Source organism: Impatiens glandulifera, chromosome 1 (genome assembly GCF_907164915.1).
Source record: "Impatiens glandulifera chromosome 1, dImpGla2.1, whole genome shotgun sequence".
NCBI classification, from domain to species: domain Eukaryota; kingdom Viridiplantae; phylum Streptophyta; class Magnoliopsida; order Ericales; family Balsaminaceae; genus Impatiens; species Impatiens glandulifera.
The window spans coordinates 108,123,400-108,195,488 of NC_061862.1; the positions used below are offsets into that span (position 1 = coordinate 108,123,400).

At 32.7% G+C, this 72,089-nt stretch overlaps 6 protein-coding genes across 7 annotated transcripts; 3 read left to right on the top strand and 3 right to left on the bottom strand.

Annotated features, from left to right (window-relative positions):
* The first annotated feature begins 7,322 nt into the window (after positions 1 to 7,322).
* LOC124919522 (O-fucosyltransferase 20-like) lies at positions 7,323 to 11,103 on the top strand. The gene is made up of 6 exons (XM_047459775.1): positions 7,323 to 8,115; positions 8,196 to 8,364; positions 8,513 to 8,602; positions 9,562 to 9,845; positions 9,929 to 10,187; positions 10,597 to 11,103. The coding sequence occupies exons 1-6, from the start codon at positions 7,526 to 7,528 to the stop codon at positions 10,813 to 10,815; spliced, it is 1,611 nt and encodes a 536-aa protein (XP_047315731.1). The 5' UTR covers positions 7,323 to 7,525; the 3' UTR covers positions 10,816 to 11,103.
* A 446-nt stretch (positions 11,104 to 11,549) lies between these two features.
* LOC124919524 (S-adenosyl-L-methionine-dependent uroporphyrinogen III methyltransferase, chloroplastic) lies at positions 11,550 to 14,604 on the bottom strand. Its single transcript, XM_047459776.1, has 5 exons — positions 13,966 to 14,604; positions 13,718 to 13,795; positions 13,563 to 13,632; positions 12,034 to 12,311; positions 11,550 to 11,944 (listed from the first exon to the last, which is right to left on the bottom strand). Exons 1-5 carry the CDS (start codon positions 14,482 to 14,484, stop codon positions 11,789 to 11,791), a joined length of 1,101 nt encoding a protein of 366 aa, XP_047315732.1. The 5' UTR covers positions 14,485 to 14,604; the 3' UTR covers positions 11,550 to 11,788.
* A 1,060-nt stretch (positions 14,605 to 15,664) lies between these two features.
* On the bottom strand, positions 15,665 to 17,147 carry LOC124922785 (30S ribosomal protein 2, chloroplastic). The gene is made up of 4 exons (XM_047463494.1): positions 16,758 to 17,147; positions 16,578 to 16,679; positions 16,037 to 16,336; positions 15,665 to 15,967 (listed from the first exon to the last, which is right to left on the bottom strand). The coding sequence occupies exons 1-4, from the start codon at positions 17,070 to 17,072 to the stop codon at positions 15,929 to 15,931; spliced, it is 756 nt and encodes a 251-aa protein (XP_047319450.1). The 5' UTR covers positions 17,073 to 17,147; the 3' UTR covers positions 15,665 to 15,928.
* Positions 17,148 to 22,053: 4,906 nt separating this feature from the next.
* On the bottom strand, positions 22,054 to 36,631 carry LOC124919525 (clustered mitochondria protein). 2 transcript variants are annotated; one of them, XM_047459778.1, is made up of 29 exons: positions 36,421 to 36,631; positions 35,964 to 36,205; positions 35,630 to 35,691; positions 35,281 to 35,470; positions 34,433 to 34,570; positions 34,175 to 34,331; positions 33,634 to 33,827; positions 33,427 to 33,528; positions 33,055 to 33,190; positions 32,768 to 32,896; positions 31,693 to 32,074; positions 30,885 to 30,989; positions 30,187 to 30,305; positions 29,703 to 29,811; positions 29,468 to 29,611; positions 28,575 to 28,709; positions 28,312 to 28,482; positions 28,121 to 28,207; positions 27,774 to 27,908; positions 27,270 to 27,425; positions 27,110 to 27,178; positions 26,584 to 26,742; positions 26,210 to 26,266; positions 26,049 to 26,089; positions 25,516 to 25,635; positions 24,410 to 24,719; positions 24,223 to 24,330; positions 24,061 to 24,132; positions 22,054 to 22,828 (listed from the first exon to the last, which is right to left on the bottom strand). In XM_047459778.1, exons 2-29 carry the CDS (start codon positions 36,187 to 36,189, stop codon positions 22,370 to 22,372), a joined length of 4,272 nt encoding a protein of 1,423 aa, XP_047315734.1. In that variant the 5' UTR covers positions 36,190 to 36,205; positions 36,421 to 36,631; the 3' UTR covers positions 22,054 to 22,369. The 2 variants fall into 2 exon arrangements, with proteins under 2 accessions (XP_047315734.1, XP_047315733.1); XM_047459777.1 differs by having other exon boundaries at positions 35,630 to 35,700.
* A 17,142-nt stretch (positions 36,632 to 53,773) lies between these two features.
* Positions 53,774 to 54,241, top strand: LOC124939825 (uncharacterized mitochondrial protein AtMg00810-like). The gene has a single exon (XM_047480279.1). It carries the CDS (start codon positions 53,774 to 53,776, stop codon positions 54,239 to 54,241), a length of 468 nt encoding a protein of 155 aa, XP_047336235.1.
* Positions 54,242 to 55,232: 991 nt separating this feature from the next.
* LOC124922786 lies at positions 55,233 to 58,903 on the top strand. The gene is made up of 7 exons (XM_047463495.1): positions 55,233 to 55,556; positions 55,786 to 55,959; positions 56,047 to 56,139; positions 56,232 to 56,300; positions 57,529 to 57,735; positions 58,333 to 58,458; positions 58,583 to 58,903. The coding sequence occupies exons 1-7, from the start codon at positions 55,290 to 55,292 to the stop codon at positions 58,724 to 58,726; spliced, it is 1,080 nt and encodes a 359-aa protein (XP_047319451.1). The 5' UTR covers positions 55,233 to 55,289; the 3' UTR covers positions 58,727 to 58,903.
* The last annotated feature ends 13,186 nt before the right edge of the window (positions 58,904 to 72,089 follow it).

Sequence of the window (72,089 nt, forward strand, 5' to 3'; positions counted from 1 at the left end):
AAGCTAATTAATCTAATTTTCGAGTTCCTAATAAAGTAACATCTTCTATGAATGGACTTGTCACCAATACCATCCCAAGACCATCTTATATTTAAATTTACTTTTATTTCTAAAAGAAATAATAGTATAGATATTTTATCTAAGCAACATATGGAAAAATAGAAACACTTGAGTTTTCAATTACTCCCATAATTGATCCAATAAAGCACCAGAAGAGCAATATAACTACAACCCAACTACCCTAACCAACATTAACACTAAAAATAAAAATAAAACAATATGATTAGGTTTGAGATTAGTGCCGCTTATAATTAACTATCACAATCATCCCCCCACTATGTCTCATATATTTCTTCAACATGAAATAAACCAATTGGAAAATGGCATTGACTAATATTAAAGTAGGTCATGAGCAATTAAGAACCTTCTCCTTCCTATTTTAATTGCATTGCCAACTAAGAGTTTCATGGTTTTAAGTTATCAAGGAATGGATATCAAATTAATTATGACAAAAGCTTAAGTAAATTATTACTCAATCTTTAAAAGTCTTGGTGTAATACTTTGAGACCAATTTTATGTTTGATTCTCGTTTAGAGTACCATATTAAAATGAGAAATTATGACAAAGTTATGCTAGCTTTCCAAAGATAAGTGCATATGAATATTGTTTTGAAACTCAGGTTAACAAAAATAAATAAAAATAAAGGAACTTTTTGAGCCCACAATTTGTATATTTAAATTTTAATTGAGTATTTATTAATATCTTACATCAACAAACCCTCTTGCATGTCATGTCATGACATGGATGCAACTAACACACCAACCAATAATAAAGATATAATAAATTTAGTTTATTTGAAAGTACATTTTTTTACTAATATAAATTAAAGTATAATTGATTATATGATTGGTATATATAACAATCTCAATAATCATCTTATATTAATTATTTTCACATTATTAAACTTTTAGTTTTTTTTTTATCTTCTTAACACCTCATGAGCATGTTTTTTAACGTGTTTCTATATAAAGTTTGAACATGAAAATTTTACCACTAAAAATACACCTACTCTTGGCTAGATATTCGGACCGATGAATTTATCACTCTATCGAAGAATACTTAAATTTGACATTACCACAAAAACCAATACTACCTTGATCGAATAAATGACCATAAGTAAACAAGAAAAAATATTATGATCAGAATCATTTCTAAAACCAAACAGATAGTATTGGGAAACAATTCTTCTTTATATATGATATGATCTTGATTCTTGAAGCATATTTGGAGATATGTGTAGGCTAGCTTATCATAGCACTTTCAATAATTAATTGATATTATTTTTTTGTCAACTATAATACAAATTATTGTTATATATAATCAAATTAGGTTAAACTACATTATAAGTTATAATAATATATTAACTTATGAAAATAATGCTTTACCCACAAGAATGTTGGCTGAGATCTGTTAATTTTTTAATTATTTTTTCTCACTCAGTATAAGTTATTAAATTAATTTTATTTAAAGAAATAATAATATATTATAAAAATATTAAATTAAAGTTGATTCTATGTATCTTAAAGATGTATATCTATAGTCCAAATTGATATCATAAGCACCTTCATCTCTAAGGATCCATCTCTTTCACTTCATTAATTCTTTGACCTAATTATGATCTATAGGACCATTTTACTTCTTTTTTTAGGTAAAATAAAATATCTAGGCAGCTTTGTTTTTTTGGGCTAACAGAATGAGATATAATAAAAGATCTATAAAAATAACCCTTATTTAAATATGTATATACTATAAATTGTTTCTATAGATATAAGTAATCAAGCATGTTTTGAAATAAGGGTTATATTATATCAAGATTTTGCGAAAACAATCAAAATAAATGATAAAATTATGAAACACTCTAGTTCTCCATAATTCAACAAAAGAAGAAGCAGAGGCCACAAGTCATTACAATTCTTAATAAGACCATTAATCACCCTGAAAATAAAGTCAAAAAATTAAAGTATTAAATATAAAAAAAAAAAAAAAAAAATTAAGGCACACATGCAAATACTTTTAAAATATTCAAAGCATTATATGCGAAACAAATTATTTACTGCGTTATAATATTTTATCTTGAAAATTAAAAGTCTTAGATTGATTTTTTTGTAAGAACATTCTAAGTTAAAATGATGAATTGGGAAGTGAGAATCATATTAGTTTTCTAAATTAAAAAATAAATAAATAAACTAACAAATATTTTAATCAGTTCATTTAAATATAAAAAGTCAAATATATAAAACTAAATTAAAAATTAAATAAATAAACTAACAAATATTTTAATCAGTTCATTTAAATATAAAAAGTCAAATATATAAAAATATATTCTTCAAATTATTCTAACAACTTGTTTGAAAACAATTAAATCTAAAGCTAAATATGAGTTTGATCAAAAACATCTACAAACCATTTTTTTTTGTTCAAGTAATTAATTGGAATATTAATTTACACTATTCAGTAATATACCTTAATTATACATATATTTAATAATATATTTTTTCTGTTTAAACACATCTCCAACTCTAGGTATATAACATCTTTGATCACCTACCTAAATTACTTTTCTTGGAAAGATTTAGAACAATTTGGTTCAACTTGATCTTTACCAGATATTGAAATTTTGATATTTTTTTTCTTTTTCTTAAGAAATTTCATCATTCAAATTGAAATTTTGATCCTTGCATACACGAAATTCTCAAACCCTATGCCAGTCGTTTTATTTCGAATAGGAGTCACAAAACCCATCCCCCACTCTTTTTATCTTACAAGTCACAAAACCCATAACCTAGCACATGGTAACCCCATCATGCTATAGTTGCTCAAAAATGGAGGGGTCATCTAAATTTGGTGATTATGACTATATATATGTACACATAGCAAATGCTTGTTATTAAATACCATATTTGGCCTAATTTTATCCTAAAAAGAATCGTATAGTCATGTAACGATTTGATCTGACGACAATAAATACGACTCTCAATTTCAAATAATTATACGTTGCTTGTTTTGTGCCATAACACGGTGATTAAGTTGAAATTAATCTTAAGTTTTTTTGAATGCTTCAAATTCAAAGTAACTAGCTAGGAGTGTCAATAATTATTAGACACAATAGGCCCTTTGTAATGTATTGGCAGTTTCTTTTTCCATTTACAAGTTTGTATAATTGCAATGGAGAAATTATTGAACATCTCTATACACAACATTATTGATGAAATTCAATTCTAAATAAATTATTACCACATAAGTCATAAGTTATAATTAAATTTCAAAAAGAATCCGAGGATAAACTAAATGAAACATCTCATATTCCTACCTATCTTAATATATATATATATATATATAATGATGTTTAAATTTGAAAGTGTCCGAATTATCGGGTCGAGAGTCGTGGTTAATTTGGATAAATATGTGAGAATAAATGGATACTTGGGTGGGATTCTGAGTTGACCCGCCCATAAACTTAAAACGGTTAAAAAAAATAAAAATGTTATAGGTATGTTTTGAACTAGCAACCTAACAAAAACAAATAAACTTTTTAACCAACTAAGCTAATAACACTTTATATTTTAAATTCAGCAAGAAATTTGATAAACGCATAACGTTATAACAATATATTTTTATCCGTGTGCATCGCACGGGAATCTTCATAATTTCCTTAATTTTGCTGTCATAATTAACTCCTAAGTTAAAAAAAAAGTACAAAGATAAATAAATTTCAATTTGAATCAAGATTATTATAAACATAAACAAATTAATGAGAGGTCCAGTAGCACCTGGAAATGGTGAGATGTAATTAGCAATTGGAGGGGACCCATAAATACTAAAAGGGTAGCCAAGTCCTGTTCATCTTTGTTTTGCCAACGTGGGAGGACCCATGAAAGGTCAATATCGGACACGTCGGACAAACTGCCAGCCTGTCGCCAGCTGGCATGGCATGTTTTTGTTTTTTTTCTCTTTTCATCAAATTTGTATTATTGTATACTACTACTATTCCTCCAGCCTGTCAAAGTGTAAATGTGAATTGTAAGAAAGATGGATCATGGATGCATAAAGGCATGCCAATTGCTTAACAAAATTTTAGAGAATTTGTTTTTTTTTTTATGATAAACCTTTTAGGCCTCGTTTGACAATCAAATTATGGTGGAGTTGCGTCCAATGATTTTTCTTGTTTTAAGAGAAATGGTTCAAATATTGATTGAAATATTATCGATAAACAACTTCTTCATGACAATATTGAGATATTTTGTAGTTGATTTATTATGTTGGTATCGATGTTTTTCTTAAAGTCCGCGAGTTCCCCTCATTTGACGATTGTAATGTGGGTTTAGAGTTTTTTTTTCTCGACACATTTTATGTACAACTTTAGTTAGAAGCGCATTATTTTTCAATAGTGAACTTTGGATTTGTGCTAAGACGGATGACACATTGTTACACATAAATCTTTCTATAATTTGGTCTATTAATTTGTTTAAAAGAAGGTTGGTCTCAGTGAAGTAAGCTATGCAGTCCCTAAAATCTCACATCTCCGTGGTCTTTTAAAATTTTTAAAAAAATACTTTATAAAATATTTGAACCCACAATCTTAATAGTGTTTCTAAAATAATTAAACGATTAAATTATTTTTTATTAATTTAAATACAAAATTATCATATGGTTTTAAAAAATTCTAAGTATTGGCCTTTCAAACTTCCATTTTAGAGTTCCATTTGTTGTAATCATTTCTGCATATAATATAGCTTTTGATGTGCCTCAATACATACAATTTGAAAGCAATTGTAGAGACATATGTTTGTTTATAAATATGTTGCTTAGAATATTGCATTTGGGATTTTTCCAAGAGCAATTATTGGTTTGTTAAGCATTATTTGGTTTGGTTTTGTTTGAATGGTCTAAGATTAATCATATTTTTATGATATTCCTTGTCCTTTTATTATTTTTTACAATTATTTTGGTATATTGCCCAAAGGTAAAAGGTCAATTAATGATGTATATTGAATTTTAATATAAAAAAAGGGTGATTAAAATATTTTCATGTAAAATAATAAAAAGTTATTTTTAATTTGATTGTGCTACTAGGTCTTTTTTTATATAATTTTTTTTTTTCAGATTTTAGTTTATTTTGTCATTTTTTATTCTAAATGCGAGTAAGAATATAAAGAAAATTGAATTAATCAAATGAGGATAAGTACATTATCTGAAAGATACATATTATATAATTCAAACAAACAAGATACACTTTTGTATCAATTTTAAGATTGAATTATCTTACCATTATATCATTATCATCAACTAATTAAGTTTGATAAGGGTAAACAATCAATTTTGCTACATGTTCTTATTTTTGATGTAATACTTTCACACATAATAATTTATTTATTTTAAATAATAGTAAGAACATTATCTGAAAGTTTGTACATGTTTGGATGTAAAATAAAAAGTAATTATTGCAATGGTATGACAGTAGACTAATTATTGATCATTGTCACACCTGGCTGTTATGCTGAGCATGACGTTCTTAAAATGTTGTTTTTTTAATAATAATAATAATAATACGAATTATTGTACAAATGATGAACTTGTCCAAAAATTTAATGATAAATGAGGTCCACTTTGTTCTTTTTTATTTCGTTTGACCATTAATACCCTTTTATTATCATTTCAATATGATAATTAAAATAATTGATTTTATTAAAAAAAGAAAAAGTTTAAATTGAAATTAATTTATTTTTAAAAATACAATATAAAAGAGATTAAAGAACGTTTAAACCCCAAATTATTTTTAAGTCGCCCAACTTTGATTCAGAATGAATCCCTATCTAAATCAATGACATTTGAGAACAATCTTGATACATTATCCTTTTAAATAATAATTTAAATTATATTGTTATTTTTTTAATTTATATTTTAGGTAATATGATTTTTTACTTTATATATTATATATATTTTTTAATTCTTATAAATTTTAATCAGTATAATATATAAGATTTAAATCATTATGCAAAATTTAAATACCAAAACAATTTAAAAGCCTTATTTTTTAAAATAGATAGATAAGTACACAAATCTTCATTAGTTGTTAATAATGTGAGTTGACCGGCCATTAAGTTGATTATTGTCATAACTTCTTCATTTTCAACTCTATTTAAATATTTTATATTTGTCATAAATAAGTTTTAATTAGTGGATAATGTTCTGATCATATAATAATATTTTTCATAAATAAAAATTATTTAAAATCTTATTAGAAAGAACTATCCTAATACAGACTTTTAACATTTTAAATATAAATAATTGACATTCACTTAATAATATTTATAATCATTGTATCATTAAAAATGGCACACCTATAACTTTATAATTGAGTTATTCAATTAAAATATATAGACAAGGAAATTTTGGTTTGAAAAAAATATATTCACTTTAATCTAGACATTGTTTACATTATTAGAAATTGTGATAACTCTATTCATATCAATTTTAAATAATAAAAAAAAAGTAAATAATAAAACAATCTAAATAGTTTAATAACAAAATATTTAAATTAAACATTATTTAACTTCACTTCTCATTTATTATATCACTTAATTCATTAACAAAAAAAAAATATTAAAATACATCTTATTTTAAAACCAAAAATAAATAAATAAATAAATATACATATTCTCACCTTCTTAATATCATCATTAATTACTTTATTTCTATCTTTAGTTTATTTTAAAACTTCCATCTAAACCTGCCCTTTATACAAAATTTTATTCTTATTAAAATACCTTAATTTGATTAGAAAAAATAAATAAAACTTAACCTATAAAAAGAACATAATAATTCATGTAATATTACAATAGACTTGTTTAAAATTAAAGTATTCCAATTTATGATACATCTAAGTCTAAGGCCTTATTTGATCTTTAGATTTTTTTTAAAATTTTTTTAAAGAATTTTTATTTAAAACTTAACAATTATTTCATTTATTTAATCATTTTTGTATCTATCAAAACACCAAAATTACTTTATTTAATTATTTAAAATTAATTTATCATTCAAAATAGAAAGAGAAAAAATATGAGTATTTTCATTAATAAACACCCCCCAAAAAAAAACTATTTTTAACTATTTTTTTTATAAATTATCAAACAGTTTTTATTTTTAAAAAAAACGGATAAAAAAAAAAAAAAAAAAAATCAAACTGTAAAATAGAAATTTTTTATGATAAAATATAAAAAAAATGTTTTTTTATCTATATTATTAAAAATAAAAATACTGACCCTGTCCCTACAATGATAATAAAAATACAAAAATATTTAGGCACATTTAAACACGACTGTTTTCTTGCCATCTCTGACATCTTTTTAAATACTCTCCAAACCAAACTCCGATCAGTCGGACTTCCAGTTCCCGCCGCCCCCATTTTCCGTTTATCTCTCTCCTCTCTCTCTCTCTCTTTTCATTTTCATTTTCAGGCTCTCTAATGGCGAAACAGAAGAAACAAGCCTACATTTCAGTCCCATCTCAAATAATCAGCTCCATTTCCTCTTCCTCTCTCCAATCTCTACTCCTTTCACCCAAAAAAGCCACAACAAAGAACAAGAAAAGACTCATATGGAAAACCCCAAAGATCTGGTTTTTATCTCTCTTTCTCTTTACATTTACAGGAATGATACTTACATGGCTCAAATTAGCTCCTTTTTCTCCATACCCATGTCCTTTTTCCCATCAAGAATCATCTTTTTCATCTGGGTTCTCTCAAACCAGCCTAGTTGTCGAACCAAGAAGAGAGAAAGGAGGAAGAGGAGGAGAAGAAGTGAAAGAGTTCTGGAAACAACCAGATGGGTTGGGTTTTAAACCATGTCTTGATTTCAGTCAAGATTATAAAAAAACAAGTGAAGAAATTAATAATAATGTTAATGGAAAAACAACAAAGTATCTTTTGATAGTTGTTTCGGGTGGATTGAATCAACAGAGGAATCAGATTGTTGATGCTGTTGTTATTGCTAGGGTTCTTGGTGCTGTTCTTGTTGTTCCCATTTTACAAGTCAATGTCATTTGGGGAGATGAAAGGTTAATTAATTTGCATTTATTAATTTATTTTAGATTCTTGATTTTTGCTAAATTTATCTTCTTTCTATTTATGATGACAGTGAGTTTTCTGATATATTTGATTTGGACCACTTTAAGAAAGTTCTTGCCGGAGATGTCCACGTTGTATCATCTTTGCCGTCGACTCATCTTATGTGGAGACCTGTCGAGGATAAGAAGATGCCGCCGAATGCATCGCCGGAGTGGATTCGATCCCATTATCTAAGAAAGGTAATTTTTAAGAGTAACGAAAAACCGGGAATTGATCTCGGAGAATGATGTGACAATACGTGATTGAATTCGGCTTACTCAATTTTTAATTTGTATTTCTCATTCGAGAATTGAAAGATTTTAAGGTTTTTGTGTTTTGTTTTGACAGTTTAGGAGAGACGGGGTATTGCTCTTGCGTGGTCTTGATTCGAGACTTTCTAAAGATCTTCCTTCTGACTTGCAAAAGCTTCGTTGCAAGGTAAATTTTTATTTATTTTTTTAATTATTAAGCTAGTGAGTTTATTTAAAGAATAAAATGGATTAGTTAGATTCCCATTAATAATACTTTAAGATAAAGGGTTATGATTGGATTTTCCATCCAAAAAAATAAAATGAAAGTTAATTTGGTTATTCTTTAACCTCTTTTTAGAAGTTATGAAAATAGGTTAATGTTTATTTCTCTTATTTTTACCTCTTATAAATTTTATCTAAAAGTTTAAAATTAAAGCCTTGTTTAATAGAGGTGAGATAATAGAGGTTATTTGAATAATCAATTAATTAATAATTTAGGGTAATTAGGATTTATTTATCTGAAAATATAGTATTAAAAATGATTATATAGTTAAAATGACCTTATTAAAGAATAAAATAAGGGTAATTTATTATAATTTTATTTCTTTTCATTTTACCCTTGTTATTAAGAAAGTTTAAAATTAAGTTAAATAATATAACTTTAGTGATATGTTGTGTTTAAAAGAAAGTTAATACTAATTATTATTCACTAATAGTTGGCTTCTTCAATTATATTATTTAAATAATCAATCAAATAGTAAAATATTCTTAATTTATTTTAAAACATTATATATTTGGTCATCATTGGTAAGTGTAAAAAAAATTGATTTTTAGGACATGTCAAATAAATTATTTAAATAATAATCAAACAAGCCTAGTGTGTTATGTTAGTTGGGATTAAATCTCATTTTTAAATCATCAATTATTCATTTTATTCTCTAATGCAATCCTTTATTAAATAACCCAAAAAAACACTAAAAATTCATTTTTGAAAACTATAAAGGGTATTTGCTCCCCCCACCAAAAAAAAATTCATTTACTCACTAAAGCAACCTTCTATATTCGAATCGAAAAACAAAACAAATCTCTAAATTTCACGACTTATTTTGAAATAGAATCTGATTTTTGAAACGCTAACAAAAATAGGTGGCGTTTCACGGGTTGAAATTTGCTCCAAGAATCTTGGAGCTCGGTAACAAACTTACTACAAGGATGAGAAATAAGGGTCCTTATATTTCTCTTCACTTGAGAATGGAAAAGGATGTTTGGGTAAGAACGGGTTGTCTTCCAGGTTTGAGCAATGAATATGATGAAATTGTAACAAATGAAAGAAAGCTTCATCCCGAACTCTTAACTTCTAAATCCAACATAAGTTATAACGATAGGAAACTTGCGGGTCTTTGCCCTTTAAACGCTTTGGAGATTACAAGGTAAATAAATCTCATTTTTTTCAAACTTTTTGGTATTTGAATTGTGCATAATTTTGGTCTTTTGGTTTTTTGGGGGAAATTAGATTGCTTAAAGCTCTTGGAGCTCCAAAGGATGCAAGAATATATTGGGCAGGTGGGAATCCTTTGGGTGGTAAAGAGGCTCTTCTTCCATTATCAAGTGAATTTCCAAACTTGTTCAACAAAGAAGATCTTGCTGAACCTGGTGAGCTTCGTCCGTTTGAGGGAAGAGCTTCGTTAATGGCTGCAATCGACTATATAGTAGCCGAGAATAGTGATGTCTTCATGGCTTCTCACGGTGGAAACATGGGTCACGCAATTCAGGTAAAGAAAATATCTTAAACAAACTTTGCGAGTCAATTGTTTTACCTCATTATTCTATTGTCGGGGCGTTACAAATGGTATCAGACTCGAGCCGGTGAAGGGTTACATAAATTCATCATAAATCACTTTTTCAATCAAATCCTATAAAACAACAACTAATATACTCTTATTTTATTTTTTATAACAAAATGATATGTGGGTCACTTCTAAAGTTTTAAGTCACAATAATTGGGATAACATCTAGGTGTTGAGTTTATTGAAATATTATTACATTCCACATAATGTGGCGCTCCGGTTATTTACTATCTATACGACATGTGGGTCGATGTATTACACGATTCTCTACACTAGTAGACATGTTTGTTTTGTCTATTCAAGTCCATAAACGAGTTTTCTTGTTTTGGTTCAGGGTCAAAGGGCATATGCAGGGCACAAGAAGTTCATAACCCCAAATAAGAGACACATGTTGCCCTACTTCCTCAACTCATCGATCCCAGAAGACGAATTCAACAGGATCATAGTGGACTTGCATCGTGAATCGATGGGACAACCCGAAGTGAGGATGAGCAAAATTGGAAGGGATGTCACCAAGTTTCCTATTCCCGAATGCATGTGCAATGGCTCATAATCAATATTTTGAAAAGGGTCGAATTTTCATGCTGGCTTCGAGTCATGAAAGCGAGTCGAGAAGAAGAAAAATACATACATTGCCAGCTGGCTATGGATAAAAAGGGGTAATAGAATCAATCCACTTAGGATTATTTGGAAATAGCTTCAATTCTTTCTTTTGATTTTTTTTATTATTTTCAACTATAGATTAATTCATTCTTTATATTGTATCCAACTAATAGTGTAACATTATAGGCCAATTAATGTGTATATAAACAATTATGAAATAAAAGCTTATATTTCAATGGATATTACATTTGGATGACAAATTGAAAGTCTTTATCAAAAACCTTATAGGTTACTTAATAGACAATAAAATGTATCTAATAAAATACAGGTACACAATTTCCTTTCATTTGGATGAATTTGAGCATACAGGTACACAATTTCCATTTCAGAAATAAAAAGCTAGAAAGAATTGATATTTGGATTTTACCAGGAGATGCGGAAATACATCTAAGAAGTTATTCATCGACTCAAATACCTAAACATCTTCGAATTCAAATTATTTCGATACAATTTCTAGATCCGTCCTTAGTCTAGAAATAAATAGGGAATTAAGCTTGATATGTGATTGGAGAAAATCAAGATGTTTGAGACTTGTGGTGATTGATGATAAAACTATTTTCATTATTTCACAACTAACCCAAAAATTGAATAAAATACAGCATGAAAACATATAAAACATGTGTAAGACATGGCAAAAGAAACTTAAAACTCCCAAATCAAGGTCATGACACAGACCTACCCCCCATTACAATCCAAATTAAACCATAATTTGGATTGTTGTTTCAAGTAAAAGATCTGGGAAACTAAATTAAAGGCTTGTTTGACTTGGATTATTCCAAATCAATTCTAACAATAGTACAGCTTACAACAGGAAAGAAATTGAAGGCCAAGTAGAGGACAAAACCGCGAACCAAGTCTCAATCTCATCTGGCTTCAACAAAGGAAGAATACTTCTCTTTGGAAGAGGAATTAGGCCATAATGGTGAAAGAGCAACTACCTTCCCAATGATGATAAGTGTTGGTGATTCTAACCGAGCCAAAGCTATCTCATCTCCAAGATCTTTCAATTCCGAAAAAACCTATTGCGATGATAATCCAAATATGTATATATCAAAATCAAACTATATAACGCAACAAAATATGATAAAAATCATTTTTCTTTTGTTACCATTCGTTGTTGAGGGGTGGTTCCCCTTTCGACAGCCGCTGCTGGAGTGTCTGGAGGCAAACCGAGAGCCATTAACTTGTGAGCAAGAGATGGGAGAGTCGATAAACCCATGTAAACGACTAAAGTTGAATCAGAATCGGCTGCACTCTCTGCTACAAAGAGAGGATCGTTTCCTCCTTTTCTAGAGTGACCTGTTAGAAACCGAACACTGTTTGAAATGCCCCTGTGTGTAAGTGGAATCCCGAGTTCTGCTGCTATACCAGAAGCCGCGGTTATCCCTATAAAAAAAAGAAAAATTACATCTCATTGATCAGTTTCATGCTCCAAAGTTGTTTACAATCATTAAAAGTTACGTTTCTTAACGAAAAAACATCTTATGGTTAGTAAAAAAAGAGCGTATTATGTAAAAATCTTGTTTCTGCAAATCGATGTATAAATGTAACACCTGAAAAGACATAACTATCATCTCAACTTAGTCGAAATAAATGACGAGGAAAACACTGATGGATAATGATCCATTTCGATACACTTTCTGGAACTGAATCTGAGTTTGGGCTTGGAAGCGAAAAACATCATCAAATTTATATGCCTACTTAAGTTATATTTCATAACATTATCTCATCAAAATTAACGTCAAGACGAGATATTTAACAAAAAAAATTTGTTTCCATGAAACTTTTTGTTTTCTGTATTAAAATCAATAGAAACACTCGTAAACTAATGATATTGAGAAAGCACTGATGGATAATGATCCATTTCGATACACTTTCTGGAACTGAATCTGAGTTTGGGCTTGGAAGCGAAAAACAACATCAAATTTATATGCCTACTTAAGTTATATTTCACAACATTATTTCATCTAAATTAACGTCAAGACGAGATATTTAACAAAAAAAAATTGTTTCCACGAAAAATTTTGTTTTCTGTATTAAGATCAATAGAAACACTCGTAAACTATTGATATTGATGTTCCAAATATCAATAGGTTTACGAGTACAAGTATTGCATGGAAACACTTCTAATTTTTGTTTTCTGTATCAAGATCTGGATGAGAAACAACCATTCATCTTATTTTCTACAAAAAGAAAATTCATTTTGTCAAAAATCAAAATCATTAATCATGTTTGTTAAAAAAGTTGATCAAAAAACATTTTCAGTAACTTGATTTAAAAATTTATCAAACATCACTTTTTCATTGACTTCTCAACTAAAAATTTCCATCTAATTCAATCACATCTTTCATACTAAATGAAAACAAAATCAATTCCACTCTTTACTTTGACAATTTTCAAAAGTGATCGTTTTAGTATTTTGACTAAGTTTAGTTTCCAAACATGATCCCATCCAGCTATGTATTGGGTCAATGTATTGGGGCTTAAAGAAAGCATGTAAACATTCTTTGAGAATTAGACAAAATCAGAGTTTTTAAGTAAACATTATAAACTTCAATGCATCTGGTAGGGTCAATTTGGATTTAATTCTAACCTCCATCATTTGATGATTCTTATTTGATTCTATAAATTATGTACCTGGAATAACCTGAACTTGAATCCCTTGTTGCTGCAGGAAATCCATTTCTTCTCCACCCCTTCCAAAAACCTTAAAAACAAGATCAAGAAAATACAATTTCAACCATCAGCTAACAATAACAAGATCAAGTAATGACAATGTTCTAAGAACTCACCAAAGGATCCCCTCCTTTAAGCCTCACAACATTTGCACCAGCTTCAGCAAAACTTAAAAGCAACTCATGAATCTCTTCCTTCAAGATGAAATTGCAGGTTTATAAGCTTTTAATAATTACCCACTTAACATCAGATTGTGCATAGTTAGAATTAGAATTGAAGTCCATCATCATGTTTGAAAAAAAATGACAGAATTGAAAATTAAGAACCAGCATAATCAAAAAGCATGAACCAGTAAAGATCTAACCTGGGTTCGACTATGATAACCAGCAGTTTTACCCACATAAAGAAGCCTAGCATTAGGACCCACCAAATTAAGTACTTCATTTGACACCAAACGATCATACAACAAAAGATCAGCACCTTGAATAACTCTCAAAGCTTTCAAAGTCAACAATTCCGGATCACCAGGTCCTGTCCCAACTAAGAACACATTACCAGGTCCACTCCCTTTATCTCCCCTGCTTTCTCTCTTCTCTTTCAAAACCTCAAGCAGCCGCCGCAGCTCTGGGAGCTGCACAGAGATGTCGTAGTCCCGAATTGAACTTGTATCTGATGAGATTGGACAAGAGGCAGCTGGTTGGTCCAATTGATTTTTGTAAATCCATTGGTCTCTTTGGTAACGTTCGATTGAATGTTTTTCAGTGAATGGAGAAGAGGGTGTGTAGTTTATTGAACAACGAATTGGGTTGATGTAAGATGAATTGGGTTTTCTGGGATTAGTGGGAGAAGAAAGAAAAGGGAGTTTTTGAACAAGAGCAACCATGTTTTCCCTCAGCAAGACGCCTCTGTAAATGAAGAATCAAGTATATAATGGAAATGGGTAATGGAGAAAGAGTTCAATTTGGAGCTTCTCTTGAGAGCTGAGAAGGCAAAATTAGCTTTTGGTGATTCGGGAGAGACGGGTTTCTTTGAAAGGTGAAGTGACGAAGTTCTATGATTATCTGCGGTGAGGTTTACCGTTAAATACATGGTCAGCTTACGTGTCATTTTCTTATTGGTACTTAAGTAATTCGTGTTCGGTGAGAGGCGGCGCCCGCCGCCGGCGTGGATTTTGTTTGGGCCTGTTCCATTTTTAAGCCCAAGATTATGGCCCAGTTGTAATTTTCATTTTCTTTTTTAATTTTAATAGTACAAACTCTTGCATACCTCAATTATAGGGTATATAAAATCATTTAATATACTAAATCCAACTATTGATTTGAATTGAACTAACCTCAAGGGAATCGAGAGTTTATGTAACTGAATAACGGTTCAGTTGATCGGTTTAGCGACGATTTCACCAAACCAACTAGCAACTATTAATGTTACTAATGATTTTCTTATAAACAAATAAAATTTGATCAAATTAGCCAAATAATAAAACCGAAATCAACTATTTGAATTTTTTTTTATTTTATCGATTTTGTTGTGCATTTCGGTGGACAAACTATCTAAACCATTTACCATACTAATTCAAATTATGAAATGTTTGATCACTAGCATTACTCCAATTCATTTTATATTTTTTTGGTTTAAAATGTCAAACAAATTTTGTTAAACTTTTTTTTCTAAAAGATTTCAAAAATAAATGTGAAAAAATCATAAAATTAAATAAAATAATATAGTACAAATTATAACATGTTTTTATCATGGCCATTCCTCCATTATTTTGATAATTGTTTCTATTTTATTTTTTTGAAAGGTAAAATATTTTTATTAATATATTCTTTTTAGTATCAACTATAAAATATTCAATGTAATACATCATATTTTTTCTAATAAACAATCAATTACAAAATAGTCATTTAAACTCTAAAATGGATATAAAACATCACATGAACTCATGCTTCAAAATCCTAGTGGATCATGGATAACAAAAGGACAACTTTAAAAAAAAAATGTTAATATATTTCTTTTGCTTTTTTTTCCAAGAATAATTTGTTTTCTTAGCACAATCCAACTTAAAATACATTTTTAGTCAAAATCCAACATTATACATACCTAGTTCTTTGATCATAAGATTATACCATAAAAGCTTATGACAAAACAAACAAATAACCAAGTAATTCAATACAAGTACACCAAACATACATCTAATTACAACAGAATTTAAGGGGGCTAGCATTTGCCCTCATTCCTCATCCATAAACTACATTGTAATCCCGGCCCTCAAACTTTCTTCCTAGGTGTCCCCAAACGTAAAAAAAAATCATCCTGAATTCATTCTACTACGCCTTATTTACGCGGATCTTCTGCCCTTCCAGCACCTATAACCACCACCATCGTCAATTCATCGTCTCAAACAAATAATTTACGAAAAGAAAAACAAAACTTACAGCATTGTTGAAGGATGAGATAGCAGCATCAACATCTTCTTCAGAAGAGAATGTCACAAACCCAAATCCTGTTGATTTTGATGTTCCTGGAACTCGAGAAACTTTAGCACTTATTGCCTTTCCTTTATCGGAAAAGAAACCCTTTAGAGATTCTGAAGTAACCGTTTTTGCAAGATTACCAACATAAACCTTGTACTGGCTGTCAATGAAGTTTGAATCTTCAACTAACAAAGATGACTTATCAAAACCAGACAATGGTTTCTCTGTTATGTTTACTTTAATGCTGCGCTCTCCTATTTTCTGTTCCATTACAAAACAAACCATAAAAGTAGACATGAAGTTACAAGGGTAGTAAAATAAGTGGTTTATTTAGGTTTAATCCAAATAATCCAATATCAAATACCCAACAATAAAATAAACAAATTCAGATCATTCTTGAAAGGTTTTCAAGTTGAAATTTGTTTATTTTTATGACCCATTTCAGATTAGGGCATTCTTAGCTTAAATTTTGTTCATTTAGATATAAGAACACAAAACATACCGTTCCATTAAGCTTATCAATAGCTGCATTTGCATCATCAATAGTTTTCATTGTAACAAATCCAAATCGTCTGCTTCTTCCAGAGTATTTATCAAACATAACCTATATTATAAACACAAACAAACAAACAAACAATTATTATATAAAGAAACCTAATTGAAAATTAATCACTTAATTTACCTCTGCCTTTTCAACAGCACCATGTTCTTCAACAATTTTGCGGAGCTCATCATTTTTTACAGTACGAGGAATATTACCAATGTATAACTTCCTAGAAGTTTCAGAAGATGGGTCTGCCGTTGAAGCCGGCGATTCCTCTGCGACGGCGGTGGTTCGCCTGAGTTCTCTCGGATTCAGACCTAGATGCTGACAAGGATAAGAAATTAGTCTCTGAAATGATATTTTACTGGAAATTGGGTTGTGGGTAGTGGAGAAAATCAATGGACGGTTCTGTTGGAGAAGATTGGGAGAGAGAATTGAAGAAATTGTCGCCATTTTTGATTTGGGAAGAAGTTCAGAGAGGAGAAGAAAGAGCAGCCAAAGAGATATTGGAATGGATGAGATTTCTTGATTTTTATCAGCTTTTCTTAAGTTTTATTATTGTTTTTTGTAAATGGGCCAAGGCCTTACTTACAAAATATAATAGTCAAAATTTTATTGAATTATCATTTTAAATTTTATTGAATTATATGTTTGGAATAATTATATTTGTTTATTAAACTATATTTTTTAAGTAAGATATTAATTATAATAATAGAATTAATAATATTATATTTTATTTTAATTCAAAGCCATAACAATTTCAAAATTTTGAGTTAATTCTTAAAATTTTAAGATATTATAAGAAGGTAAACGAGTATGATTTAAATAAACTCTTAAAACTAAGTACTCTTATTATTTTAAATTTATGATAACGAAGGTTTTACGATTTCACGTTTAAAAATAATTTTAATTTTACGATTTCACAGAATAAAAGAATAAGTGAATTTATATATCTAAATTAAAAAATATTATTGATTCAAATAAATGAATTAATATCAAAATTTTGTAAATATATTTGTATTATAGTTTTATTTAGTTATTATTATTTTTTAATTAATTATATATTTTTTAAATGATGGAGATATATAATAATAATAATGATAATTTTTTTGTTTTAAAGTAAGTCTTTAACGTTAGTTTATAATTGAAAACAACTTAAAGTAAATTTTTTATTTTAAATGCATAGCTGACAAAAAAAAAATTGATTTAAAATATTAAATTAATATGGAATAATGTTGCTAGCTTTTTAAATAAATAAAAAATTGTAAACAAAATGTAAATAGAGGATTTGTGGACCATGGTTTAACAAATATAAAATCCCTCAAGTTTGGATGTTTATAACTAGAATTATAATTTCATTTTTATAAAAATTAAAATTGAATTATTGGGTCAATATAGTGTAATTTAGTGTTTGGAATGCCTATTTTTATAATATATATATATAAGGTCTTTGTTTAAACCAAATTTAACACATTTCAAAAAAGTATTGCAATTGAATTATAATTAAATTATTATTATATTTAAAGAAATAATTCAATCTCAATTTTGAAATGAGCATGATCAAACCAAAAATTTAAAAATCATATACATCTAATTTGATAGGATCGGTGCAACTAATAGAGACGAAGTCTGACTATTGTTAGCAACTTCTAGAAAACGGTTTAATATAAATTTTGTTAGGGATTGATATCACTTTCTATTCTTCGCAAACATTCACAAACTCTTGAAATGATTCAAGTGCGGAACTGTTTGTTTGGGTTTGAAATTTTGAATCAATGAGAAATGGAAGACAGAAGGAAAGAACACAGCAAGTTGTTTATGGATGTTCAGAGCTAACTCTTCTACGTCACCTCTTCTTCCAACAACCGAAAGGATTTCACTATATACTTTTTGAATCAAATACAGTTTATTGATCTAGCTAAACACTCTGTTGAACAAAACACCCTCTGTTCAACTTACAATATTAAGAACAATATTCACTCAGCTAGACAGTTTTTTATTCTTTCTCTCTTGAATTGGAAGATGATAGATATCACTAAATGCAAGAGTAAGCTTGTAAAGTTGTAGAAATGAGCAAAGTAACCGGTGATTCGGCAGTTGTCCTTGAGCATCTATTTGTAATAGAAGGACACCAACGGTCGAATCTTCTTCATGGAGACGTGGCAAACATCCATTGGAAAGCCCTTATAGTACAAGAGTACAACAGACTCTGAGCTCATGGATCGTGGTCGTACTGAACAGTAGTGCGCCAAATATCCTTTTGGAACTGTCCTGTATTGAACAAGTAATGGGAAGAATATTCGCGTACGTGGCGTTCATTCATTTGATGCAAATAGCTGGCGTACTTGACTGTAAGGAAAGTTGGAGCGTACAACTAGTTGATCATGGGTAGACGTATGCTAACTTCAAACGGCTGTTGAAGCGAGGCATTAGACGTGTTCCATTAGACTGCCAAGTCTAAAGTAGTTAGACGTCAACTTCTAACAATGAGTTTCATTAGACCACCAAGTCTAATGGAGTTAGACTGCAACATCTAACTACGCATCCCATTAGACTACCACGTCTAATGGAGTTAGACTGCAACGTCTAATGGAGTTAGACTGCAACGTCTAACTATGTATCACTTCAGACTTATCTAAAAGAGTTAGACGCCAACGTCTAACTACGTTTCCCATTAGACTACCACGTCTAATGGAGTTAGACTTGCACGTCTAACTACGTATCTGTTAGACTTGCACGTCTAACTACGTATCTGTTAGACTTGCACGTCTAACTACGTATCTGTCAGATTAGCGCGTCTAACTACGTATCTAATATTAGACTTACACGTCTAACTACGTATCTGTCAGATTAGCGCGTCTAACTACGTATCTAATATTAGACTTGCACGTCTAACAACATATCTGTTAGACTAACACGTTTAACTACGTATCTGTTAGACTAGCGCGTCTAACTACGTATTTGTTAGACTTGCACGTCTAACTACGTATCTGTTATACTAGCACATCTAACTACGTATATATTAGACTTGCGCGTCTAACTACGTATCTGTTAGACTTGCACGTCTAACTACGTATCTGTTAGACTGAAATGTCTAACTACGTTTCCCATTAGACTACCACATCTAATGGAGTTAGACTTGCACGTCTAACTAGCAACACGTCTAATTAGCATACTTAGACCACGTCTAAGTTAGCCAAATCTGATGCACCTGCACAAAAATAATTAGACGAATTAGCTTCTCTCATATTTAAACATCATCAAAAACTCAATTGATTAATATTTAATAATTTCTAAATTAATTAACTCTTCACTTAGTTCTTTCAACATTTTTTCTAAGTTAATTAACTCATTACTTAATTTTTTCCAACATAATTTTATTAGAGATAAAATTCTTATTTTAAGTTATTAAACAAATAAAAAAAATTAAAATGAGAACTCCAAATCCAATTAATAATCCTATAAAAAAACCAACACCCTACATTATTTAAACAACATCCACTTAGAAAGGTATGACAACAAAGATAAAAACACACTCAATATCCATTCCTAAGTCCTAACATGTGAATTAAAAGAAAAGGTTATAAATGATAAAATTAATATAATATGCTATAATAAAATTTTATTTTATTTAATCATAATTTATTCTCAATATAAGACCTGTATATTCCAACCATAAATCTAATATAAGACAATAACCTCTTATGTAAAATTTCTTTATAATATATATATATATATATATATATATATATATATATATTATAAAGAAATTTTACATAATATAATTAATTTATCTATGATTACTTTCTCTTCTACAAAAATCATTAAAGAGGTCTCTCCAGATATTTGTTTTTATATAGATAAGTTCCTCGTTTGTTTCTTTAGCACTCATATTTGAGTTAGTGTTATATTTTGTTACAGTTCGGACCGAACTGTTAAGCTGAAACGAATTTACCATTCTAATTTTTATAATCAAAATAATAGTCTCAATTTTTTGTATGTAGTTTGTTACACATGCCTTGTCAATTGTCTTATTTATCTCTTCTTATTAATAAAAAAATATTAAGTTGTCAATTTTTTAGGGTTTTATTTTGTTTTAATAAAATGTTATTAAAACTAATATTTCTTTTACATCCCAGTGCAAATCGACAAGAAGGTCCGGTGAGTGTTGTCCCCCGTCCTTTCTTTCTCTCGGTCCAATGATAAGAGTCCGCTTAAGAAACCAAAAGGTCACAGGTTCGATTATATCTGGAAGCGCTTGAATTTAAGCGGGATGTCATGTTAACTCTCCTTTATTAAAAAAAAAATCTTTCTTTAATGTAATTTTTACATGTATTCTCACCCCCTTAAATGTTATGAATTCTCATTATCAACCTTATGTTTTTAACACCACTTTATTGGTTTGTTTGACTTGTTTTTTTAATGAATTTTTTTTATTAAAATTGTCATACTAGTTAAAATCTAAATTAATATTTAGTTGTTTTAATTTTATATAATTTATAAATTAATTTTAATTTGTCATAATATGTGTAATGCTCCCTATACATTTAACTATGTCCTTATACATAATTTTGTTTGAAATTGTTTTTTTTACATTTATTTTTGTTTGAAATTGTTTCTTGTACATTTATTTTTGTTTGAAATTACTCCTTATACATTTTTTTTTTTGTAATAATTAAACTCTTTCAAAAGTACAAAATAAAAATCTAACTACATATATAAACAATTCTTATTTTATAATCTAAATTTGAACTATCTTAATAGTAATTTAAAATTATTGACCGTCTAAGTTTTCAATTATATTGTATTTCTCTATACTCACTAAGAAGATAACCTTTATTTTGGTGTAAAGCTTGTCCAGTCGACCGAGGGTATTACAATATCATTTAGTAATTCTATTATATTATTTACATTTTTTTCCTCTAACATAAAGAATCTTTATGTTTTAGAGTGAAGGCAAAATATAAATACACAATATCTAAATATGGAAGAGACGAATGAATAATTGTAGGCCTAGTCGCCATAGTTATCTAGAAATAGAACAAAACAAATGCGTTGTCATTTTATAATGAAATTGAAGAAATCATTTCAAAACAAATGTGAAAGTTTTTTCCGGATAAGAATTAAATAAAAATGGATATAACATTTATATGAGAAATTTGTATATATTTTCAACAAAAATTAACTATTCTTTAAATATTTAAATTTTTAGATATTTAGGGTATAAATTTAAACAAAAATAAATGTATAAACGAGCATTTTCAAACAAAAAATAAATGTGAAGAGAGCAATTTCAAATAAAAATATAAATAAATTTAAATTTTAAAACAAAATCTTGTAAACCCACAACAATTTTTACTGTAGCTATAAATAAAAACTCTAAAAACTCATTTTATTTGAAAAATAAACACAATATTAGATGTTACCTATAAACTTGAACAAAAGAAAATGAGTTGAATTCCTCCAATATAACAGAGAACATGTTAAACATAGAAAAACATCTAACATGTATTTCAGTCAACCTAATGACTCATTAGAAAAACAATTCAAGCAAAAATCACAACAAACCCACCCAAAATTGACAATTCCCACCTTATTTCTTACAATGTCTGCAAATCTAGGTTATCGCAGAGAAACCCACAAATTTTCAAATACCACATTTCGAGCTTCGAAAGAATCGGGAACTCGCAGGCAAACTCATAAAAAGTAAGCCTGGGAAATATATTCATCCAACAATTAAAAAAAAAAACTTAGCCTGCAGTTTTCGCTTTTGCTTTGGTCTTCTTCCCATCCAAAGAAGCCAATCCGGCTCCCAATCCAACAGGAGCCACCTGCGATTCATCTTTCTTCTCCTCCGATGAAATGTCGTGTCCATTGGAATCATTAATGATTTCAGTTTCGGAATTATTGACAGCAGCAGCATCTGGTGTTACCCCGGAGTTGATTATATTGAGAAGCTGTGTAAGAGGAGGTAAAGCTTGAACAGGAACTCCGAGAGGGCGAACAAAGAGACCTCGGGCAGCAGCCTTTTTCCTCACCTCGGCTGCAGCTCGGACTGCCCTTTCGTCAACACCTCTTCCTCCTCGTGGAAGGGTATTTACTTCACCAGCCATTGCTGCGTTAATGGATTTGTTTGGTGGACCACCTGAGCTTCCAGAACCTCCAGCCGCAGCTGCGGCTTGAAATGCTTGTATTAGGTCAGGATGAGCCTGCAACAAATAAATTCACATCCTTTTTACCCAAATAATTATCTTTCAATTTTGGACTAGGGTATGCCTATTGGAGGAGAGGTCATTAGCATCTTACTGCCATAGACCTCAATTTCAATCTTATCGAACTAGAACTCTCTTTTCAGCTGAGCTATCCTTGATCTTTATTTACTAATGAGTGAAGGGGATGTGAGACTCAAAGAGAAACCACCAATAAATTTCGGTCTAAATAAGTTCTAACAAACCGGTTTCTCATTTAGGCTCATATGAAAACACTTATGTTTCTGGATCCGGATAACAACTTTTGGAAACCGTGTTCTGTCTCATATGCATCCAGGTTCAGATGAAAGACGAAATATACGAGGAAAAGTGTGTTGAATAGGAGTGGAAAGGATGTTTACTTCTGGTTGGATCTGTGGTGACTGGTGAGGCATGTAGAGTGGAACGAATCTCATTCACGGGGATAATTTTAAAATGGAAAAGATGAATGACATCATTATGTTGGACCTTCCTTGCAATCTTTTTTGTTTTTTTAAACCAGGGTTTATTCATTGGAGGAAACTAACAAATGAGAATTGAACCTTACAATCTAAGTCACAAGAATACAAGGAGGTGTAGAATTGATGTTCATGAACAAATTGTTTACCTTAGAAAAGTGGGGATGCTATTAGAAGAAGAGAAGATGATGTGAGGTGATGGAAAGTGGTGTTATTCCATTATCAACTTTTTCTTCTCAGTGTAGATTCTCTAAAGTAATTTGGGGGAAAGTCTTTGAAATGTATATAAAGTTTAGGAGAGGCCTGATGCATTGAAATATCCTTAAAGACTAGATTATTGATAAATACTGAGAAGGGAAATCTACTCTCTAGTGGGCGTAAGACAAATAGTGGCATGTTTTGGGGATAGGGTTTTGTCAACTAAAGTAAAATACAATGCAACCTACATTTGACATGCAAACCTCTAACAGATCGTTGCAAAAATTTGGATCTTAATCACACTTCTCATACCAAACAGAAAGAAAAAAAAAATCGCTTTCAGTTTCTTTTTTTTCTGGCGATTTTTCAATGTGACAGAGATGCGACAAAATAATAGATTATAAATTGACTCAGTAGGATTTTTTTGCGGTAGTAGTTTAGTAGAATAAACGAGGAGCAGGTTGTAACACTCCTTACAACGATTAATCTTGAGATTTTAGACTTTATATTTCAAGAAAAGTTAAGATGTAGACTGACCTTTAAGATGTCAATTGCTTTTTTAGCAGAAGCAGCATCCAAAGCCTGACCTTTTTGCTTTTGAGCATTCAACTGCACACATGGAGCATATATAAAACATGTAAACTTGAGGAAAACAAAATTAAAAAAAAATGAAAAGTGGTCCCACATTCATCGATTTACCTGTAACTCACGCATCTTGAATGTTTTCATCCAGTTCTGAGAATCACGTGTCCTAGAGTCATCTTCCCCAAGTTGTTTGAGTAATATATCATAAGTCTTCTTCTCATGCTGCATCAACAAAGCTTTACATGGTCAAAATAAACATTTAAGAAGAAAACGGTTATAAAATCATTCTTTCTGAACATGCCTGGTGAGAAAGCTTGAAAGCCCCCATGCAGTTGAATGCAATTGCAAGAGCATGATAACAAACAGCTGTCTGGATATGGTCTTCTCCTAAAAGCCTCTCGTTTTTCTTCAGGGCTTCTTGCAAATACCTAAGAGCTGTGTTCATCTTCCCGATATCTTGATACATCATTGCAACGTTGATGAAAGTCGCAGCCACGTCAGGATGATCTGCACCTGACGATAAGCTTAAGAGGAGTAGAGCACGGTGCATGTGTCGAAGTGCGAGTTCAGTTTGGTTAAGCCCGTGGTAGAAAAGAGCCATGTTTCCGTAGCTGCAAAGAAAAAAAAGACTATCAAGTGAGCCAAGTGTTCCATCTTGAGGAAACATGGGTGTAACTCTAAGGATTATCATGAGACATATTTTGTATCAGAATCTACATGAGAACCATCAATAAATTTCTGGATACAAATTCATATATGTTTGGTACAAATACATCAAACCTCCAAACAAGATCTCATTCGGATCCACAACAGGATGAAAAATAAGGCGGAAAGAGTGTTTCCATATAACCAACCCCATGGTGTTTCTTACAATTTATTTTGCCAATGGGTCAGTAATCAGATATCTAGCCAATTGTAAACATTTAGGCCTTGTTTGATGTGGGTTATTAGAGACTAATTTCAAATAACTCATTGTTCAATCAACAATCTACTCAACAACCAAAATATCAAAACAGCCTCTATTTACAATAAAATTCATTATATATTTAGACCCCCAATTTTACTAACCTGATTTTCGATAGGTTACGTCAAGCAAGGTTATTTGGAAATAACCACTTAGTTATTCAAATAACCCTGACAAAACAAGGCCTAAGATAGAAAGCTTTTCTTTTTGGGTTCAGAATGGTTTCATTTTGATTATTGTTTTTGTTTGTGTGAAAAGGGCTTTCTTTGCAAAACATTTGTTAAGACCTTGGGACTTTATTTTAATAAAATGGCATTAAGCCGTTTTCCTCAAAAAAAAAGCTTAAGATTCAAAACAGAATACTTATTACAGTGAAAACTTGATTCAAGCTTTAATAACCATGCCATTGTTAGTGTTATATAAGTTGTGGAACTTTTTGATACCTATGAGCAGTATCAGGGTGGTCCAGACCGAGGCAGCGTTCATTTATAATAAGTTCCTTGTGCTGTTGCATTATTGCTCCAGCCATGTCCCCAGCATGATACAGAACCATGGCAAGGTAACTGAAAAATGATAGAATACAATGAACAGCTTATTAGCAAGCATCACAAAGTATCATCCTATATTTTGAAATGAAAAGCTGTATGTAAAAAACAAACAACAACAAAAGAACTTTTTCAGTAATAATTCAGCACTTTTCCCATTTCCCATTAAATGTGATGGTTTCATGAAAGAAACAGATATTTGGATATCAATACTTTTTAAAAAAAACTCCAGCCCCCACTTTCAACAAGGCTTTCTAAATGGGAATTAAACCTGAGACCTTTGGTCTCTTAGGCAAGACTCTTTTCACTTGAACTACCTTGGGGGTTTGGGATTTCAATACTATTCATATACACTAATTGAAGATTATTTTATAGGCTTCTCTTTGGTGAAGAAAGAAAATCAAAAGGTGTATAGGGGTAAGACATATTACCGACAACAGTTTGCAACCTCGCGATGCATTGGTCCAGTCACCTTCACCAATGTAAATCCTTCGTTAGATTTCAGAATAGTTTGAAACTTCACGAAACAAAGAACAACTGCGAACGCTTTTTTTTATAGAAAATCACAGAAGTATTGGTTTGACGTGCATACCTGCTGAAGTATTGTGAATGCTTCTGAAAATAATGCGTAGGCTTCACTAAGCATTCCCTGAAACAATAAGAAAACGCACTTCATTTTTGTAGAAATTTCTATTTTTTACATCACAAATTTTGACTAATAAACCAACATCCCATCAACAATCACTTCTTCCGTTAAATAAACTAAAATACCAAAATAACCTTATTTCTATCCTTTATAACATTATAAAATACTAAGGATATTTTGATAACTGACCCAAATAATCTACTTCTTCATATATTCTTTTATAGAAAATCAGATTATTTTTTAACCCCAGATCTACAAGCCCTTAAATATCATAACTAGAAAAATGTAAATTCTCAGTGAGACAAGAGAGAAGTTACTACCTCAGCTAACTGCAGTTTGCCTGTTTCAACAAGCTCCTTTGCTTCTGAGCACACTGGAATAGAATGTTTAATCACGGGTTGTAGATTCAAAATATCTGATGTTTGGAATGGTGTGGCGGTATTAAGATCATATTTGTGAGCTGCTACAGTTATTCCTACCTGTAAAATGAGCAATCCAGTATTACATAAACATCTAGTGGAAGAAGCTTGAGATTGTGTTTAATCATGTATTTCCCTAGTGTGTTTTTTTGGATGTAATATAATCTCCATGCTTGGAGGTTATCAGACATTTGCCAAGACTCCCCACCCCCCTTTACATCTCTTCTTTTCTTAATCTTGTTGTTTGTAGCGAAATAAATCACTTTGACAACAACATTATTAATACAAAATTTAACATTTCATAAAATATATACTAAGAGTTTTTTAGTAAAATTGTCATGTGAAAGCTACTTACTACAGAAATTATCAACTCATTATATCTTTAAAGAGACATTATTTTAATCAGAATGGGGAAACCATGGACTACCTTCTGACAGAAGTTGCGTATGACAGAAATTTTCTTTGCTCGAGATCTTGCATCCACAGGCAACTCAAACTGCAAACGGGTAAATACTATATTAAGCATTAAATATTACAATAGGAGAGACTTTCAAGCAGGATGGGCAGAGAAATTAACCGCCCTGTACCTGATACTTCAGTTTTGCAAATTCTACAATGTCCAGCCACAAACTATCAGAAGTCATACTCAAATATGAAGATTGTTTCTTTTTAATAGATCCGGTACTTCTCCATCTTGTCCGACCCTTGTTTGATTTTCCAGATGCTTGATGGCTTGTATTCTCCTGTAGGATATTCATAAGCTAATCACCAATTTACCACATAAGGACCAAGATCTAGTTTTAAATTTACTTCCACTCAGAAACCAATGAAGCAAATAAATTACAGCTAAACACTGTGAATCTACAATCCAATAGAATCTTTAACACACTGTTGAGAAATAAAGGGCAATGCCTGAGATCTCAATCGAAGCATAAATAGGTTCCTTTAAGGAACCTTACTATAAAGCTGACTTTCCTTGTCAACTGCAGGTATCTCAGAAACTAATACCCACAAAAATGGGGAGCGGGAATTAAAAATCCTTCATACTGAGTGCTAATACAAAGACAAGTCTTTGGGTCATCATACAATACCTTCTTCTGGGATCTGGAGTGTGGTGAGCCAGAGGCACCTTTCAAGGCAAGAGCTTGACAATTTCCAAATAAACAGTTGAAGAAATGTGAAACTGCAGGTGCAACATCGTGGTCTTCTGTCTCCCTCAAGAGATCCTGCATAATCAGAGACAGTAGGATGAAGAACAAAAATGTATACCTTTGATCCGAAATACAAGAATAGGAACAGAAGCATTTAGTCTGTTGATGCTTATGCAAGTACAGATGAGATATGTTCACCAAACATAAGCGGTTAAATAACTAGTTACTCAAAAATTCAAAATAGTTAAATAAAATATAAACGAGAAGTTGATAGAAGACGTAAACACCTTCACAATGTGCTTGGAGGATCTGACCACAATCTCATTTGAACAAAGATCTAGCAAGTGAGGTAAGTGTTTGGTTCCTTCAGTGACCTGAAAACATTCAACATGTCAACAATGAAATAGCATAATACTCAAACAAAGGGCAAACAATTCTTTATAATAGAACTAAACAAATAGACCATTAATTTACTTGCCTTTCCAATATACCGAATATTAATTCCGTGAGCATGGAATGCATCAGTTAATGTTTGGCCATCCATGGGTGAGACTTCAAGTGTACAGAGGTCTTGAATAAATTTCGGAAGTACAACATCTCTAAGATAAGAACTTGCTTTTCTAACATTTTCTTCATCTGCAGCGATTTCCTGCTCAAAATAATTTTTGAAATTGAAGATTAACATATAATACAATTAACAATCAGTAAGATGTTCTGTTCCATAAGCATCCTTTATGTTACCTCTTCGTTTCCAGATAACTTGAAGTCAGTAAACACATTAGGGTTGAAATATAGATCCTTTGATATTTCTTGATTGGCTTCTATAGCTGAATCACACGCTTGCACTGCCTCGTGTTTCGCTTCATGCGACTTATCCTGTCAGAGAGAGTAACAGCTGATGCACAAAGTTTTTGATGTGTTGTCAATCAATGCTATGTACTTTAGGACCTTTAGATAATTACACGCACTCCACCGCACACCACAATGCTTAACAATAACTACCATAAACTCAAGAGGACAATCTTTGGGAACTTTTTTTAGTGAAAGTGTCCTCCTTTCAACTCATAAGTTGGGAGGGAAAGCAAGAAATAGATCAGTTTCTATGAAAAGCAGTTGCATATTTAAAGGCCGCCAAATGGTCAAAAAAGGGAATTAAACTCAAGAGTCCTTCATTGAATTCTTGTTTCCTTTCTTTATCGTGTTCATTGTTGTCAATAGCTTTCATCAAAAAATTATTCTTTCCATATTGTCAAGGCTACTCTCTTTCTGTATTTATTTTCCTTTGGTCTCTTTCTTGTAATCATGAAGCTGCTAATTTTGGGATCTCTCAATCTAAAACAAGATTTCTAATAAAGTAAATCCAAACACATACATATAAGCTCTGTAAAATATGTAAGTATTCTAATCACAATTATATTTTCCTTTAAATAGATTGATTTGATTAGATTGAGATCTCCAATTATGGAATGGTGTTTATATATTCATAGGTTGTAAAGTGATTATTCATTGAGAAATAATAAAAATTACTCTTGATAGATTTTCTGAATCTCTCGAGCTCCAACCAAATCCTCTTCCTCTAACAAAAGTGACATCTATACAAAACCGTCATGGCCAATAAGCATGTGATAATTTACCTGCAGTTGAGAGGTCAAAGTTACTTTATCTGCTTCTAATTCCACTTGCTTTTCAGGAATATGTTCGAGTTCCGTCGAAGCAGAAGCCTCTGAAGGCTCCTCCTTCACTTGTTTTTGACTTATTGATCTTTCCGCTGTTTCAGCCTTCACAAATCCAATAACCACTATACCATTAAAGGAGCACAAAAAACATATTCACGGAAAGGAAGTAGAATTCTAAAGAGTCAATATTCACCTGGCAATAAGCAGAAATCAGTTCTGGTCGCAGAATACAAAATCTGGATCCTTGTCCAGTATAGTTTGCGTCACGAGGTGTTACTCTCATCAAGTCCAAGAGATAGTGCCTAAAATTGTCCAAGAACAGAAAAATTAATTTGGGAAGCAGAATGTTAGGATAGAATGATCATGGTATTGACTCATATGTATCTAGTCAAAATAGTTTAAAGAGTCTACAATCAACGTAAGATATTGGTGATTAAATCACTAAAAGACGAGCATATAATTCACCAAAAGGGAGGTATAGAATATAAAAGGCCAGCACTAATAGGATCCTAAAAGTTTTATTTTGTAGTTTGAAATTTCGATTAGTTCCAACTTCCAAGGCATAAAATGATGAGAAAAAGAGATAAAAAAAGCTTAAACTCTTTTTATTATTTATGAATTTCATAATAAAATGAGGCTATCTAATTGAACTTGTAAAAACTACAGATATTATTTACCTGCCATCACTACCAACAATACCCTTGCACTCCACTGGAGCAGCTAATTTGAAATCGTTTCCAGACCCGTCGCAAACTGTATGTTCCTTCAGATGCAGGCGTTTAGCAGCCTCGACTACCTGTAAGCAAGTCAAGGGAGATTTAGAGAACTAAGTAGAACTGAAGTATTTGCTATGTCTAAAAATTAAATCCGGGAATGAATATGCAACTCAAACTCATTAAAGTAGGTTAATTTTGAGATCACCACACGAGTTTGTAACTAAACCTGGACAGCTAAAGCTTGGTTTTTGACCCAAAAGACTAAATAGCAGTTCCACAATCATCATTCCTACATATCCTTGACCAGCAATATCCAGATTTTTCATCAATTTCTATATGAAATAATTAATATTTTTTATTATTGTTTGTATGTTATTCCTCTTATCTGCAAGACACTCCATAGGGTCTAGAGATGTGTACTCATAGCGGCCTCAATAACAATACCAACATGCTAAATCCACTCTCTAACAAAACGTTGGTTGTGAAATGATTCAGGGGTAAATTTTGAAAGTACACAATTGCTTTCAACCTCTTGTTGCTAAAGTAATCCATATTGAATATAAATTGCCTCCCTTTACTATGCTATCTTCCAAGATGAATGTTAACCTAAGCTAATCATATCATCCATGTCCAAAGTACAGGGAAATATAGTTACATACCTTCAAATGGAAGTCTTCATTCCAACATATCTTTTTCCCATTATCAACAGACCCATACAAAAGAGAGTCTGATTTATCGCCTTGAAGAATGCCTGGCAGAACACTCTGGAGGAAAGGGAAAAATGTAATACCATAATGAAAATAGAATATATGACGATAATGAAGAAACTGATAATTAAAGAAAAGAAATCTTAACAATGAAAGTTCCACATGGATGCCAGGTAAGGTCTGTCTTAAAGACAAACTAAGGATTTGGAGTACAAGCATATGTCAATAAAATGCCTAGACACTAAAAAAATCAATTTAATAATCAGCAAAACTGATAATTTAATGCATTTATGCAAAAATGCATCTTCCTGTTCGCTTCAATTATACGGTCAAAAGAGGGAAATAATATTTTAACCACTTCATGTATGACTGTCATAAGGGAAAATAAATCTCCCAACAAAATTATAGTATGATCTCAAATTAGGGACATGTGCAAATACAATGCACATATGACTCAGCTACAAAATGACTGCACATAGGACGAACTTTGAACTTTGTATGAGCAAATACGTGAACTTTGATGAGAATAGTATGATAATCAATCACTAAATGACAGTACACAGGACTCAGCAATAAAATGGCTAGTGGAAACTTCATTAATCTAATCTACAGGGAAAACAAATCAAACTACTGTCATTAAGCAAAGTAAACTGCTGATTCAAAACTGCAGCCCCTAATAATAAAAATATCTCATAGGAAGTATTATGAAACCAGGACTACTCAGCATAAAGAAACTTGGAGTCTGGAGAATAATGCAAACCTGTGCTACTACACGATGACCTCTAAAATCAATAATTGCCATGGCAAGATTATAGAGCCCTGGAACATCAGCCTCTTGGTAAGCCCTGGTGCCTTTTAGATCGTTATTTGCAGATGTATACGTGGCTTGCTCACTTTCAGCTAGCTGTGTTTCAGCAACACCATTTGAAGCAATGTCTGTAGCATTGCTGAGATCCACTGCATTGGAGACATCAGGCTTGTCTCCATTTGAGACTGTAGCTGATGCACTAGACGGTTTGCTGGAGGACTCAGATGCATTATTGGTAGTTGCAGTATTCAAATTAGAATCACCTCGCTTTTTTAATGATTGTTCCAGGTCAGCGTCCACCGCGAAACTGAAGAAAATGTTGTTGTGGACATACCTGAACAAGGATTCGACGTAAGATATATTTACATATTTAAGTGAAGACCATCACAAAAAAATGTAGAGATTGAATATTAATGAGAGAATAAAATAAGAAATAGACGTGAATTTGTTTCCATAATTCAGATTATGGTTCATTATGTGCAAACTCCACAGAAAAAAATTACAAATATCAAGGCCTTGTTAGGTGTGGATTCTCTTCCTAAGAGAACCACTTCTCTTTTCTTTTATAAATGGTTCGGGTGTGAAGACTCGAACCCATTACATTGAGGATATAAGTTCATGCGCTCTACCACTAAGCTATGAATCTCCACCAAAACCACTTCTCTCAAAATCACTTTGATAGAAAAATGTTAATTTGACATCAATTTTTTTATATAAAACTGAAAATTCAATAACACTATTTATCTCAGTTCTTTTATTTTTTCCATTATTATTTAATATTTTATAAATATTAACACTTTAAAAAAATCCCCTGCGTAATTTCGTTGGGGTTATCTTAACCAAGAATATATAATAAAGAGCCAGGTGCAAATTGTGGATGTAAGCATAAGAACCAAATCTAACACAATTGGCCAATTAAGGAACTTCATGTCAAATGAAATCCAAAAGTAATTAACTTAGATATGCTATATTTTATACCCAGAAGCTTCCCTTTGTGACATTGTACAAAATTCCAAATGCTACTTACATGTGAAAGCACTCTGGATCAGTTGGGTTAATAGGTGGTATGCATCTGCTTATGACTCCAGTTGCGCCACTAATTGCTGCATCAACAAAGTCTGAACTAACTTTGTAAAGAGCTCTATCCCGTAAAATCCTGCCAAAGGAATTTCAAGTATCATTGGAAGAGTCCATGAATAGAAATAAATTTTTGATGTTCGAAAAGGTCATACAATAGCAACCCCATTTCATACTGGACATTATATATCTCCATTTCCACAGCATTACAAATGAACGGGTGGGAGAATATCACACCTTTCTTGTGGAGTTGAGTTGGGGAATTCCCTACATGATTGCAATTCTTCATTCCAGTCTCTTTGCATGCCAATTAGCTCATTTCCAAATGAAAGTGTTATTGCATTCTCAGATCTGGATGCATCACGTTTGTGTTCTGGAACCAAAAGAACACAATAATTGAAAGAAAAAATAGGTAATAATACTCAAATTCAATCGAAGTTCCATTTGTATTAATTCCAGGATAACTTTTTTCACAAACCAGTGTTCATCATCAAGTTCCCTTAAAAAATAATAGCTTCTGAGTTGATGACAAGAAAACAATTTTTAATTCTTTAATATAGTATGTAACTCAAAACAACAGACTCAACAATCCTTAGTATGTAAGCTTACCTGGAAGAGGATACATCCCTAGCCATGTATTTGGTGGTAATAAGGATTGAACATTCTCAAAGGGATGTGCTGAGGCTTTCCTTTCAAGAATTTCGCGAAAGGCTATCAACAAAAACAAAGTGAATCACAAATCATATTATTCCTGTTGCATTTAATAAATGTCACAAGAGACTTTTATAAGCCAAATTGGAAATGCCTTCTTTATACCTTTCTTAAACTTAGAGCTAATCTTTTGCAAGAGTCCAACAAGAGTAGCAGATTCAGAAGCAGATTTAGATGGCTTCGGGTCAAGTATGTTCCCTGTGCTTGAGTTGACATAAAACATCTTTGTAGTTCCAGTTATACAATATGTGTTTCCTTCCAAAGTTACAACATCCAAATATATCAAATCTCCAACGAGCCTGTGAGCAATGATAAAATGCATTATCATTAGTTTATGGAGTACATAAATTAAAATGCCAAGGTCTTATTTGATGTGAGTTTATTTCAAAATAATCTCGATAAACAAAATAAAATGTATTGTTTGATGAAAAAGTGGATTACTTGGGTCAAATGAATAAATATTCCCAAGTAATTAATAATTTAACCATTTTTTAAATAAAAAAGTAAAGAGTATTTTAATATTTAGTTAAAGATTTCAATTATTTGATGGAAGAAGTAATTGGCAATGGAATGCTGGGATTATTTGGATTTAATCAAAATAACCCATATCAAAAAAGACCCAAGTACTCTTAAGGAAGAATAACACCTTCTGTACGATGGAGGGGGATTTAAAGATGAAAAAACTATAGTCTCAATAGATTTAATTTCTTTTGAGGGTGATGACAGCAAGCTTGTCAAGGAACCAGCAACATCATCCATGAATCCCATGTTGTCAAGTTCAGGGACCTCAATTTTTGAAGGATCTATAATAGAGAGAAAAAAATGTCATTCCTTTTTTCCATCCAAACAGATATATAAATGCATGTCAGAAAAAGAGAAAGGTAGCAGTTGAAATTTCACACACCTGAATTTGAAGCTGTGTTTTTCCCAGTTTCATGTTGTAAAGCAAGTGATGTTGACAATGAGGAATGTAATGTGGATAGAGAAAGTAAATCTCTTGTGCGGTTAACATGGGCCCTGATAGATCTATCATCATACAATGCTGCAACAAAAAAGTGTTAAGATAGGCTAAAAGGTTAACTAGGGCAGTAACTATGTAAAGCATAACATTCTGTCATGTGGCTCGCATAGAACTTTTCACTGCGTGCAAATTTACTTCATTCCTAATTATGCAAATTAAGGGTGTGTTTAATAAAACTAAATCCTAAGTATTGAATACAGAATTTTTTATGTGTCTAAAAACAAATGTTGAATAAACTAAATAAACATATCTGAACTTTAAGTACTTTATATGTAAGTTGATCTGGTAAAATATGAAACTAATGAAAATAAATGTTGAATAAACTAAATGTATATGACTGAATTTAGAGTACTTGATATGTAAATTGATTCAATAAAATGTGAATCTAATGTCGTGAAAGTACTTAAAGATATCTTTACCCATATTTTGATTAATTTACAGGGGTTAAGTTGTCTTTAGTACACTCACACTATATTACCGAACTTAGACATTCATATCTTACCGAATTAAAATTCAGGTTTTCTAGATTAATATTTTTAGCTTAAAACTTCAATTGAATCTGAATAATTAAGTGGTTTTAAATTACAGTTATCAAGTGAACTTAATTCAAATAAGCACTTAATTTTTTAGACTAAATGATAAGTTGTGTTTGGGTGTTCTTGAAGATAGAATTGGACCCTAATCCTGTTCCGAACAAATCATTAACTAAATAGAAGACGGTAAGTGCATACCTGCAACCATCTCTAGAGAGCAGTCACCAGTAGTTATGTCGGCAACTTCAGATATTTCATTATAATCCTCGAGCTGATGAACTGAAGCATCTTTTGTGTTCAGCAATAGATCATAACAAGTGAAATAGCAGGTCTCAGGGGCATCGAGAAGGAATTGGCGTACATCCATGACTGAATCGCCAGGACTCAGCTGCAAACACAACTCAGAATTTTATTCCTAAATTTCTAACATATTGTAGAACAGACATATTTACAGTCTAACTTTCCAGAGGAAAAATAAACGGTTATTATTCATCATAGCCATTACAGACACCATTCATAAGATAATAAATGTACGACAGTAACTCACTTGTAGCTCGAGTTTCTCCCCACCCTGTGACTTCACAGAAACTGGAAAGAGATGAACATCACCTACAAGAACTTTTGAATCAAGTCAATGGCGTGCACATTTTTAAGACTATAAGCAGGTCTGGCCTACTAAGATATGAAGATTAATTAGGGTAACAGGCATCTATAGTTTTCATGGGTTCAGACTCGCATACATGACATGAATCTTAAAGTCAAAATGGAATCTTCTAAAGTCAAAATATAAAAAAATCAAGCAACTGTGAAATGGTTGAAACAATAATTATTATGCATAACATACAAACAGAAGTACAGAACATGCTTTAAAGTAGCTCCACCTTGTTTTGCCTGAACTTCTGGATTAGCATTATCTGACTTAGTTACATCTGCTTTCAAGTCAACTGGTTCAGACTCAGTTACATTACCATTGGCCTCACTTTTTGGCACCTCTGACAAACTCAATTCATCGTTTACAGGAGCATCAGTTGGTATTAACGGTTCAGACTGACTAGTAACATTTTGAGACACTTTCTTGTTCTTCCCCTTATTTGATTTTCCAGCCATAATTACTCACAACAACCTAACAGTTAATAAAAATCATAACAAACCCATTTCAATTCAAGCATAAAATATATCAAAAGCTAAACAATCATATCCAATTAACCCAATTCATGATTTGACAAAAGAATCAAGACCAACAAGTTTTTTTTCTTAAATGAATCTACATAACAACAATAGAAGCAATTGGGTTATAAGAAATGATAGAAATGAAAGAAGTTATGAAGTTAAACATACAAACAAAGAACTTCAATCGGTAAGTCAACTTTATGATTGATATTGACGCCTATAGATGAAACGCATATGGGTAGACGAAGATGAAGTTGTAAGTAACGGTGGTGAGGTTTTTGAGAAGAGCAGAGAAGTGGCTGTAAGACGGCGGCTCTCCCTTTTTATTTGATTAGCTTGCTGCCTGCGGATGCACGTGTGACTGTAAATGTGTGAAAGAAATGCAAGAGAGAGAGAGAGAGAAAGAAGAAGAAGAGAGTGTTGTGGGTCTAAGAAAGAACCCTTGTTCATCTGGGCTGAAACTTAGGCTATATTTTGGGCTTTGTCATATTCTTATCAATTTGTTTAAGCCCAATTATTGTTTTGTGTTTCGAAGTTGTATCGGAAAAACGTTACCTGGTTTTGAACTTTGAATCGTATCGTATGAAATTCGAACTATCATAATTTAAGTTAAAAATGGATTGTATATGACGATTTTTTACTTTAGTTGGTTTATCACGTTTATAAATGAAATGATATTTAGATTAAGATTAAAAAAAGAAGGTTGTATTCGATCGATCTCAACTTAAAGTGACAAGAATTTCTTCGTTTTCAGGCATTATAACAAAAAGTTTTCATTTTATAGTTTGTTGTTGCCTTGTTGGTATCGTTGTTATAGTTATAATTATATTGCTATGTATATAAGGGATATAGGTATTATTGGGACATGATATAAACTCATTTTCTTTCTTTTATTTTAATATATGTATCATTTTATTTAGTGGAGCCTCATCGGAAACAAATTTGAGTATGATTTAAGAAAACGAAAAGTATTCAAATTTTAAATAAGAGGGTTGTTTATTTTGCATTATTTTTTACAAATATATATAATAATTCATTTAAATTTGAGTGATCTCAAGAATTGTGAGTAATATATATTACAAAGATTGATCTCTTTGTTATTTTGGACATCTTAATTTCAAATATACTTCAATGAACTAATATGTTAAAGCTTGTAAATTGGTATATTAGTGAGTTAGTTTAATTGACAAAATCAATAACTAAAGTTTTAAATATCAAGAATTCAAATTTTAATTAAAAGAATTTTAAATTTGATATGATGTTAACTCTAATTTTAAAAAATTTAAATAGAATAAAAAAACAAGAAAGTTATCTACTCCCGAATTCATAATTTTCTGAGTAGCTTGTGGAATATAAATAATTTATGTAATTGAGTTGTTTTTTTAATAACAAATGATTGTGAATAATTTTTATTGTTATGTTGCCATCTATTTGATCCACAAAAATAATATATCTTAATGAAAAATATTTTATAGAGGATTGTCTTCCATCACTCCTATATCACTCCTATATGTACGAGATATCAGTTTCGAACAAATATTTATAAATTAAAAATATTACCATAATAAATTTAAGGATACAAATTTGAATAATTTATGAATTTACATAAATTAAACTATTAACTTCCTCTAAAATCGCAAATCAACTTGAGAATCTAACCATGATGACTTTGACGTATTTTTCACTAATTATGGATGTAAATTTATTTTATGAAGATTGATTAAGGATTGTATCGCAGCGAAGTGATTTTCTGAACAACAAAAATTATATTTTTTTAGAATAATTTTATTTATTTTATTATGATGCTTAAAATTTAAGTTCACTAGAATCATTTACGTAATAATATTTTTTTTTTCTCCTCTCTTATTCACTTTTTATTAATTATTATTTTTTCTCTTATCATATTATATATATATATATATATATCATTTTTCATCATTAATTTTATATAAATACATTTTATTTTTTATCATATATTTTTTCTCTCATCATATATATAAATAATATTTTTTTTTAAATATAAATAATTTTTTGATTAATATAATAATTAAGTAATTGATAATAAATATTAAATACAAAATATATATACACACAAAATAATAAAATCATTTCAACAATTTCAAATTATTTAACAGTTAAAGTGTTCACATATTCAATACCAGATTTTTGAATCCAAAAATATGCAAATTATATATTTATATAAGTTATTTTGTAAATATTAAATATATTATAGTATTTAATAATTTATATTAATTATTTTTGTAAATATCAAATGTATTATAATATATAGCAAAATATGAACCACGTTGCAACCAATAGTTTTGAAAAGAATATTGGGATTGTTTCTTAGTTTATTTTTATAAAATTTTAATTTAACTTAAGTTTCTCTTTAATTCTTTATATTTTTCACCAATTGCCATGTGGACTTGTCCAACTAATTAAATTCATTTAATAAATTGAGTTTTTAATTATAAAAATTGAATTACTAGTTATCCGTTAAGTTCGACTGACCGATCGGAATGGATAAAACTGATATCAACAATGGTCAGTCAATTGGTTTGTAAAAATAAAGGAAAAAATCAGACTTAATTGAAACCGTTTAAAATTAGAGTTGAAATGAGTTTAAAATTGGATCCGAATGTCTACCAAACGACCAAAGTCAGTTTTCATCCAAAAACATATTTTTGTGTGGTCTTCGATAGACACTTTCAGAATTCAAATTGACAAGATAACTATTAATACAAATTTGTAGAGAAGATAGTGATATAATTAGTGTCAAAATTTCAGATCGTTTAAAGTTATGGTTAGATCCAAATTTCATATATTTTTATTTTTTTTAATTATCAAAATCAATTGCAATCTCATTGAAGATTCAAAGAATTATATGACCAATATGCACATTGTAAGCATACCAAGTCAAGTCCATTTAAAGGTTATTTGTAAATTAAGCGAGAACAAAATTTTAAAATCAAAAATCATAAATTAAGAAATGGGGTGTTATAACGGAACACGTGAGAATGACGTAAACAATAAACAGACAAAGATTTAACGTGGTTCACCAAGATAGAACTTGGCTAAGTCCACCCAAAAGATATAGATTATTATTGAGAAGATTGTTTACAGAGATGATATAACAAACTAGGGTTATAACACGAGTTTATATAACACTCGGCCTGAAACCCTAATACAGAAACCCTAATAAATAGAGAATTGGTCTGTTCCATTAAGAAAACTCAACTATTCAAGTTTATTCAACAAATCTCCACATTGACTTGAATTCTCTCAGATATCCCAAGTGCATTAGTCAATGCCCACATCTCCCAAATACATTCGTCAATGTCAGATGGCCTAGATGCACTCGCCGGTGCTGGATGGCCCAGATGCACTCGCCGGTGCAGGATGACCTAGATGCACTCACAGGTGCTGGATTACCTAGATGCATTCGCCGGTGCTAGATGGCCAAGATATATTAGTTAATACTAGATGGCCCAGATGCATTCGTCAATACTAGATGGCCTAGATGCATTAGTCAATTCCTAGATGCATTAGTCAATGCCCAAATGTTCAATCTTCTCTATCTCTCTCTTCTAAAGTTTCCCCTAGGGCAACTAACAGTTTATGACGTTAAGCAAGTCCAAACAATGTTGGAACTTGCTATGATGAACTAGCTTGGTGAACATATCAGCAGGATTGTCAACAGTTCCTACCTTTTTCACATTTATCCTCCTCTCAGTCCTTAGGAAATGATATAGCACGTCAATATGCTTAGTCTGTTCATGATGAACTTGATCTTTGACTAAGCATATAGCACTTAGACTGTCACAGAAGACAGTTGCTTGATCCTGATGTAGGCCCATATCACTAATTAGTCCTTTCAGCCATATTCCCTCTTTAACAGCTTCTGTTAATGCCATGTACCCTGCTTCTGTTGTTGACAAAGTCATAGTAGGTTGCAGAGTCACTTTCCAACTAACAACTTAGCCCCCAAGAGTAAATACATAACCAGTCATAGATCTCCTACTATCAACGTCTCCAATATAATCAGAATCTGAATACCCAGTAATCAGACATTGTGTATCACCTCCATATATGAGACCAACATCAAAAGTTCCCCGTATATACATGAATATCCTCTTCACAGCTTGTCAATGTTCCTTCCCTAGTTGTACCATAAATATGCTCACAACACTCACTGCCTGTGCCAGATCTGGTCTTGTACAAACCATAGAATACATCAAACTCCCTACCGCACTAGAATAAGGAACTCGAGTCATATACTTTTTCTCTTCATCTGTCTGAGGAGCAAACAAAGTAGTAAGATGAATATTAATAGCACAATGTGTATCTATAGGTTTAGCTGATGACATCCTAAACCTTGACTAGGGGTGAGCATAATATGGGTTTACCCAAACCCAACCCTAACCCAAACCCAAAATATTAATTTGGGTTGGTTAATATGGGTTGGGTTGAGTATGGGTTGAGTTTAATTTGGGTTGGGTTAGGGTTACCCAAATTACCCAAATTATATAAATTTAGTTTAATTCTCTATTATTAATCCAATATAAACTATTCATCTTCCAACTTTAAGTCGAACACGTTTTTGACATGTTTAACATATTTTTCATACGTTTAACACGTTTTGCACACATCTAACACGTTTTTAATATTTTTAACACGTTTCACTTATAACACGTTTTTCACACGTTTAACACGTTTTTCACACGTTTAACACGTTTTTCATACGTTTAACACATTTTTCACTCGTTTTCAAAATTTTGACACGTTTTCACGTTTTTGACACGTTTGACACGTTTTCACGTTTTTGACACGTTTAACACGTTTTTGACATGTTTAACACATTTTCACATTAATAACACGTTTTTCACGTTTTTGTCACGTTAAACACGTTTTTGACATGTTTAATACGCTTAACACATTTTTGACAAGTTTAACACGTTTTTTACGTTTTTGACACGTTTAACACGTTTTTAACATATTTAACACGTTAACATGTTTTTGATAAGTTTAACACGATTTTCACGTTTTTGGCACGTTTAACACGTTTTAAACATTTTTAACACGTTTTTGATAAGTTTAACACGATTTTCACGTTTTTGGCATGTTTAACACGTTTTTGGCACGTTTAACACGTTTTTGACATTTTAACACGTTTTTGATATGTTTAACACATTTTTCACACGTTTAACACATTTTTCATATTTTTATCACGTTTTCACACTTAAAACATGTTTTTCACACGTTTAACACGTTTTTATGTTTTTGGCACGTTTAACAAGTTTTTGACATGTTTACACGTTTTCATACTAATAACACATTTTTGTCATGTTTAACACGTTTTTGACATGTTTAATACGTTTAACGCGTTTTTGACAAATATAACACGTTTTTTTTACGTTTTTGACACATTTAACACGTTTTTAACATAACTAACACGTTAACACGTTTTTGATAAGTTTAACACGATTTTCACATTTTTGGCACGTTTAACACGTTTTTGATATGTTTAACACGTTTTTACACATTTTTCACACGTTTAACACGTGTTTCACACATTTAATATGTTTTTCATGTTTTTAGCATGTTAAACACGTTTTTGACATATTTGACACGTTTTTGACATATTTAATACGTTTTTCACACATTAACACGTTTTTCACATTTTGGTACGTTTAATACGTTTTTGACATGTTTAACATGTTTTTCACATTCTTAACACGTTCAACATGTTTGTAACATGTTTAATACGTTTGTAACATGTTTAACACATTTTTGACACGTTTTACACATTTTTTACATTTTAACACGTTTTACACATCTAACATATTTTTGACATGTTTAACATATTGCACGTTAACACGTTTTGATAAGTTTTAACACGTTTTGTCACGTTTAACACGTTTTGTCACGTTTAACATGTTAAACGTGTCAAAAATGTGAAAAACATGTTAAACGTGTCAAAAACGTGTTAAACGTATCAAAATGTGCCAAAAATGTGGAAAACGTATTAAACGTGCCAAAAACGTGGAATATGTGTCAAAACGTGTTAAACGTGCCCAAAACGTGAAAAACGTGTAAAAACATGTTACAAACGTGTTAAACGTGTTAATAATGTGAAAAACGTGAAAAACATGTTAAACATGTCAAAACGTGTTAAACGTGCCAAAACGTGAAAAATGTGTCAAAATGTGTTAAGTGTGTCGTAATCGTGAAAATTTTGTCAAACGTGTTAAAAACGTGTTAAACATGTCAAAACATGGAAATAGTGTCCAACGTGTCAAATGTGTTAAACGTATTAAACGTGTGAAAAACGTATTAAACGTGTCGAAAACGTATTAAACGTGTCGAAAACGTGTCAAAAACGTGTTAAACGTCTCAAAACGTGGAAAACGTGTTAAACGTGTCAAAACGTGTTAAACGTGTCAAAACGTGTTAAACGTGCCAAAAATGTGAAAAACGTGTGAAACGTGTCAATAATGTGAAAAACGTATTAAACGTGCCGAAAACGTGTTAAACGTGTCAAAATGTGTCAAAAACGTGGAAAACGTGTTAAACGTGTCAAAACGTGCCAAAAACGTGAAAACATGTGAAACGTGTTAAAACGTGTTAAACGTGCCAAAATGTGTCAAAATGTGTTAAACGTGTCGAAAACGTGAAAAAACGTGTCAAACATGTCAAAAACGTGTCAAACGTGTCAAAAACGTGTTAAACGTGTTTAAAACGTGTTAAACATGCCAAAAACATGAAAAACGTGTTCAACGTGTCAAAAATGTGTTAAACGTGCCAAAAACGTGTTAAACGTGTCAAAAACGTGTGAAAACGTATTAAAAATGTCAAAAACGTGAAAAAAGTGTTAAACGAATAAATATATGTTAAATGAGTCAAATAAAAAAATAAAATAATTTGGGTTACCCAACCCATACTCAACCCAACCCATACCCAACCCATATTAGTAAATAATATGGGTTGAATTATGGGTTGGATAAATTTAATTTGGGTTGAATATGGGTTGGGTAATACGGGTTGGGTTTACCCGTTTGCTCACCCTAACCTTGACAACACCTTCTCAATGTAACCTTTTTGTGATAAGAAAAATTTATTTTGCCCTCTATCTCTAAGAATCTCCATTACTAGAATTTTCCGAGCTGCTCCTAGATCTTTCATCTTAAACTCAATATTTAGAAGATTTTTTAGCTTCTGAACATTTGTTTTGCTCTTTGATGCTACCAACATGTCATCTACATACAGGACTAGGTAGATGAATGAGTCATCCTTCAACTTGTTATAGTACACACAACAATCATATGCACTCCTCTTATAGTTAAAAGATATCATAAATTTGTCAAACCTCTTATACCACTGACTTGAAGACTGTTTAAGCCCGTATAAAGACTTCTTCAACTTGCAAAAATATTTTTCCTTTCTTGGAACTTGGAAACCTTCTAGCTGAGTCATGTATATTTCTTCCTCTAGCTCTTCATGTAGAAAGGTTGTCTTCACATCAAGTTGTTCGAGCTCCAAATCCAGATGTGTCACTATTGCTAGTAACACCCTGATAGAGGTATGTTTGACCACTGGTACAGACGTATTCACTTCCTCCTCAGCAACCTGTAGTGCATAACCAACCATATCTTCATAACCGTATCTCTGAGGTGGTCTAACTCCAATCCTCCTTAACCGACCTTCAACTACACTCTCGTGAATAACTTTAGACGATTGAGAATATAATTGTTCAGACTCTGGTAGCTGACCATCAACATAGGGTTTTTTTTCCTTTTGTAAAGTAGTTTCTAACTCCACTTGTTTGTTAGCACTACTGCTTTTTACTACAGATCTCTTACTAGAGTTAAGTATAGAGTTCTCATCAAAGATTACGTTTCTACTAAAAAATAACTTTTTTTCAGATGGAGACCATATTTTGTATCCTTTTACACCATCTCCATAGCCCACAAATACTCTTTTCTTCTCTCTTGGCTCTAGTTTACCATCACTGACATGATAATAAACTGTGCAACCAAAGACTTTTAGACCCGAGTAATCAGCAGATTTTCCAAACCATACCTCGTAAGGTGTTTTGCAGTTAATCCCGGTGTGAGGCCCACGATTTATCAAATAACATGATGTAGTCACCACCGGTGCCCAAAAACTTTTATAATTAGTTTTGCATTAAAGAGCATGCACCTTTCTCTTTCCAGTAATGTCTGATTCATTCTTTCAGCTATATCGTTCTGCTGTGGCATATGCCTTATCGTGTGATGTCGAGCAATCCCTGCATATTTGAAGAACTGATTAAAATCAAATGAACAAAACTTCAGACCATTGTTAGTTCGCAACCTTTTGATTTTCCACCAACGTTTTCCATTCTTTGAAGTATCTAAAGGCTTCTCCTTTATTTCTCATGACAAACAACCAAGTCATCTTTGAGAAATCATCAATAATTGTCAATAAGTATCTCTGATCTCCAATAGATTCAACTCTAGCTGGACCCCAACAATCTGAATGGATATAATCAAGTGTGTCTTTTATCGTGTGAATAGCCTTTGGAAACTTGTTGCGATGTAGTTTCCCAAAAACACAATGCTCACAGAAGTCAAGACTCGTGATCTTGTGACCTCCAAGAAGATCCTCCTTTGCTAGAATCTGCATCCCCCTTTCACTCATATGACCAAGCCTCATATGTCAAAGTTTAGTCATATCATCCTTGTGAATCTCTAAGGATGCAACAGAAACAGAACTTGAGACAGTAGAACCTTGCAAGAAATATAGAGTGCCATTTTTGACACCTTTTAGAATAACATCAGAACTCCACTTTCACCGTTGAACCAAAATTTTTACTATCTAACATACTTAGAGATATCAAGTTCTTAGTGATAAGTGAAACATGTCTAACCTCATTTAGTGTATAGAATCTACCATCGTGTGTCCTGATCTTGATTGAGCCAATCCCAACTGCTTTACAAACAGAACTATTAGTCATAGAAACACTGCCACCATCTACCTGTTTATAAGATTCAAACCACTCTCTTCGAGGACAAATATGATACGAAGCTCCAGAATCAAGAACCCATGCATCAGTTTGATGGGTATAACCATCTACCACTAGAGCAATGTCATCATCAGATAATATATTATCTTCTGCAACAGGTGCAAAACCAGAATCAAATTTATGTGAATTTTTCTTCAAAGGGCATTCATTATTCCAATGTCCTTTCTCTTTGCAGTAATTGCATATATCAGTCGGCTTAGGACCCTTTGAAGTAATGACTTGTCTCGTTTCTTCTCTTTCCCTCGCCCATTACTTCCGCTGGTAAACAACCTTGAAGCTTGACTATCTGTAATTGTACTAGACGCCATATGACGTAGATTCCTTGAATGAAGGGCATACCTGACATCTTCCAGACTTGCTGTATCTTTACCAACAATGAAAGACTGGACAAAATTTTCATATGATGGAGGCAAAGATACTAACAAGATTAATGCAACATCTTCATCATCAACCTTAACATCAATATTTCTTAATTCTAACATAACATAATTTAATTGATCTAGGTGTTCTTTGATTTGTATACCTTCCTGCATTCGTAGAGTGAACAAATGTTGCTTCAGAAGCAACTTGTTGGTGAGTGACTTCGTCATATAGAGACTCTCCAATTTCAACCATAACCTAGTGGCCTTCTCCTCCTTTGAGACCTCGATGATAACATCGTCTGCAAGACACACAACATTATTGTTGAATGCGCATTCTCCTCTAGAATGACCATCTCAACGGTTATATCTGCTCCTGATGACACTTTCAGTGCCCCTCATAGGCCCTATTGTTTCAGCAAAGCCCGCATCTTGATCTGCTATATGTTAAAACTGTTTATCCCCGTGAACTTGTCGATTTTAATGTTCGCTGCTTCCATCTCAGTTGAAGAACAAACAATCAAATAGCCTGAAACTCTGATACCAGTTTGTTATAACGGAACACGTGAGAATGACGTAAACAATAAATAGACAGAGATTTAACGTGGTTCACTAAGATAGAACTTGACTACGTCCACCCAAAAGAGAGAGATTATTATTGAGAAGATTGTTTACAGAGATGATATAACAAACTAGGGTTGTAACATAAGTTTATATAACACTCGGTCTCATAAAACCCTAATACAGAAACCCTAACAAATATAGAATTGGGTCGACCCATTAAGAATGCCCAACTATTTAAGTCTATTCAACATGGGGAAATCAAAATTACTCCATTATTATTTCTTATGGTATATTAATCAATTATAAACACTCAATTCAAATCATGAACACTCCAAAATTCAAACCCAATTTAAAAATATTTCTGGAATTTCAAATGGGGGTTTACAAATCACTAGATTTTAATGTATTCTAAAAGATGACATGATTAATAACATATATGATCAACTTTGAAAAATCAATTGCATAAGAAAACAACAATGCATATACATAATTGAAAGATTGACCCAAATCAGATTTATATAAAATTGAATTACAATGTTACATATTTGGACCCTACAAATCATTTAGACAAAGATACATCAGAGAACAACCTAGAACTAACATTGCAAGTCAAGATGACCCAAATAATAAATCCCCAATTCCAAGTTCTTCAAGGTTCAACAATGGTGAATCATTCTCCCTCCTCATTTCATCCTCTCTAACTCTCTATTTACACTCCTTAGGATTTCAGGAATCCAATGCAACAAAGCTCAACAAATTTAGTTATGTATCTGGTGAGAATTTCGAGTTTCCCCCTTTGTATTCTTCATCCTTCAAAGGCAAATTCTTCTTTTTCGGGTGGATGAAAAATTATTGATCATTGGGAGAAATGATTGTAGTTCAATCTACAAATGGTTTCACATCATTAGTAAAATAATGGTTTGGATAGAATCATAGGCAGTCATAAAGTAAGATAATTTATGCAATTAAATAAGTAGAAGGTTCTTAAATTTCTCAATTTTTTAAAAAATATAGTATTAGTTATTTATTTAATTAATAAGTAAATATATATAGATATATATTATAAATTTATTTATATATTTTTTCCTCAATTATATTAATTCTTTTATTTATTATGAATTTTTATATAATGGATATGACAATTATATATTTAATTTTTGTATTTATTTTAATTTTGTTAAAATTATAATTAGTATTATTTTTTAACTTTGTAAGCCATAATTTATATTTTTACATGCCTCTAATTCTCATGACCACCCCACCTCGTAGGAGAAGGTGACTGCTGATTAACTAAAGCCTCTAACGTAAAGACGTTGTATGGTGTTTGCGTTGGACCCGAACATTGGTCGCTCCCACGTGTTGGGTCCGCGGTCTGGTTGCCTTGGGCAGTTCTCGCGCGTTGGCGCCCATCCCATAGCCCAGCTCATATAACATGTCGACTAACCAAAATATAATATTCCATTATGTCTGTAAGACCTATAATATATATTATATTAGTATATTACTAATACCATTTATTTTTAGGATCGGATATACATAATAAATAAAATAGAGCTTACAAAAAAAGTTTGACGAGGGACCACACATGTTTAGGACATATAGAAATGCCTATCAACCGATTATAATACTTAACTTTAATTTAAAGTTCCATAATGTCCAACGTGCCTAAACAGTGGCCAAATAGAACTAAACAGGAACACAAAATTAAAGTATCATTTTATAAAAGGAATCGACACTTCAAATCCATACCTGATGTCCATTCAAACTTCTAAGATAAACTTTAATTATTTATTAACTACTTTTTTTTATTTTTTATTTTTTTTATTTTTTTTAGGTAGGGTAGTTAGCCGACATGATCAACACCTAATTAGATTAGCCTATTAGCCGATATGATATTATTAATGAAAGTCCTTATTTTCCAGGTCCAATTGCTTCCAAAACCTAACTAAATTGCCATCTCCAGTATTAATCTCAAAATTCTTTCTAAAGACCTTGGATACTTTCCCAAATACTAAGTTTAATCTATTTGACCATTTAATAAACTATTCATACTAATTATTAAATAAACTTACACTTTCCCATGATACCAATGTTTTGAAAACCTTAATGGTTATTAATTCAGTTATTTTTTTTTTCGAATTTCAGTCTGAACGGTTTTACCGATAGGATCAATTTATTTTTTATATATTAAGTCATTAATTGTCTGGCAATCTACGGTAAATATGAAAAAAATAATTATTCAGATGTGTACATTTGATAATTTACAGCAGAAATTAAAATAATATTTTAATTCAACTAATACATTTTTCACTATTATTTATTATTAATATTTTTTATTTTTAATATTTTTCTTATATCTCTTCAATTTTATACTCAAATTGATGAATTATGTTAGCTATTCGGTTTGGAACCAACCGGGACGTTTCTCATCGGGGAAGAATGACTGACCTGTTTGGAACTAACCAAAATGGAGCTGCAAACGACTGGTCATCGGGAGAGTACGGTCGCCCTATTTAGAACTAACCGGACCGGAGCTGCAAACGGGCATAGTCATTATTAAAGATTTTACCATTAAAGAACAACACACTTAGTCTCTTGGTTTTCATATTCCATCTATTAAGTGTATTTAAAATCTTTACATATTCTAATATTTTAGTTTCCTTTATTTTTGTATAAATTTATAATCTTGTAATTGTAATAACACACATAAATACATTCTTAATCTACAACAAGTTCTTGCTTACTTATATGTTCTAACTTGGTATCAAAGTCATTATTCGGTTTTAACAAACCTCTGTATCCATGATCTCTTCTTCATCTTCTTCTGCTTCAACCACTCATCTCTTCCATAATCTCACATCCATTAAACTCAATCACAAAAACTTTCTTATTTGGAAATCTCAAATCTCACTACTTTAAAAGGTTATGGTCTCTATCCATATGTTACTGGAACTAATTCTGCCCCTGAAGCTTTTCTCCAAGCCGATGCTGCTGACGAATCTAGTGTCCTCACTCCAAATCCTGCTTTTACCATCTGGGAGGAGCAAAATCAGAGGATCCTTGTATGGCTTCTCTCCACCCTTTCAGAATCCATCCTAGCCCAAGTGATTGGTGAATCATGCACTACATCTAAAGCCCTTTGATCTGCTTTAGAACGCACATTCGTCTCTCAATCTCAAGCTCGTCTAATGCAACTTCGTCTTCAACTTCAAACGGTAAAGAAGGGCTCACTCCCGATGGCCGAATATTTACAGAAAATAAAATCAATCATCGATAGTCTCGCTGGTGTTGGGCAATAAATATCTCAACAAGATTTCATCCTTTATGCTTTGGGAGAACTCGGTCCTGAATACAAATCTCTCACTTTAGCGGTAACCACTCACACCGACTCCATCACCATCGAAGACCTCCAAGGAATGTTTCTTACACATGAGATTCGTCTTGAATTACTCCACTCTAACTCTCCAACCGCTAATCTTGCTTTTGGATTGAGAGAGATTTCAAAACCATCCCACTTCCAACGATCGCGACGTTCGGTCTCCTCTCCGAGTGATTATAGTGTAGAAAATGAAACTGACAATAGATTGAGCTCCCATAATTCCAATGGATATCAAATAAATGGGCCTTCAAGTTCATCTAAATTTTCACACTCCGACCGGGCTTCTACTATCGGGTTAGGGGGTCCTTCTACTAATGGGCCTTCTATTTTGGGTCGTGGGCCTCGTGAGCCAAATAGAAATAAAATACAATGTCAATTGTGTGAACGTTTTGGTCATGCGGCTAATGTTTGTCGATCGGGTCTGTTTTATAATATTTGCAACTTTACAGGTCATTCGATTGAAACTTGCACGTCGTCAGAATCAAAATTTAACGACACACTCTACTATGATGGCTACACCTTCTTCTGTTTATGACTCGACCTGGTATCCCGACTCTGATGCTACTGACCATCTCACGACGAACCTTGACAATCTTATCATCTCAACTCCATATAATGGTACAGAAACTATTAAAATGGGAGACGGTAACCCTCTTCCTATTTCTAATATTGGGCAATCATTCATTCCATGTTCCAATAAAAACCTTCATCTACGTAATATATTGCATGTCCCATTAATAACCAAAATTTTTCTAAGTGTTTCCAAATTTTCTACCGATAATAATATATTTTTTTTAATTTCATCCAAATTATTGTATTGTCAAGGATTAGGTCACGAAGAGGGAACTCCTTCGCGACACACTTAAATACAGACTATATCGCCTAAACTCAATCGTCAACCCTCCGCTCACTCATCAAGCTCTTATTGGAACTCGTTCATCTGCCAATTCTTGGCATCATCGTCTTGGACACCCTTCATTATCAACATCAACATTTATTATGTCTTCTTTTCATTTACCTATTATTGGCAACAAGAAATTAAGTTTTTGTAAATCTTGTCAATATGGAAAAGCGCACAAAATTCCTTTTCCTATTTCTCAATCTCGTTGTAAGTCTCCATTAGAATTAATACATTCTGATATTTGGGGTCCTGCTCCTCTTTTCTATACTAACGGTTTTCGATATTTTGCCCATTTTATCGATGACTACAACGACTTTACTTGGCTATATCCTATCTATAGAAAATCTGATGTCTTTCCAACTTTTATTAAATTTAAGACACTTGTTGAAAATCAATTCAATACATCTATCAAAACTCTACAATCTGATTGGGGAGACGAATATAGGAGTCTGCAATCTTATCTTGAAACTCATGGAATCCAACACCGTCTATCATGCCCTCATACAAGTGAACAAAATGGTGTTGCTGAACGCAAGATTCGCCACCTTACAGAAATGAGTCTTACTCTTCTTGCTCATGCTTCTATGCCCCTATCTTATTGGGATGATGCGTTTCTGACAAGTACGTATCTCATTAATCGTCTTCCTTCAAATGGTAAGCCTCATCAATCTCTCTTCGAAATTCTTTTTAATCGTTCTCCTAACTATCTATTCCTTAAAACTTTTGGATGTTCTTGCTTTTCGCTCACTCGATCATATAACTTTCACAAAATTGATTTTCGAACTCTAAAATATATTTTTTTTGGCTATAGTCCAAATCACAAAGGCTATCGCTATCTACACCTTCTTTCTAACATAATATATATCTCTCGTCATGTCACTTTTTATGAACAAACATTTTCATTTAAAAGTACATTATCAAAATCTACCAATCTTTCTACACCATCAGTCTCTCAAATATCGCACTTTCCTTTTCTGCCACGTTCATCACCATCAATCTCCCCAATTTTAACATCACAAATCCCTATAGTACCATCTTCTCCAACATCCAAACACTCATCATCATCATCAAACTCCAACCATCCATCTTCACCAATCAACTCGACAACATCAAACTCCTATCAACCATCATCAGCAACTAACTCATCTTCAATTAATCCTCCTACTGCCATACGTGAACTTCCCACCGTTATACATGCTCCTGAATATTCCTCTCATCATATGATCACACGTGCCCTTCACAATGCTAACATTGCCACCATCTCCACCTCTCCACCCACATGTTTCTCCACTGCCAATAAAGATACTCAATGGCGTTCTTCCATGGCATATGAGTTTAATGCTCTAATTCAAAACAAGACGTGGTCTCTTGTTCCTTGATCCTCATAGAATATTGTGGGTTGCAAATGGGTTTTCAAAATCAAACAAAGAGTCGATGGTTCCATTGAACGTCATAAGGCTCGTTTAGTTGCAAAGGGATTTCATCAACAAGAAGGCATTGACTATCTTGAAACATTCAGCCTAGTTGTCAAACATACTACCATCTGAACCATCCTCTAACTTCCCGTCACTCGTCAATGACCTATTCATAAACTCGATGTTAGCAATGCCTTTCTACATGGAACTCTACACGAGGAAGTTTTATGTCTCAACCGCTTGAGTTCACTCATCCTGATTATCTTAATCATATGTGCAAACTTCACAAAGCATTCTATGGGCTCAAACAAGCTCCCCATGAATGGTATACTACATTGAATTTGCTCTTCTTTCCATTGGTTTTCAAGAATCCAAAAATGATTCTTCTTTATTCATGTACCACTCTCCACAAATTACATCGTTATTTCTTGTCTACGTGGATGATATTTGTTAGGATCTAGGTAGCCGCTAGAGGACCGGGGGTTGGACCGGTTAGCGGTTCTCACTCGAAGGGTGGTGGTTAATCCGGTTAGAGATTAACACCGGGGTTTCAATACTACACAACCTGTCACAAACCCTTGAACTAGGTTCAAGCGCGGAAGAGGTTTGCTTTCAGGTTGAAGCAGCACACTTGTTTGATGGACAAGGCCGGTTTCGGATGATGGAGATTTGAAAATGGTGGGTCGGTTTCGGTAATCTGGAAATTCGGTATGGTTAGTATAGAGTCGGTTTAGAGCGGTGTAGTTGAGTTAATCAGTTAGACAATGAAGCCAGCAGAAAACAAATAACAAGACAGATTTTATGGATGTTCGGAGATAAAACTCCTACGTCACCCCTTCCTCTCGAAACCGCGAGAAGGATATTCACTAAGGAATACAAGTACAATCCGATCGAGACTTATTTCCTGCTCGATAATACTCTTACAATTTACACCGAAATTGTAATACACACTTTAACTTTAGCACTTAGGCTTTCTTAGAATAACACAATTTTATCACTTGTAGTAAATGCTCTTAGCGCTTCACTTGTCTCACTGAGTGTCCCGCATTTACTCTTCTTCAACTGCCCCTTTTTTATAGGTGAAATATGCCAGACCTGGTATTCTGTCTCAGACCTGGCGGTCTGTTCTTCCGGTTTGTAAGACAAACCTGCTGGGTTTGTCTTTTACTCAATGTAGACACTATCTGTTGGACAGTTGTCTGTACTTGGAAGATTTCCTTTCTGGCTTATCCCGAAGTGGAAGGATCCGGTAGTACTGTCTTCTGCAGCCTACAGTCTTTGCCTTAGACTTGCATGGATATGGAAGTATTCAGTCTGTTCCTTTGGTATCATTCTCAACAGATACCCAAATTGTCTTCTTGTACTGGTCGGCCGCTTGACTTAGCCGAATGGCTTTTGGTATGAGTGATGTAACCGGACTTCTTCCAGTTATTCCTCTGCCTTGTGGCTGATCGGCTGTTTAATGATTCCGGTTTTAAGCTTTGGCCGATCCTTTCTTTGTGCGGTCATGTTCCGAGTATCTCTTGGTCGGTTTACTAGCTTGACCGGTTGGTTTTCTTAGCCGTTTCTTTTGGTTTATCCGGTTCGGTTCCTTGTTCCTGCATGGAAAGTTTATTTAAGTTAGGTTTATTTGAACCGGTCTGATTTTATCTAACAATATTATATTCACTAGTAATTCTTTCTCTCACATTTCATCAATCCTCTCTCAACTTAACCACATTTCCCCTTAAAGATTTAGGTCCACTACACTATTTTCTTGGGATTTAAGCTCATCGATCTACCTTCGATATTTTTCTCTCTCAATCAAAATATATCAATGACATTCTTATCCGAGCCAATATGAGTGACTCAAAACCTCTTAATACTCCAATCTTTTCTAGGTCATCTTTATCTCGACATGATGGCGACACTCTTTCTGAACCATTTTTGTATCGCAACATTGTTGGTGCTCTCCAATATTTGACGCATACTCGACCTGAACTAGCATTTGCTGTCAACCGTATCTGCCAATTCATGCAGTCTCCTACCACCACTCATTGGTCTGTAGTAAAAAGAATACTCCGCTACCTTCGGCATACTCCTCATCATGGACTTCTCATTCGTACATCATCTTCTCTCGATATATATGCTTTTTCTGACTCTGATTGGGCTGGTTGTCCGGACGATCGTCGCTCCACAACTGACTACTGCATATTTCTTGGTGACAATCTTATCTCTTGGGATTCAAAGAAACAACAAGTTGTTGCTCGGTCTAATACCGAGTCTGAGTATCGAGCTCTAGCTCATGCCACTACTGAACTCATTTAGCTCCAATCCTTGCTACGTGAACTTTGCATCTCCCCACTTCAACCTCCCACTCTATGGTGTGACAACATTGGTGCTGCATTTCTGTCGGCTAATCCAGTTTTTCATGCTCGTACGAAACATATAGAGATTGATTTTCACTTCGTTTGCGAACGTGTTGCTCAGAAAGCTTTTTACATCCGATACATACCTATTGATGATCAAATTGCCGACATCCTCACGAAAGGACTTGCGTCAAACCGATTTGCTTTATTACGTAACAAACTCACGGTGTGTGCCTCTCCATTTCGTTTGAGGGAAGGTATTAAAGACTCTACCATTAAAGAGCAACACACTTAGTCTCTTGGTTTCATATTCCATCCATTAAGTGTATTTAAAATCTTTACATATTCTAACCTTTTAGTTTCCTTTATTTTTGTATAAATTCATACTCTTGTAATTGTAATAACACACAGAAATACATTCTTAATCTACAGCAAGTTCTTGTTACTTATATGTTTTAACTGTCATCTTAGAGAGAAAGAGAAATGTATCAGGTAGGAGATAACCTTTCGAACATGAAAATTTTCGGTTCGGATTTTTAGTTAAACCGTTCGGTTTGACCGATTCGAAAGGTAACCGTATTGAAACTAAAAGTCGGACAATTCATTTAACCAATTCGCGATCAGACTGGTTGAACCGCCGACGATTCGACCGCATATTTTAAAATTATGATTGATAATATAGACTATAGTTTAATATGTTTCACCATTTATCAAATAAACTCGCATACTATTAAATTACATGTAATTAAATTTTATTGTATAATATTATCTCATATAATTAACATGAAAATGATATTTATAATAACAATATTTAAAACCATATTAAACCAATTTATTTTGTAAATATCTCATTCCGATTTTGTAGAAATATATAAAAAAAATACTCAAAATATATGCTAAAGTATAGAGTTTAAATTCCCTAAAAATATAAAAATTGATCTCTCCTAAATTCCCCACTAAACATTCCTTTACTTTCTCTCGCTGCAGAATCAGAATCGAAAGAATCGATGGAGCTTCCAGTGATTGATCTCGAGCACTATCTAGAATTTTCTGCAAAATCCGGAGGCGAATTTGGCGAAGATCAACTAGATTCACAACTGAAGCAACTTTGTTCGGAAGTTAGCCGAATCCTTAGAGAGACTGGAGCTTTGTTGGTGAAGGATCCAAGATGTACTTCGAAAGATAATGATCGTTTTATCGATATGATGGAGAAGTACTTCGAGATGCCTGATGATTTCAAGCGCCTTCAAGTGCGACCTCACCTACATTACCAGGTTTCACGATCTATTTCTACTCTTGATCCGATTATTTGAGTTTTAATGAAGAAGAAGTGTGTGAAAGTATCATTATATATGTTTTGAATTGTTTTTTCACTTGTAATCCATCAATGCATCAGTCTGGTTCAACTTACTGTCATTTTCTCATGTTTCAATTTCATGTTCTAAACGAAGTAATCGTCATGTGAAGTGCTTGTTTTATAAGTTGCTGGTAATGGTATAACAGGTTGGTGCAACACCAGAGGGAGTTGAAGTTCCTCGTAGTTTGGTTGATGAGCAAATGCAAGAAAAACTGAAGTTATTGCCTAAAGAATCCCAGGCTGGAGTTTTGAAAGGACCAGATCCAAAATGGAGGTACATGTGGAGAGTTGGTCCTCGTCCAGTTCATACACGTTTCCAGGTTTTGCATAACATTCTTTTTATAATCTAGAAGTAGAATAACTTAGTACTATTAGTCTATTATTCATAATGCATACTTCTCATGTAGGAACTGAATGCAGAGCCAGTTATTCCTGAGGGATTTCCCGAATGGGAAGAGACTATGAATTCGTGGGGACATAAAATGATATCTTCTATCGAGGCAAATTATCTGTCTCGTGTCATTACTCATTAGTGTTAATTCTCGCATATCTTCCTTGACCCACCCTATATTATACTGATTTCTTAGTTCAGGCTGTTGCAGAAATGGCAGCAATTGGTTTTGGTCTTCCAAAAGATGCATTCACTTCTCTCATGAACAAGGTGATTTCATGATTTTCTTTTAAAAACTTCTTCTTTATTGTTTACTTTTGCTAAAAACAATTGCTGATGTTGGAATATCTTTATGGTTTTATGTATATTGTATCCCTTGTTATGCTTTAATGTGGATAGGGTGAGCAACCCCAACTGCCAACCCCAAACTGAAAAACATCTTATTTTTTGGATATAATGGTTTCATAGAGTATAAACTAATCTATTAGGGTTGAATATAGGGCCTTGAAAATAAACCAAACCAACTCGATCCTTAATCACGACTAATTTGTACCCAAAATTGGTTGTGTTCAAAATATATTAATGTTGTGTTGGATTAAGAAATTTGTGCACATATAAACTCGAAACTATTGAAGCATGTAATACCTGTTTATTTAAGTTTGTATCTAATATTTATTAGCAAGTGCACATATAAACTCGAAACTATTGAAGCATGTCATACTTGTTTATTTATGTTTTTATCTAATATTTTATTAACAATTAACTTATTAAATAAGACTTTTCTTTGATTTGTTTCACATGTGAAAATAAGCATGCCCATGGTAAGGAAACTTAGGTTTGATATAGTTCATCAGTTTCACGGGCTTGTGCATTTGTTCAACTGTCTTTGTTGAATTGCAAGATTTTATTTGTATTTTTGCTGTTGTTTATATATTGTTAAATTTATTCAATTAAAAAACTTATTTTAAACAATTATTATTTATTTTTATTTGCTAGTCAGTACTCATAAACTTGATATTGTTGCTGCATTTGGAACAAACAAAATTTGTTCAATTCTAGTATTTAATGTCTTTCTACTTGATTTTGTTTAATTAATTACTTTGAAGTCAGTTCACAAGCACGTGAAATGTGAATTCCTTGCTGTAGAGGGTCGATATCAAAACATTGGCAAATAACCCGATATCCGGTACATCTAATCCGCATATTGTGTCCTGATACAGTATAAATTGATTTATCAGATGGTCAGATTGAAGGTCATGACTTGGAATGTTCGGATAGATATTTAGCTAAATAACTGAACCAACCTGATTTGCAATCACCCCTACGTGTGGATATGCAATCTTTATAAATATCATTGTGTTTTGAATTTTCTATCATGTGGAGTGTAAAAAATATATAATGGCAAGGTAGCAAGTAATGTAATTAAATTTGAATATTTGATGCATAAAAAAATAATCATCCTTATGTAAATCATTTCTGATTGTTATTTTCAATTTAGGGACCACATCTCCTATCTCCGACAGGGAGCAACCTTCAACTTCATGGTCAGGAAGGAACTGTGTTTGCGGGATACCATTATGACCTTAATTTTCTAACAATTCATGGAAGAAGTAGGTTTCCTGGTCTTAACATCTGGCTAAGCAACGGACAAAAGATGGCGGTGAAGGTTCCCATGGGATGCCTCCTCATTCAGACTGGAAAGCAGGTTAGAACAGTAACTGTTTCTTGCTTAACCCTTTTTAACATTTGCATGATGCAACACAAGAGAAATGGGCAGGGTTAGGAATGACCCGAAGCCCTTGAATCAGAAATGAGAGATAGGAAGACTTCAATTTATTCAATCCATTAACTACATTAGGGTTCATATTACAGTCAATCCTTTTTAGGTTTCTAAAGTTCAATGGTTACATTACTTTCTCAATCAGACTGGAAAACAGATCAGAACATTTCAAACTGTTGAACATTTCAAACTGTTGAACATTTCAAACTGTTGAACATGACCTAGTATTACCTTTTATGAAAGTGCTTAACACATAACCTAAAACTAAACAATGACAAAGCAAAAGATCCTCTTAAGGAGGACTAATCAAAAGGTTGTGGTCACAATTTCGATTCTCATTGAAAACATTCTGATTGAAGTTGGGTAGTACAATTCAAGATTTTTCGATGCAAAGAAGAAAATTACACTTTAGGTCTTACTTTGAATGATGTAACAAATGTAGATGACCTTATAATTCGGTTTAGTTCAATGTAAAATCTTTCGTTTCTTAATCGATAATTTTAATAAATAAAAAAAATGCAGATAGAATGGTTGACAGGAGGAGAATGCATAGCTGGGATGCACGAAGTAGTTGTAACCAACAGGACAATTGATGCAATGAAACTAGCTTCACAACAAAATAACAGCCTTTGGAGGGTATCTTCAACTGTAAGTGAAAAAAACATGTTTTTTACTTATCTTAAGTATAAATAATCTTAGATTCCCACTAAAAACATGAAGTTGTTCGATAACAGTTTAAATTGTCTTGTTTGTTTATGTTTATGTTTTTCAGTTGTTTTCGCACATAGCATCTGATGCTGTGTTGAAGCCGTTAGGTCATTTTGAAGTATCTCCTCTCGCGAGCAATTATCCGGCTATGCATGCAGGAGATTATGTCGAACAGGAACTTGCTATCATCAATCTGAAAGGAAAATAATTTTAAAATAATATGCTAACATGATGGAAAATTTGCATATTACTTGCTATGTATTTGATCATGAAGGTTTAGATTTTGGAAATATTGAAGCATTATTATTAATAATAATAATGTATAAGAACATCATTTAATGGTTTTTTTTTTTTTATAATAATAAGTGGATTGTTTGAAAAATCATGATTGATTGTGATTTTAAGTAATTGTATTTTTTAGGTAAAAAAATTAAAAGATATTAGTATATAATGATAAAATTTAAAAAATATATTATTTTAATATTGTAGTTAAGGAAATATTATTGTTAAGTTGAGTGTTTTTTAAAATTTTTGGTTTTATAATCAAATATAATTTTATCTTCAAATTATTTAATTTATTAATTAAAATATTAAAATATTAAAATATTTTTTATTAAAAATAAAATAAAATTTATTTTATCACTATATATTTATATTATTTAAATCAATTTTATAAAAAAAATATTACTCTTCTCAAAATTAACATTACCTAACTTTTTCAAATTTATTACAATAAATCTAAACTCTGCACGGCAGCTTTTATCAAATGGATGGGTGATGTAGACCTTAAAGAAGATTTTATAACAATTGATTTTAAATTCAAAATTATACAAAAGTGTGAGACTTGATTTTGTAAGTAAGCATTTTTTTTTAATTTGGATTCAAGTTTTCAAATTTTGATTTGTAGAATTCTTTTCAAAATATTTTTTTAGCTGAAAACTTTGAAAAAAATATCAATAAATATATATTTAATCAAGATATGTTTTAAAATATTATTACTTTTAAATTATAAAAAAATAAAAATTATATTGATTCTTTTTAAGTCTAAATTTATATCCCACTGAAGTATTTAAATGAGAGAGAGAAAAGATGAATAGTGGAGATGATAGATGACGATTGTGCGGCAATAAAACTAATGAGCAACTAATTAGAAATGTAGTTGTTGCAACTCCTCAAAACAGTCATGAATCATGCCTAAGGCTTTGTTTTGTTTGACGTGGATTATTTGAAATATATAATATATATATAATAATAATTTTAATGTTAAATTATTTGGCTCTCTTATCTCACCATACTACCAGTTTTGTGAGTAAATATGCCAATAAATATTAAAAAGTATGATAAAAAAAAGAAAAAAAGAATAAGGAAATAGTGAAATAAAATTTAGGATATTTTAACTAGCTAAATAAGTGGTGAAATTATGAAAGAATTAGAGTAAACTTGCACCTGGGAAGATATTTGGGTGGACTTAATTAAGTCCATTAGAACTCGCACGTGCCTAAGTTTCTGGTTGTGAATGACACTCCAACTAAAAAAGAGATGTTGTTAGGCATATTAGATTCTCACCATCTTTCATAACAAGTTTTAACGATCTTTCCATGTCATAATATCTTGAGAAGACGGATTTAAGAATTTATTTTTAACCATAACAACGTTGTGTCCTAGGTCATACTTTTCTCTATTCAATATTATTATGTATCTAATACAACTATCAAAATAATTAGATCGAGTTTCAAACATAGTTTTGACTAATGCATCTCTATGGTATATTTTAAAAATTCTGTTTTTGGTTCGGTACTTAGTTACACGTGAGAAATGACATTCGTGTTATGTCTCACGTGCCCATTGTTAATGATCTCTATTTTATTTAAACTTTTGGTCATTTAAAAATATATTATTTTATACTTTATTTATTTATTCTGTCTTAGGACATGCACCTAAAGTTTTTTTTTTGGAAAACAGCTTAGTGGCATTTCATTAAAAAAACCCAAAAGAGGGAAAAAAATACAAAAGTTTAAGATCAGATCTAGACAATTTCTAGATTTGACAATGAAACAATAATTGAATTACAGACAATAACAATAATCAATTAGAGCCTATAGCGTTTTTACTTTTATTTTACTTGTGACTTTCTCAAACGAAATATCCCATATCTGGCAGAACTTTCTATTCTCTTCATTCCTTTCGATTCCTCTCCAGGATTGAATGAGTGCATTTCCATCTGAAGTTATATCTCTCCAAATATCTTTAGCGGTTCTACTTCTTCCACTGTGAGTTCTTGAATTTCTTTCTTTCCAGATATTGTAGATTACTGCTCCAAAATAACATTTCAACATACTTACATAGAAAGATCTTTCTTTTGCTTTATTCTTCATCAACTCTTGGATTTCTTCCCATATTCCTGGAAAGTTGATGATGTTCATGTTTGCAGCATACATCTTCCAGATTTGTATTACAAAAGAGCATTCCCCAAATAAATGGTTTATGCTTTCCTCAACTCCCGAACATAGAGCACAGTTGATATCAGGAATGTTTATGTATTTTCGAATTGTCTTTTGTTGTCAACCTTTTCCTGTATACCAGCCAGAGAATAAATTGGCGACGAAGAATAATCTTTGGAGACCATACCACATTATGCCAATCTACCTCTTGTCCTCTTGTTCTAACCATTTCCCATGCCTTTCCTGTAATAAACTTCTCATTGCTTTCTATTTTCCAGCATATTTCATCATTACTTTCATTGAGTTGCTTCTGCCTCATTAGGTTTAGGATTCTATCACCTTCTGGAATACGCCTCAAAAGTGAATCACATTTACCTTCATAGACGTCTCTAAATGAGTACTTGATGTATTCTCTTCTAACTCTGTTTCCTTGCATTTCTTCTTTGAATATAATGGAAATATTATCCAGCCAAGGATCATGCCAGAATAGTACCCCTCTTCCATTTCCAATTGTGGTTTTCACCATTTGAAATGCATCTTTTCTTGTTTTAGGATTTTCTTCAATGACCATGCCATTTTTTCATTGATGCTTCGTGTCCAGATACTCTACTCTTTTTTCATAAATCTTGTATGCACCCATTTGACCCATAGGGAGTCCGCTTTTTGCTCCAACTCCCATAAGCTCTTGATGGTGAGGGCTTTGTTCCATTCAACACAACTTTTTATTCCTAGTCCGCCTTCTTCTATGGGAGTGCAAACATCCTCCCATTTGACTTTTTTTCCTCCTCTGCCTTGTGTTCCCCAGATGTAATCTTTCATGATTCTATCGAGTTTAGCCATTACTTTCTTTGGGATGACTATCTGTTGTGCCCAGTAGCCAATAATTCCAAAGATGACTCTTTTAACGAGCTCGATTCTATCTGCATAAGACAGTTTTTTCGTAGCCCAACCCAAGATAGAATTTCTAACATTTTCTACCAGTTGTATGAAGTGATTGTATCGGAGTTGTTTTGATGACAGGGGTACTCCAAGGTATTTCACTGGTAGTTCACCTTCCTTGATTCCCATAATATTGAATATGTTTTCTTTCATTTCTTCATTAATCCCTCCATAGAAAGCCTGACTTTTGTCCTCATTGATGTATAGACCTGTAATACTCGAAAAGATTGTTAGAGCTTCATTGATTATACTAACAGATTCAACATCCGCATAAGCCACAAAAAATAGATCATCTGCAAAACATATATGGGTTATTGTTTTTCTTTGCAATACGGGTGAAATTTGAAATGATGACTTCTCAAAAGCATTTTTAAAATGCAATCAAGAATTTCCATTATTAAGACGAATATGTAAGGAGATATAGGGTCTCCTTGCCTTACTCCCCTTTCACCCTTGAAAAAGCCTCCATGAATACCATTCACGCTCACAACAAAGTGAGGAGTGGAAACACATTGCATAATCCAATCAATGAAAATAATTGGAAAACCTGCAGCAAGGAGGAATTCGTGGATTGATCCCCATCTGATCGAGTCAAAAGCTTTTTTAATGTCAATTTTGAAAGCCACACGTGGCGATATGTTTTTCTTGCCATATCCATTCAATAAGCTCTGCATGAGTAGAATGTTATGGGAAATAGAGCGTTTAGGAATAAATTCTGATTCCCTAATCCTACAAGTTTATCAATAACTGTTTTCAAACGTTGCGAAATAATTTTTGAAATAATTTTGTAAATAACATTGCAGCATGAAATATGACGAAAGTCTTGAATTTTTTCTGGAATTGAATTCTTAGGAATCAAATTCAACACTGTGACGTTCCATTGCTTCAACATTTTCCTGTTTTGGAAGAATTCTAAAACCCCTTCGCTTACATCTTTACCTACTATTTCCCAGTTTTCTTTGAAGAAGTTCGCGTTGAAACCATCTGGCCCTGGGCTTTTATCCCCATTCATCGAAAATACAGCTTTTTTCACTTCTTCCATACTAACTCTTATAATCAATTGGTTACCATTTTCTTCACTGATTTTTCTTTGCACAATCTGTTGAAGCAATCTTTGACTGTCCTCTATTATTATGCTCGTTTCTGTTCCAATCAGCTCTTTGTAAAAACTTATTGCTTCTTCATGAACTGCCTTTTGTCCCTGTAAAACATCTCCATTTGAGTTTGTGAGCCTTAGGACCTGATTTCTGAAATTCCTTGATGAACATTTTTTATAGAAGAAAGAAGTATTCTTGTCTCCTAATGAAAGACAATTTTCTCTAGATTTTTGCTTAGCAAAACTTTCCTCTTTAGAATAGAGGTCTCTGAATCGCGTAAGAGCCTCTTTTTCCTCTTCTATGTTATAAGGTAGATTTGTGGCTCTTAGTGCCTTGCTTTGTATTTCCTCCAGTTTTGTTCTGACTTCCTCTACTCTTTTAGAAATCCCACTATATTTTTTTCGGTCTAACTTATTTAGCTTCCCTTTGAGTAATCTTAGTTTCTCACAAACTCTGAACATCTTTGTTCCATTAATTCTGATGTTCCAAGTTTCATTAAGGATTTCATTAAATTCTTCATCTTTCATCCAGAAGTTGAAGAACTTAAATGGTCTTTTCTATTTTTTCTCCTTCTCCCAAAAGAATTTTAAAAGGCAGTGATCAGAGATACCTGATTGCAAAACCTGGATTTGGCTTCTTGGGTAAAAATCCACCAATTTTTCATTCACTAGGCCTCTATCAATTCTGCTCTTTCTCATGTTGTCCGCCCCTCTTGTAGTTGACCATGAAAATAGATTACCTGAGGAAGACAGTTCAATGCAGCTTATGTCTCGAATGCATTCATTGAAATCCTGCATGTCTTGTGTTATGTCTGTCTCAGGCTCTCTTTCATTTCTGAATCTTGTAACGTTAAAATCTCCCATAATAACCCACGGTTCGTCGTCCGTAATGTTTCTTCTCAAATAATTCCAAAGTGTCTTCCTCTCTGTCCTAGAGTTGCTTACATAGACTACCGCAAAGAATATTTTTACCCTTGTCACCAGATTGACAACCTCTGTCAAAATAACTTGCTTGCTTTCAAAAATTTTCTTGATTTCAACCCTTCTTTTATCCCATCCTACCCAGATTCTACTTTTAACCCCATCAGAGTTATGAATAAATTCCCATTCTTCTTTGAAACAACCCTGGGCAACATTCTCTATTTGACTTAGTCTGACTTTTGTTTCAATAATTCCAAATACTGTGATTTCATTCCTTTCTGCTATTCTTCTAACCTCTCTTCTTTTTATAGGGTCATTTAACCCTCTAATATTCCATGTCATTAAATTCATTAATGAAATGAAGATGTTCCAACTTTACTTCCCCTTCCTTTACTTTTTCTTCCTTTCTATTTTTCCTATATAGAGGGGCTATAAGGAATTGTATTTTCCTTAATTAGCTTACCTTGCTGTTTTGGGATTTTTGTGTTTCTCTGGTCAACTTTCTTTTGAATTGGAGATTGTACAGTTTCAACCGATTCAATTGTCTCTTCTTTATCTTTCCCATTTCCTTTACCCACTTCTCCTTTCTTACTTTCTCCCACGCTTTCTCTTTCCACAACCTCTTCGGTATTGATTCTTACTTCCAGTTCAAGTTTCTTTGTTACCTCTTCATTCTCAGCCTTTGATTCTGAATCTCTTACCACTCTATCTTCCTTCCCTTGTTCTTCAAAACCCTGTTCTGAATTTCCTTCCTTATCTTGATCCTTCTATTTACTCAATACTGATTCTTTAGTAACCTCTTTCTGCCTTTCATTCTTAACCCTTTCCTTTTCCAAACTTTCTTGTTCTTCTTTCTGTTTCTTTTCTGTCTCTGTCTCTGTCTTTGTCTCTTTCTCGATCTTCTTTTTCCTTTCTTTTTCAATTATTTTCGGGCACTTGTAACAGACATGTTCAAATGTATTACAGTCAAAGCATCTATTTGGCCTCCACTCATACGAGATTTTCATAATTATGGGTTCACCTTTTCTGTCTGTTATCGTCATCTGGTATGGAAGATTTGATCTTGGGTGTATCTCAATGCACATCCTAGCATAAGTCATATGCTCACCTTTTTCTGTAGTTGGGTCCATGTAGAGTGGAATCCCCAATAGGCTCGCAAAGTGACTTAATGCTTCAGGGTTATACATGTGGGGAGGGGTGTTGCGCAATTGGAACCAAATTTGTGCAGTTTCTTTGGGCTTGCTGAAGAGGTTCATACCTTCTGTCCATTTTTCGAGTTTCATGTAGTTTTTCCCAACAAATGTGTGCCCGTTGATCAGAATACTTTCGAGATCTGATCCTTCTTTGAATTTGAGAAAGTACAAGTCATGAATGTTTGATGTTACATTTTCTAGACCATTTTCCCCCAATTGTTCCATTAGGGTTTTTTTGGTTACTAGAAATGGCACCTTGTTTCTTCCGATGAAGTTGCCCACTATGACATTCTTCCATGACTTTACGCAGTTTTCCTCAACTTCTTGGGGTAGTTTGAATTCAAACGGGGAATCGATAATTTCAACTTTTGGCTTAAATGTTCCAAGGAAAATTTTTCCCCTCTCTTGAACTGGATTGTCAGCTTTTGTTTCCCCTTTGTTCTTCTGCCCTGCATTCTGTTTCTGTTGTTCATTCTGCTCGTTAATCTGGTTTTGCCCTATTTTTTGATCCTTCCCTTGAGTTTTGCTTTGTTCTCCAGCTTTCTTCCAGACCTGGTCTACATTCCAATTAGAATTGTTCTTGATGAAGTAGACTCTGGTTTTGGGGCATTTAGAGAGCTCTCTCAAAGTTTCAACAGACCAGCTCACAATAGTATCATACTCCTCTTTTTTTAGGAGATTCCAGTCTTGTAGGTAATGTAGGTTGAGCTGCTCTGTGTACGGTTGGCTTTTCTCTTTGCTTAAAATGATTTGGCCTTTCTTTCCTAATATCAATAGTTTTGTTATCTGATTTCTAAGCCCTTTCAGATTGGCCCTTTCATTAAAACCAACCCTCCATTTCCTCGGGTCTGTTTCTTTATCCAATACTTTCGCTGCCATTCTTTGCGTTTTTCCTGTTTCACCCAGATTTTCTGCATTAATTATTTCTCTTTCCAATTCTTTCTGGATTACTTTCTCTACTTCTTCGTCTGAGTCAGGTATCTCAATAGTCTCAAGTTGAATTTGATTCCCATTGGAATCCGAGTTAATGACCTGTGCATTTTTATTTCCTAGACCATTTTCCAGAACTACTCTATCTTTTCCTAGAGCATGTCCTAGACTATCACAATCTAGGCTATCAGCATGTATTCCACTAATAGTTCTATTTTCATTTGCATTCATCTAATGAGTGTTATTGGGATTGGTAGAAAACATACCTGTCGTGTTGATTGCAAAATCCTTATTACTGCTATTGCTCACGTCAGTCAGATTTCCACCATTTCCTCCTGACATTGGAGACCCATGATTTTCAAAGAGGATATTCGTGTGATTCTCTCCTGAGCCTATGTGGAGGTTAGTTGCATTCGAATTTTCTGTCTTAGGATCAGGGGAGCATGTGTTAGATTCACCCATTGCCCGATTAAGAGAGTTGGCCGGGCTTGTACCAACTGTTGACAAAGAGGGAATTGCCCGTACTGCTGAAGCTACGATGTTTGCAAAAGTCATATTTAAAGTGGCCAACACGGACGGATTCGTGTCAGCGAAGCTTTTAACAACTTTACAGTAGACATAGGTTTGAATTGATTTCCTGATGTACTCTAGTCTTGACCGAGAGATCGATGAGTAGATTTAGTAGATTTCTACGAAAAGACGACCCTTTCGACCGAGAGATGAAATCACGACGCACACGGAACACGGATCGCACAAATCGCACAGATGACACAGTTCGCACGACAACGAATGGTGTGTGATTTCTTTGCGATTACGACCGAGGGTTTCTTCAACGACGATTACGACCGCGAATATGTTATCAGCATATCGCGGCACACACGACACGCTGATCGCACAGTTCACACTTCACCTAGGGTTTTGCTGTTTAACTCTCGGGTCAAATTCTGAATGCACCTAAAGTTTTTATACGAACTTAAACATGTGGTTAGACTTGTAACACTCTATTTCTAGGGCATGCATTTAAAATCGTCAATGTACAATATAAAAAAGAAATAAAGTTATCCCCTCTTCTAGCCTAAGTGGCAACAAGAGGTGGATATCCCCTAGGCCTCCATGAGGTCCTGGGTTCGAGCCCGTCAGACGTCAAATTCTGCGCCTGGTTAATTGGTTAAGTATGTTTGCGGGCTATGTACTTAACCCGCGGAGATTAGTCGCACTCCATAGGAGTAGCGGAACCCAGCGTTTTCAAAAAAAGAAAAGAAATAAAGTTTAAATATGATACATATAAATATGCGTAGACTAGATAAACCTAAAAAAGAATCTAATCTAAAAATTAAAATTAGTTTCCTAACTAGTTGGATATTAATATAATGAGAAAATAAAGAAATGAATCAAATAAGTCCTACACAAAAATATATTTTGGGTTTTGTTGAAAATATTATTTTAAGTGTTTTATACTTTTTTGAATTTTTTTAAATGCATGTAATAATTACAAATGTATTAAGAAAATAAATAATTGAACCAAACAGGTCATAAGCAAAATTATATTTTTGATTTTGTTAAAAAATTATTTTGGAACTGCTTCCAAGGTCTCAATTGATTCTGTCTGGGATGATTAGATGGAAGTGTTTCATAATTTTGTTGGGATTTTTTAAATGCAAGTAATAATTACATATGTAATAAGAAAATAAATAATTGAACCAAACAGGTCCTGTACAACAAAATTTGTGTTTTTGTTGATAATAATATTTTTTGGTATTTTATATTTTTTTGGTATTTTTTAGAATTAATTAAAGCATTTAAAAAAATAAAAACTAATAGAAAGTAAACAAAATTGGCTACTAAGGTGGCGGGCAGTGGGTGAACTAGGGTGCGCAGGCATGATAAAAGGAAACTGGCCTAAACACAGAAGGTATGAACGTGTTAAATATTTGATGGACTGTTGGTTTAACAAAACGCACCACTAACGCAATTGCTAGAGGCGTAGATGTTGTTGGGAATTTTGAAAACGAAGATTACTTTTATACTGTAATCTAGCTGTAATCTAGTCATGTGAGATGGGTAAATGCACAGATTATCCAAGTCTAAAACAGAAGATCAAACACAGAACAAAACAACACCAGATTTACGTGGAAAACCCTCTCAACCTGGAGGGTAAAAAACCACGGGGCCAACCAACAAATTTCACTATAAACAAGAAACGGATACAAATGTTCTTCACAACTTTAAACCCAAAGTTGAGGTATACAAACAGAGAAAACCAATTTCATTCAGACTCAAACTAGTCTAGATATAAGACAACAAGAAATTGGAACCTAAAGGTGAAAATGTAAGAGATCTACTGCCTCCTTCTCTTCTTCTTCCTCTGTTTCTTCTTCTTTGTTTCTTCTTCTTCTTTGCAGAATGTTCTCTCTTTAGAAGTGATAGAATGAGCAACATTCTTAGGTTTTGTTTGTTTAATTAAATGTGTGATTGGGCTGGACCCAAAGGCCCAACAATCTCCCCCCAGCCCACAGAGAGAGGCACACCGATCTTCAAGTCATCACTTAGTATTCATGCCGACAAGCTGACAACAGAGCTCGAGCTTGTCTTTTAGAACAATCTTCGTAAACATGTCTGATGGGTTCTTATCCGTGTGGATTTTCTTTAACTTCATCTGTTAATTTCTATTACATCTCTTAACTAATGAAACCTCACATCAATATGCTTAGTTCTGGAATGATATATAGCATTCTTGCTCAAATCTATGACACTCTGGCTATCACAGAAAACAATTGCATCTTCTTGTTGCATACCAAGCTCTAGAAGAAATCTAATCATCCACAATAACTCTTTACCAGCTTCAGTTGCTGCAATGTATTCTGCTTCTATTGTTGACAATCCACACATTTCTGTAACTTGGATTGCCATGACACGGCTCCCCCTACAAATGTAAACACATAACCCGAAGTGGATTTTTTGTGATCTAGATCTCCAACCATATCAACATCTGTGTAACCTTCTAATACAGCTTCACCATTTCCAAAACTCAAACACAAATTGGAAATGCCTCTTAGATATCTAAGAATCCACTTCACTGCTTCCCAATGTTGTTCTCCTAGATTAGAGAGGAACCTACTTACCACACCGACTACATGCGCTATATCTAGCCTAGTGCAAACCATTGCATACATCAAACTCCCTACAGATGAGGAGTATGGAACACTTAACATTTCATCATTTTCTTTCTTTGTTGATGGACACATATTCTTGCTCAATTTAAAATGGCTAGGAGGTGGAAAACTTACTTCCTTTGCTCCTTGCATGTTGAATCTTTCAAGCACCCTTTCAATGTACTTCTCTTGTGACAACCAAAGTCTCTTAGCCTTTCTGTCACGAGTAATCTGCATTCCCAATATCTGACGTGCTTGGCCCATGTCCTTCATGTCAAATGTCTTGGACATCTCCTTCTTTAACATGGCTATTATCTGAGCATCATGTCCTACAATCAACATATCATCAACATAAAGTAAAAGGATTAAAACTTTCCATTAAAAAATCTTTTGAAGTAAACACACGGATCTACCTTGGTTCTCTAGTACCCATGACTCATCATAAAAGAGTCAAATTTCTTTTATTACTATCTCGGAGCTTGTTTCAAACCGTATAGACTCTTCTTCAATTTGCAAACCATGTTCTCCTTTTCTTTCACTTCAAATCCCTCTAGTTGCACCATGTAGATGTCTTCTTCCAAGTTACCATGAAGAAATACAGTTTTTACATCAAGTTTCTCAAGCTCAAGGTCTAAGTTAGCTACTAGACCTAACACTGTACGAATGGAAGTCATCTTTACCACTAGTGAGAAAATCTCCTCAAAGTCGATGCCCTGTTTCTGTCTAAAATCCTTACAACAAGTCGAGCTTTGTACTTCATAATTTTTCCATTTTCATCTCTCTTTAGCTTTAACACCCATTTGTTTCTCAATGCCTTTCGGCCCTTATGAAGTTCCACCAGCTCATATGTGCTCATCTCTTGAAATGACTTCATCTCATCTTTCATTGCATTCTGCCACTTAGCTGTCTTTATGAACTTGTGCCTCCTAAAAACTTTTTGGCTCTCCTTCTTATGTTAATAAGATATACTCTGAAGAAGGGTACCTTTCCGAAGGTTGATGCTCTATTTCATACCTTCTTAATGGGGCTCTTTTGGCTCCTCTTGATGATGTTGCTTCCCCTGCTCAGAAATATCATAAACAGTCTCGTCATCATTACTACCATTCATGTCAGAGGTTTCCTCAGTGGATTCTTTATTATGTTCATGTTCACCTGTTATTGTTGATTGTACATGTGAAAAGGAATTTGTATGAGTTCTATGGACTCATCAACTCTATCTGACTTCTTGTTGATTTCTAAATTTATCCCATTCTGGCCCTCGAGGAATACAACATCTCTGCATCTAACAATTCTTTTCTTTTCAGGGTCCCATAATCTGTACCCAAATTCCTCATTTCCACATCCAAGGAAATACATAGAATTGCTTTATCATCCAACTTGGATCTTTGCTCCTTTGAAATATGCACATATGCTTTGCATCCAAACACCCTTAGATGCGAGTATGAAATATTCTTCTTAGACTATACTCTTTCTGGTATTTCAAACTTCAAAGGAACACAGAGGGTGACCTATTTATGAGATAGCAAGCTGTGCGAACTGCTTCTGCCCAAAACTGTTTTGAACTCTTTGTCATCTTTAGCATGCATCTCACATTTTCTACAATGGTGCGATTCATTCTCTCAGCCACACCATTGTGTTGTGGAGTTCCAGGCACTGTTTTTTCATGTCGAATTCCATATTTTACACAATATACTTTAAATTCCTTGGAGATATACTCTCCCCCGTTATCAGAGCGAAGACATTTCAACTTATTGTTTGTCTCTCTTTCTACCATGACATGGAACTCTTGAAAGTAATTAAATACCTCGTCTTTCGTTCTCATGAAATAAACCCACACCTTTTTAGATGTATCATCAATAAATGTTAGAAAGTATCGATTTCCACCCAATGACTCCTCCTCAAAAGGACCACACATATCAGAATAAACCAAGTCCAGCACATTCTGTTTCCTTTCTGATGTTTGACTAAAGGAGACTCTGTGTTGCTTACCAAATGGGCAGTAGTCGCATAGATCTAGAACCTCATCTTTGGTTGAGGGGATATGAAGCTTCCTCACCAGAATTCGCAGCCCTTTCTCACTCATGTGGCGAGACGTTGATGCCACATATTTAGAATGGTTTTTAGCTTGTACTGCATTCAACCCATTCTTGAGTATCTTCACATGGGGTCTGTATAAGGAGTTCCACGACTTCCCTTTTGCTACAATCATTGATCCTTTGCTGAACTTCCATTCTCCACTACCAAGGTAATGCTTGAATCCATCTTTGTCCAATGCTTCACCTGATATCAAGTTTAGACGCAAATTAGGAATATGTCGCACATCTTTCAGTGTTAACTGATGTCCTAGCTCTGTCTGCAAACAAATATCACCAATACCCATAATGCTCGAGTGACTAGTATTACCCATCTTCACTGTACCAAGATCTTCAGCCTTGTAAGTCATGAAGAACTCTCTATTTGGTGTAGCATGATAGCAAGCACCTGTATCAACTATCCACTCAACTCCTTGGTGACTTTCTACATGTAGATATTGTTCATTTTCACAAGAAAGAATCACTACATCATCAACAATTACTGTGACTGTGGTATTTCTGTTTTCATCATCTTTCTTCTGATTTTTGTCTTCATTCTGTAGTCTTTTCCAGGCTCTATAATTTTTCTTCATGTGACCTTCTTTACCATAGTGATAACACTGTCTTCCCTTAGATTTTGATCTTCCTCTAGACTTGCGCCTCTTGATTTTTGTCGGTATTTAGCTCTTCCCCTGTTCTTTGTGACAAGGGCCTATGCACTATTTGTATTAGTTTACTTCCTTCTTGTCTCCTCATTGAACAAGCTGCTAGTAACTATACTCATAGTAAGAACACCATTCGAAGTTGCATTACTGACTGTCACAACT

Coding starts and splice junctions, on each gene's coding strand:
- LOC124919522 (XM_047459775.1), top strand. CDS start 7,526: ATGGCGAAACAGAAGAAACAAGCCTACATTTCAGTCCCATCTCAAATA. Junction 8,116..8,195: donor GTCATTTGGGGAGATGAAAG/GTTAATTAATTT, acceptor TTATGATGACAG/TGAGTTTTCTGATATATTTG. Junction 10,188..10,596: donor ACATGGGTCACGCAATTCAG/GTAAAGAAAATA, acceptor GTTTTGGTTCAG/GGTCAAAGGGCATATGCAGG.
- LOC124939825 (XM_047480279.1), top strand. CDS start 53,774: ATGAGTGACTCAAAACCTCTTAATACTCCAATCTTTTCTAGGTCATCT.
- LOC124922786 (XM_047463495.1), top strand. CDS start 55,290: ATGGAGCTTCCAGTGATTGATCTCGAGCACTATCTAGAATTTTCTGCA. Junction 56,140..56,231: donor AAATGATATCTTCTATCGAG/GCAAATTATCTG, acceptor TTCTTAGTTCAG/GCTGTTGCAGAAATGGCAGC. Junction 58,459..58,582: donor TTTGGAGGGTATCTTCAACT/GTAAGTGAAAAA, acceptor TATGTTTTTCAG/TTGTTTTCGCACATAGCATC.
- LOC124919525 (XM_047459777.1), bottom strand. CDS start 36,189: ATGGCTGGAAAATCAAATAAGGGGAAGAACAAGAAAGTGTCTCAAAAT. Junction 28,710..29,467: donor CTTTGACCTCTCAACTGCAG/GTAAATTATCAC, acceptor TCTCTCTGACAG/GATAAGTCGCATGAAGCGAA. Junction 28,483..28,574: donor AGTTATCTGGAAACGAAGAG/GTAACATAAAGG, acceptor TATTTTGAGCAG/GAAATCGCTGCAGATGAAGA.
- LOC124922785 (XM_047463494.1), bottom strand. CDS start 17,072: ATGGCGACAATTTCTTCAATTCTCTCTCCCAATCTTCTCCAACAGAAC. Junction 16,680..16,757: donor GTGCTGTTGAAAAGGCAGAG/GTAAATTAAGTG, acceptor TTTATAATATAG/GTTATGTTTGATAAATACTC. Junction 15,968..16,036: donor TCTCATCCTTCAACAATGCT/GTAAGTTTTGTT, acceptor TGGTGGTTATAG/GTGCTGGAAGGGCAGAAGAT.
- LOC124919524 (XM_047459776.1), bottom strand. CDS start 14,484: ATGGTTGCTCTTGTTCAAAAACTCCCTTTTCTTTCTTCTCCCACTAAT. Junction 13,633..13,717: donor TTAAAGGAGGGGATCCTTTG/GTGAGTTCTTAG, acceptor CTTGTTTTTAAG/GTTTTTGGAAGGGGTGGAGA. Junction 12,312..13,562: donor TCAAGTTCAGGTTATTCCAG/GTACATAATTTA, acceptor TTTTTTTTATAG/GGATAACCGCGGCTTCTGGT.